The sequence below is a fragment of the Poecilia reticulata genome, chromosome 12 (genome assembly GCF_904066995.2).
Source record: "Poecilia reticulata chromosome 12, P_reticulata-male-v2, whole genome shotgun sequence".
Taxonomy (NCBI): Eukaryota; Metazoa; Chordata; class Actinopteri; order Cyprinodontiformes; family Poeciliidae; genus Poecilia; species Poecilia reticulata.
The window spans coordinates 4,465,285-4,537,373 of NC_088841.1; the positions used below are offsets into that span (position 1 = coordinate 4,465,285).

The 72,089-nt window shown below is 39.7% G+C and overlaps 2 protein-coding genes and 1 pseudogene across 3 annotated transcripts; 1 reads left to right on the forward strand and 2 right to left on the reverse strand.

Moving 5' to 3' along the window:
• Nucleotides 1-3,128: 3,128 nt before the first annotated feature.
• LOC145554435 (U2 spliceosomal RNA) lies at nt 3,129-3,232 on the reverse strand (annotated as a pseudogene).
• A 937-nt stretch (nt 3,233-4,169) lies between these two features.
• pitpnm2 (phosphatidylinositol transfer protein, membrane-associated 2) lies at nt 4,170-50,034 on the forward strand. Of its 2 annotated transcripts, XM_008423354.3 has the most exons (27): nt 4,170-4,385; nt 15,497-15,709; nt 27,036-27,250; nt 28,361-28,482; nt 28,868-29,101; nt 29,738-30,076; nt 31,204-31,299; nt 33,413-33,517; nt 33,624-33,679; nt 34,507-34,597; nt 35,655-35,808; nt 35,906-36,095; nt 36,187-36,306; nt 37,183-37,394; nt 37,482-37,657; nt 38,984-39,154; nt 39,253-39,393; nt 40,071-40,232; nt 40,316-40,573; nt 40,929-41,077; nt 42,265-42,381; nt 42,630-42,746; nt 42,845-42,993; nt 43,219-43,368; nt 43,456-43,639; nt 44,029-44,157; nt 45,109-50,034. In XM_008423354.3, exons 2-27 carry the CDS (start codon nt 15,632-15,634, stop codon nt 45,439-45,441), a joined length of 4,248 nt encoding a protein of 1,415 aa, XP_008421576.1. In that variant the 5' UTR covers nt 4,170-4,385; nt 15,497-15,631; the 3' UTR covers nt 45,442-50,034. The 2 variants fall into 2 exon arrangements, with proteins under 2 accessions (XP_008421576.1, XP_008421580.1); XM_008423358.3 differs by lacking the exon at nt 40,316-40,573 and having other exon boundaries at nt 4,171-4,385.
• Nucleotides 50,035-51,355: 1,321 nt separating this feature from the next.
• Nucleotides 51,356-68,170, reverse strand: LOC103473261 (kinesin-like protein KIF2A). Its single transcript, XM_008423359.3, has 21 exons — nt 67,955-68,170; nt 67,015-67,109; nt 66,514-66,633; nt 66,186-66,240; nt 64,921-65,040; nt 63,005-63,105; nt 62,537-62,632; nt 62,273-62,327; nt 61,568-61,730; nt 60,681-60,771; nt 60,117-60,180; nt 59,949-60,040; nt 59,721-59,863; nt 59,432-59,636; nt 58,360-58,470; nt 58,215-58,282; nt 57,119-57,202; nt 56,098-56,242; nt 54,753-54,854; nt 54,476-54,611; nt 51,356-53,803 (listed from the first exon to the last, which is right to left on the reverse strand). Exons 1-21 carry the CDS (start codon nt 68,013-68,015, stop codon nt 53,718-53,720), a joined length of 2,193 nt encoding a protein of 730 aa, XP_008421581.1. The 5' UTR covers nt 68,016-68,170; the 3' UTR covers nt 51,356-53,717.
• Nucleotides 68,171-72,089: the final 3,919 nt, after the last annotated feature.

Here is a 72,089-nt window from a genome sequence, read left to right on the forward strand (position 1 = left end):
AAGTTGCTTAATTGTTTGTTTATTTTATTGCTTATTTTAACGTATTTTTAATATTGTATAAAAAATGCTTAAGTGGTTAATTGAAAAATGTGCAAAAAGTGAACATTTCTCTATCCGACTAATTGATTGTCAGAATAATCAATTACAAAAATAATGAAATACAAGGGAAATTAATACTTTTGCAAGGTCATATTTGTTAGATGAATTTCATTGTTTCATGGCCACTCTTGTTACTGAGCCATTTCAGTTTTGACCTTTTCCGAACAGTTTTTTTTTTTTTCAATAAAAAAACCCTCAAAGTTGCATCTAAGTGCAGCAGGTTCACAGGAAATGCAATCTCCAGCTCTGCAGCTAAAATTACATTGAACCCAAGTGACCTGTCTTGCTGTGCAACAATGAATTGATTTAATATATAAATACGGCTTTCCAGCGAGGCCGTAATCGAACACCCGCCGCAGCGCGGCGTCGATAAATGCCGTTAGTTACATCACAGGCGCGAGCGGGGGGCGTCCGGCGGGCCGGAGCGGCGGAATGATGAGTAACAGCAGAGCCTGGTAAGGGAAGGTGCGCTTGACAAGATCACAAATTAACAGCAGATGTTGTTGCTGTTGCTGGCGTTTGGAGTGATTCTGTTAGCGCCGGTCTGCTGATGCTCAGATAAAGGCAGGGCGCGCGCCGGGCAGAGGACACGTCGCTTCCCGCCGTGAGAGCTGGACACCAGCTGCTCGAAGGAGGACCGGGAGGCCGCCTGCTGCAACATGACCCATGTGCACAAATATTTGTCTACATTGAACGTTTGAACTTAGGGTAATAAAAGAATAAACAAAGTTGATTCCGCTAATGTTGGAGAAAAACACAACTTCGTTGTTGCTGTGTTTCCATAAAGTACGAATGTAATTAAAATCGCGTGTATAAACTAGTTCACGCGATAAGTTGTTAAAAAAACATGGCATCTACCACTGTAAATGGCTACATGAGATTCTTAATTTGACCATCACGAAGCACGTCGGCGTCTGCTTTATAGTGACAAACCTCAATATGGGAGGTGCTAGTTATGTGGCGTTTTGGGGGATATTGTAGTCAGCCATTTTACAGAAGAGCTAAGGATTCACCGCTTTTAATGACAAAACCTTTTACAAACTGTGCCATGCTGTCAGAGCTCTGGAGCCCGGGAAAAACAAACAAACAAACAAACTAAAACCACAGAAACAAACCATCTTCTTTCTACTACTTCCTCTCTTCGTTGTTTTCACCTGTAGTAAAATCTGGCTGTTGCTCACGTGACTCATGTGATGCAAAAAAGTGCTTCCATTGCAGTTTTGTGAAATACATCTGTTTCCATATGGCTGAAAAACCACCACCACAAAAAAAATAAAATAAAATAAAATAAAAGTTTTTCTGAAATTGGTGTGTTTCCATTAAGACATTTTATTTTTGTCATTTCAATTTGCGCAATTTTATGCTCAGCTAGTGTTAAAGACAAACTGACAGCTGCACAATCCCCTATGGATCCAGTTTGGCTGCAGGTGGGATATTTTTAACTAAAAGCCCACCGAGGCGTGCAGGCTGGGTGTAATTAATGACACGTGAGTCATGGAGCTTATCCTCGGCTTGCAGCTCCTCGGTTAGCACACATCAGCAGGCTTCATGCACAGGATGGATGGAGAGCAGAGAATTATTATTATTATTATTATTATTATTATTATGATGATGATGCAATTTAAAATCCTTTCATCAATCCATTTTCCCTGCATGGTTGCTGGTGGTGCTGCTATCCATCTTTAACGGTCACATTAGACCTTATTTAAGTCTTAAAAGATTTCAACGGGAAACTATGGTTAACTTGTCTGTAATATGACAAGAAATCTGTGTGATAGTTCACAGAATGATGAGTGTTTTTGGTGTTAACAGCAAACTCCTGTCAAACAGAGACCTACTGATACCTGCTCACCCCGACAGTCCATGAACATCAAACTCTGCAGCATGTAGAATATTCTGTGGAGCGCAACGATCAAAACGATGTTCACCTATGAGGGAGAGCACCTGACTTCACGTGTGATCTCGGAAGTCTCATTCAAATTCTGTGGCTGAGACTCGCAGCAGGAAAGGCAGGACGGTCACAACGCCCTGCAAACGTCGTGCATAATCACCAAAGCTGCAGATGTGACTTGGTTGCATGCGGCTCTGAAGCAGCACTCCGCTGCCGTCGCACCTAAAAACTATGGCACGATGAAGGACGACACCCAGGATGCTAACATCCTCGGTGCATCTCACTGGTTCAGGGCTCAGTCAGCAAACATTTGAATGAGTTTAAAAAGAACTGAGGCAAGGTTTTAATTACTGCTTTTATTACTGCCTCATGAAAGAAACTGTAAACTGTTAATATTGACATTTGAAAGTATCACAAGGACGAGTCTTATACTAATTAATAATTAACATTAACATTGACTCCAGGCAGACTCAACCTTTAAAAACTAGTGTCTTTCTTACTTTTCTCTTTACTCCATGTTTTCCAAAAGTTGGCACTATAATGTTCTTTTATTATTTTATGCATAAATGTTGTTAAAAAAATCCCTACATTCAGCCTGTAGATGTGAACAATTTTTGAGAAATTTTATATTTAAGATTTTCTTCACTTTAAACTCTGTATCTTCAGCGTAGTTCCATCCATCCACTGTCTATTTATCACCACTAGTGGACTGGTGTATTTTTGAAGCAGTCTAAGTTTTGCTAAATATTTAGCCTTAAGCTCAGTATTTAGCTAACCGGCTAAACAATTAGCTAGCAAGCAAGTTGAAATCAAAACCCTTCAATTGTTACTTATACAAGATAGTTAATTAGTACAAGAGGACATTGGTGTCATCATAACTGTTAAGAATTTAACTTGCTAGCTACAAATGTGTCTTCCAAGCTAAATATGTACTTTAAAGCTAATAGTTTAGCTTGCTGGCTAACTATTTAAGTTGGAGCTAAATTTTCAGTAATCCAGAATTACTGCTATCAATTTTGGACTGTATAACTTCACAAACACCACTCTTATACTTTAGGCGACTCCACTCTGTTGTCTACTGGGAAAAAATCAGCTACAAACAATAAAAGAAAAATAAATAAATAATAAATAAAATAAAAATGTGTGTGTGTTTCAAAAATCAATTTAATATACAGTCCCCAGTGGAGACATATCAGATATTAAACTGATAAGAACAGAAACCACACACACACACACATATATAAAAAAAATAAAAAATTATATATATATATATATATATATATATAACAAAGAAGCAAAATTACCATCACCCACCTGTTCCACCACCGGTGTTGTGTTTACTTCTGTTTCCTCAGTCAGCTCAACACAACTTCTGCTTCGTCGTAACATTGACATTTTTTTCAAACTGTCCTCAATTGAGAAAAACCCCTCTCAGCTCCTACAGACTAGCCAGCAGCAATTGGCAAACACATGGTGAAACAGCGCATCTGCTGAGCTCATTATAGGAGCTACTGATCAGTGCAACTCTGGTAAAAACGTTATTAAAGGGTTAATAGAGGAGCCATGTTGTGATGATGTCCTGAAGACGGAGTTTCAGAGAGGAGGAGCTTCTTAAAGAGACAGAGGCCCAATTTCAAAGAGTTAAATTAGGAAGTCAAATTTCTATATATATATATAGAGAGAGATTTTTATATAGAAGTTTGTGAATTTCTATATATATATATGGCATTTTTATAACAGCTGAAGTTAACATAGTTACTTGACACTGTGCTTGGAAAACACATTTATGCTGCTTCCTTAACTGACATACTTTTTCAAAAGAAATGCCCAAGGTGGCTTTTATGATTTAAAATAAAAGTAGGATCTACTCATACTACAAGATCTTCTTGAGCCTCTCAGATATCTTCATTAATTACCTTAAAAGCTGCGATTTACAGTGAAACAGCAGAAGCTCTGTTGTTTTTTTATCACCGAGTATAAATTCCATCATATCTGCTGATTCTGGCTCGGCGTTACGCAACCGTCCCCGCTGAAAAGGCAATCAATCTGGTGGGGCCGCGCCGCCAAACCCGCTGCATCACAACAACCATCGCCAATCGGGCTCCAGCCTCACGCGTCGCCATGGTAACTGAGCTCCCTCTGTGATGAGGAGGTGGGGACAGCTGATGGAGGACAGCAGAACAGAGAGAGAGAGAGAGAATGAAGAGAGGTGGAGGAGAGGCAGAATCTAAAGCTCTTGGATTTTGTTAAGCTGAGGGCACTTCGAGCTTTACCGAGGGGCCGGGATGTGGTGGGGAGCCGCCGCCACATGAGCCGAGGAGTCTTGCTGGGATCAGGATCTGCAGCACTCCCCTCGCTCTTCACCCTGCATGTGGATCCATCCAGCAGCCCAGAGGTAAAACATTTCTTTCACCCGAAAGATCTGCTTCGGTCGGAAATTTCATCCCTGCTTCCTTCTCGTGTGAAAATAAACGACACGCTGCTGCCTGTTGGACTCAGAGCGCTCTGACAGCAACCTGCAGGTGGTGGGGCTGTAGTCATCCTCTCCTGAGATGTGGCAGGTGTGTGGAGGAGGAGGTGAAGCAACAGACTCGCATTTGACAGAATTGAAATATCTAGCCGCTGCGTTTTGCAAGTGAATTTAATCTCCTCATGAGATGCAAAAACGTCTGAATTAAACTGCAATTCTGGGAAAAAAGTTTCCTTTTGGCAGGATCTGAGTTAATATCAAATATATATTTCTGATTCTTTTAATTGGCTGGAATAATTGAATGAAATGATTGCTTGGTATTTTATTTTTACTTGGCAGTGTAGCTAACTTTCTATACATCCAAAAAATGGGAATTATTTCCTTTTTTTTAAGCAAACATACGTAATCGAGGCTTTATTTTAATGCTCCTGTCAAGCAGTGAGTAGTGATCTGCTGCAAACTCGGTTCAGTCCTGATGCCAAGTGTGGAAATAAATAATCAAATACTATATTTATTACTACACGGAACAGAGAGAGGATTTAGAAAACCTGCGTTTGCATTTCAACTTTGGGCAAATTGGCTGTACGAGATCTGGCTGTATTTTGTAAAGCCATGCAAAAAAAAAAAAGAAAAAATCACCAGCCTGCCTGTCTCTCTTGGTTTACTTGTTGCATATGTTGTCTGAGTCATTCGGCCCTTCTGGCTTGTGTGTTGTGATTAACAAATGCAGAGACAAATCCAGTCAGGGGATCTTGTTAAAGCAGCACGACTCCTCCATATGCCGAGCGAGTCGACCAGATGAATCCTGGTGGTGCAGCAAACTGTGAGATCATGAATCCCACTCAGAAATCCGGCTGCTGCACGTCCTGCTGCAATGTTGGAGAAAAATGGTTCCCATAGAATCCATGTGAACGTGAACAGGCTGTACTTTATGCTTTCATGCTTCTCAAGCGCTTTGAACATTTTTTATTTCATCATTTTCCTTTTGACTTTTTTGCATTATTTTTTTCTTTGCGGCCACAATCTTCAATGTTTTTCATTGGGATTTTGTGTGAGCAAAAGTAGTAGTGCATAACAGTGGGGAGAAAAAAAACAAAACGACACATGGTTTTCATTTACTTTTTTGTTTTTACTAATACAAATTTGCGAAATGTTGCAAGTCGATGACTCGATGCAGCCCGCTGGGTTTCTTTAGAAAGAAACTTTTTAAAGAAACAGTATTATTATGTGTCTGCCAGGCCAATAGAGCCATTTAAAGCATAATTATGTTACCTTCAGCTTTTATAAAAATGCTAGGTACATCAAATAAAACTTAAAATAAGTATGACTTTGTAATTTATTGCCTTGAAATTGGGTCTCTGTCTCTTTAAAAACTCCTGCTCTTTCTGAAACTCCGCCTTCAGGAAGTCATCACAACCTGGCTCCTCTTAACCATTTAACAACATTTTTACTAGTGTTGAAAAGTAGCTCCTATAATGAGCTCAGCAGATGCTCAGTTCCACCAGGTGTTTGCTAATTGCCGCTGGCTAGTCTGAAGGAGCTGAGAGGGGGAGCCACAGGGGAGGGCTGCTCTGTGAAGCAGAAACTTGTAAACTGCACCTCCGAGGAGGAGCTTCATCCTCGGAGGTGGAGCTAGGTCCAGCCGGGCGTTTTAAACAGCTGAGTGGTTGCCATGGATATTGCCAAGGATTTCTCAAACGTGCATGAAAGAAACAAAGCAACACTCAGGTATGTTTTTGATGAGAAAATAACATTACAACATGATTAAAAGCTCAAAGTCAACTTTACATAATGCTGCCCCTTTAAGCTTTTCTTTTATCTCACTATGGAAATAATATAATAAGACTTTGAACCTATCAAGACAAGATTGTCCCCTTAAGCCCTTAGCCCGTTGGTGCGGGCTAAGTGCTGGTGTGGTTCTATGCAGACATTAAATGCAGAGCTGTGGTCGATGCTCTGATGATGCCATTTGCGTGTTCACCCTGGGGATGCCAGTTCCTCTGAAATCTCTCGGTACATTTGTCCGTTCCATGTTGCTCCTTCCAGTTGACGGTGTATGCGCTTTTCCACCACAATTGAGGTTCGGACCGCAAGAATTTACACTGGAATTATCAATTTGCACCTCAGCATCTCGCCAATTACCACGGGCCAAATAACAAATGCAGTCTGCAGCCAATCAAATTGATCCAAAAGACGAGGATTTGCAAATGGAGATGAATCTGGCCAGGCCTGACTGGAGATGAACCGGGTAAAACCACGGCCGGTTCATCCCCAGTCAGGCTGGGACACGAATGAATCAATCAGAGCGTGAGAGGCCCACCTCAAGTACGAGAATCTGTTGACAGAAGTATTAGGCGTGCGCTTCAATTAATCTGGCTTTTATTTTGGAAGAGTTCCTGACAGAAAGCAATATAGAGTCTTACAAGCCATGTAGGGAAATGTAATGTGGAAGAAGGTTGAATTTGTCAGATGGTACTGAAATGTAACTTTTTAGACTTCATGTAAAACATTATGTGTGGCAGATTATTAACACGACAGACCACCTTGCACACTCCATCCTTATTGAGTCGGCATAGAACCAAACACATAAACATTCATCAAGATCTACAATGAACCGGTTTAGATGAAGGCATGTTCATGTCCAGAGGTAGATCTGACTTTCCATCTCTTGTAGGCTTGTAGGTTGACATTTACAGACTCAGGACATCCATTCTGACTGAGATTCAGGTTTTCTGCAAAGAGGAATGAGCAAAAAATCCACTGCAGAGATTTATGAAGATAACAGAGATATAAATCTTGCAGCAGAGAAAAGTGGCAATTCAAGGAATTAATGCTTTTGCCGGGTAGCAGGCTGAATCTTTTGCTGGATATTTATTTGCGTATATGCAGAGCTACATCTGTTAAAATGCCCTTGGAGTTTTTTATTTTTTAGCAAACGGTTTATGAAAGCCTTCTCAGAATCTAATGTTGTTAGATTTTCTCTTTGTATTAGCCCCGATTTGAATTCCTTTACAAAAGAGCTTCTAGGAACAGATCAGTGTTTTTAATCAGAAAGCCTTGATATGAACAAATGAACTAAATACTGCCAGTTTTTTCTGTCACGCTTTTAGCTACCTTAAAAGAAGAGAAAGCTTCTAATGCACCTTATCTACCTATTTATCTGCTGAGATAGATCTCAATTTAAGTTTGAGAATGTCAAATTTGAGATTCTCAAATGGAGAATTTGAGATTCTCCATGTTTCTTAGTTGTTAGTTTCATTTTTGTGTCTGTAGTAAGATGCACAAACTGACCTTTCGTCCACAAAGTGTCTTCGAAATATTGGTGAGGGACATTTTTGGTGTTGTTATAGCAACCTAGTTTCCAACACAACTGGCGCCCTGATCCTTCAAGATATGAATGTCTTTAAGTGTTATTTTCAAAAGAAATGTAATCTGGATATGTTAGTGCATGTCAAATTATTTCCAACAAGCCATTTTCCACAAAGTCCACAACGCTTTTAGAATATTACAGCATTTGATTAATAAACGTGAAATAATTATTTCTATTAAATTCAAATTCATTGGGGATAGGTTTATCTAGAAGGATATTTAATTTCTTTCTGTCTCATAGAAAAACAAATGTAGGGGGAATACGTTTTCTTATTGTTTTGGATGAAGTGACTCGTTTCCCACAGTTGGTCTCTGATTGGCTGATCAGAGACCAACCACATGACCTCAGCCGGTCATGTGGTTCAGCACAAGATATAAAAACAACCAGATCCAACAGAACCAGGTCTGATCAACGTAACAGATTCAGCTGTGATTTTCTTAGCATTTTTTGCTTCAGGTTCCTCAATTTTTTGTGCAAAATTCCAGCAAGATTGATCTTTTTCCTCATCGCCTGTGTCCAGCATCGCTCAATGACTTTCCTTAAGTGGGTTTTTTCTTTTCTGTTCTCTAATACTTTGTTTTTCTCCCTTTTTTCTTTCCTGTCTCTGGTTAACCTTTCTGTCATTTCCATTTGAATCTATTAGGGCTGCAACTATTGGTTATTTTAGTAATCTATTATTCCATTGATCATTCTGACGATTAATTGATTAATCAGAATTACAAAAATAATGTATTTTTAAAATTTTTTAAAATAAGAAAATAAAATGTTGCTGCCTAAAATGCCGTAAAATGTTTTTTTTTTTTTTTTTAGAACTTGGACCAAGTGAAGCCAAAGCTATGCCACTTCAAGATTTCTGGAAAGAACATATTTATATAAATTTTTTAAAATATAATTCAGCAAATTACCGGTACCTTTTTTTGAGTCTAGTTAGTTAACGACTAATCGATTACCAAGTTAGTTGAGAATTATTTCAATAGTTGATTCATCACGATTAATATGATTAGTCGTTCAGCACCAGACAAAAATAAGTATGTTTACTGAAACGTTACAATCGATCGATCACACAGACTGATGTTTTCAAATTATGTTGATTTTAATATCATTCAGTGAGGCTGAAACAAACTGACTGAATGGAGCCATGGTTAGATTCTGACTGAGGGATCTTTTCTGAGCCAAGTCTTCACTACAGGAAAATGACTCCATGAGGATGTGTGGTATTTTTCCTCAGTGTTTGGAAGCTCATTTGCATTCATGAAAAAGCTGTTTGGAAATGTGTTTCTGACTCATCATCCTCAGCCGAATGTAGTAGGTTAAATTTAAGCTTTGCCTCATTGTTGTACTACGACGGTGTATTACAGCCAGACTAAGAGATTTTCATTGTTTTAAGTTTCGAGAATAAAGTCATAGTAGTTACTAGGATGCAAACAAGTTGTAAAATGAGAACAAAGCTTTTATTTAACAGGATCTGACTCGACTAACTTGTTTAGTCTTGCTACTGATAATAATTTGATGCTGATGTGTTAAAAAATGAAGTATTTCCTTATTTGGAAAATCGATACCAAAGCATAACTTCACAAGATGTTCAACTTCCTCATTTTATCTTTCAATTACTATTTGTAGAAGAATTCTCATAAAATTACAACTTCATTCTCCTAATATTCAACTTTACTCTCGCATACCTAACCCTGCAAGTCTGAACTTAATTAGAATTTTTCTTTATTACATTTGAGACAAAGTCGCCTTCTGCATCAGGTACTTTGAAGCCAATATTTTTTTTTCTGATTTTCTGATTGCCCCTATTTGGCTGAGATTTGAAGCTCAGGATGCAGAATGTGGACCTTTTCAGAATATATTGTAAAAGTCATATTTGAAGAAAATCGTGGCCTGCTCTGTGTCCCACCTCAGCCTCTCACCTTACAGACAGAAACAGATTAATCCAAGAAGCCTACCAGCCAAGGATAGCCAAAATCAGTGTCCCCGACTCCTTTTACATCTGCAGCTTAAAAATAACAGTGGTGTGGGTTTTAATCCAGCTACATCAAGTAAAATGTAATTGGGTTCTATGCTAATTTGATGTTATTTAAAAGGATTTTGGCTGTGAACTCTGTGGGACACGACGCTGCTAAATAACCAATACACTAAAACAGATCTGAGAGTCTCTAGCCTTTGGTAATCTACATGTGACACTGAACAAGCAGCATTGGACATCTTATGTTAAAGTGAAAGAATATTTACTTATAGAAAGCTTTAGGATGGGGGGCGCAGACATGGCTGAATTATGAATAAATCTTACGTAGCTGTTTACTGCTGTGATTTTTAATTACTTATCACGTGAAGTAGCGTATTCATGTCTGATTACTAATTCATTTCTTATTTCAAGGAAACTATTGCGAAATTGTGTTTTTCGACATTTGCGGAACATAGACAAGGATTTACACACATTTGCACTTGAGACACAGTTAATGATCAATAAGAAACTAGCCAGAATATAAAATGTCGAAACCAAAACATGGCCACTACATCTTAGACTCCATAGTTTTCAGAATGGGCATCCAAAGATTTGGAGATGAAGAAGTTATAAATAAGTCCATAATGTCAATCGAAAAAAAAAAAATCATTCGGGTTTGTTTTTTTTAATAAAAATGCAGCTGCTGCTTACTTCGTCATCTGAACCATTGTCCATTCCAGACAAGCGACTCCATCCATGATACCCGATCTGCTGTCCAAACAATTTAAAAGGAGATAAACTCCTAAATTTTCGACGGATCATTAAACCCCCCCCCCACTCCTTGGCCTTCATTTGTGGTTCATACTTCACTTGGTCCGGCTCAGTAGATGGAGGCCGCCGTGTTTGATGTGCTGACTCACCGCTCGTTGAGCTGATGGAGTCAATAAAACATTAAAGTCAGTTTGCATTAAAAAAAACAACAACAACGACATAAACAGGCTATAAATACAGTGTGTTCCTCTGCGTACGTGTCGGTCGTCCCGTCTTCATTCGTGTGGGTGGAGGTCTTCGTTCTCTCCAGGACTCAGTGGAAAATATTTCCTCTGATTATTCATCAGCTCTCAGCTTCCATTTGCACAGAGTCCAGGCTGGACGTTAGGGTTTTATAGAGGTAATGATTTTCAGGAGTAATAAGAATGTTTTTGATTTGTGGGCATCCATCTGCACCGCTTCCTCTCTGTTCAAATAAATATGAACCAGATCAAGACTTATAGACAATGTGAACCTTTTTTTATCATTTTAGTTGTTTTTCTTCTTTTTTTTTGGTATTTTAAGTAAAATATATCCATCCCAATTGATCCCAGATATCAAACAAGTTCAGCCTGTTATTCAAATTGATTTAAGTTTTACACATCTGTTGGTTAATTTTTCTTTGCCCTATTTTTTGAGTTATATAGATAAATGGCCATAACAATGTGGAAATATTCAATTTGTATTTGTATTTTATGGAAGTGTAAACTCCATTTGCACTGATTTTTGGTTTTATTTCCTGATTGGGCCAGTTGATTTTTTATGAATCATGACGATTATGACCCCTGACCAAAACCCTAATAACACCTCCTGCTGGTAGATGGTAGCATGGCAGATATGAAAAATAGTGGCTTCGCTTAGTATAAACTTCAAGTATGAAATGAGGAAAGATGACAAAGGTAAAAAATGGTTTAGAAGTAACAATTTTCTGTTCTTATTCTCTGCTTGTTCTGCTCCGTCTCTCTGGTTGTTTGAATTTCTTCCTTCTGGTTTTTAGTCTCTTTAGATTCACTCCGTGGGACTCTGTGGTCACTTTGGTACCTTTCTAATTATTGGTTCCTGTTGTCAGTTTGCATATCAGTCTCTGTCTCCTCTGGATTTTATTCTTTTGTAGTTTTTGTCTCTTTGCTCAGTTTTAAAGTGACTGACGGTGGTTTATGTCACCTTCTGATTTCAAGTTACTTCCTTCCATTTCTGATCAGGTTAACTATGTTTCTGATTTTTCTGCACTATCCACAATAAGCCTTTTTCTGACCAGTTCTGGTTTCTCTTTTTCTGTGAGATTTTACCTATTGATTTTAGTTTTAATCAGAATTAGTAGGTCGTGACTAAAGTAGATGTACACCGATTGCTGTTTTCTGGTAAATTATCTCTCACAGATTTTTCTTGTTTTTTGTTTAAGAAAACATCTAAAACTAAACACCCACAAATCTGATTCTCAATATGCTACTAATGTAGTGCAATAAATGCCCGTTTGTAGCCACTTAAAGCAATATTTTCATTAAATGACGAGTTGATGAAGCTGAATAAACCCTCCATGGTCTCCCACTCTACCACACAGTCTTGCCTAATCATGCACAGATGAAGACACACACCTTACACACACTTCCCATTAGACTCCAGTGTCCAACTCTGCTGAAGATTAATTAAGCATGTTATTCCACATGAGCCCCTCTCCTCCTCAGTCTGTGATTGGCTGACCTGGTTCACATGGCAGCAGGTTGATGAACTCGGCTCAGATAGACGGGCGAGGAAGGAAGGCAAAGCTGAGAAGTTAGTGTCTTTAGATTAGCAATGGGAGTCATTAAACCGTCTCCATGGATGCAGAAGAAAAACATCTAGCATGTCTGAGTTTCTGGTTAGGCTAATGAAGAACAATGTATCTTTAATGATGGGTTTAACAATTATTATCCATTTGTTTTTTAAAGCAAATGTTTTTACCCAGAACATAATTTTTATAGGCTAAGCCTTACTAAAAACAAAAGTGATCTTTCTTAGACTCTTAAAGGGGCAGTATTATGTGTTTAACAGGCAGATCGTGTCGTTTTATAGCACGATTAAGTATCTATGTTACCATCAGTTGTTACAAAAATGCTCCAAATATCAAATATGACTTAAAAGACAGTTTACTTAGCTATTTAATGCCTTGAAATTGGGCCTCTGTCTCTTTAAAAAACTCCTGCTCTTTCTGAAGCTTCACCTTCAAGAAGTCATCACAACAACATTGTTAACACTTTAACAATGTTTTTACCAGCATTTCACTGAGAAGTAGCTCCTATAATCAGCTCAGCAGATGCTCAGTTCTACCAGGCATTTGCTAATTGCTGCTGGCTAGTCTGAAGGAGCTGAGTGGAGGAGTCATGGGAAGGGCTGCTCTGTGAGGTAGAAACAGGGCTGAGTTCAGCCAGGCGTTTTGCACAGCTGAGTGGTTGCCATGGAAGATTAAAGGATTTCTCAAACAAGCATGAAAGAATAAAAGCAACACTCTATTTATGTTTTTGATGATGAAATAACATTATAACATGATGTAAACTGAACAAAAGTAAATTTTTCGAAACACTGCCACAAACAAAAATATATTGCCAATATTTATTTTGCCAGATTTCAGCTATTTTTGTTCCCTCTCTCCCCCAAAAACACACTTAAATGTTTAAAATCAAACCAGTTTTAATAGTAGATCAGCATAATCTCAGTAAATACAAAATTTAAGTGTAGTTAGAAAACATTTTCATTAACTGGGTTTGCCTTTTTTTTTCTTTATAAATGACATCATAAAACATGTATTGTATTTATTCAGGTTATTTTTCTCTGGCATTACAAAGGGGAAAAAAAGGAATTTTGTAAAGAGGGAGAGATCAATTTCACAGTGATGTGTGTTCCTCTAAAGTCACCATAAATCTGAGAAAATGTTGTTCGTTGTTAGCCAGTTCCTGGTGAATTTTACACACATCATGAATCCTGACGGTTTGTAGAGACTCAGACCGTCAGGATTCCAGCATGGCGGTGCAGGGAGTGTCCGCTGTGGTTGTGTAAACAAAACATGTAATTGGATCACTGGAAAGAAAAAAAAAAAAGCCATCCTCTTAAGGATGTGATTAGTGTACACTCACCGACTGAGACACCGAGACAAGCCTGTTTCTTGTCTCAGTGTCGTTTTATGTACGTCATTTACATTCAGAGATCTAAAGCACTATAAGATTGTCTGTCTGGTTTCCACATCGCAGCCACCATATTTCTAAAAATTGGAAATCGGAAAAGAGAAATATAAACATAGACTGTTTTAGAATGAAAGAAACAACATTTTCTGTGTTAGCTTTATGCTCAGTTCGTTTTCCTGTTAATTTCTTGGAAAATACCATAAAGAAAAGCTTGACATTAAATCAACACAGATAGCACAGGCATGTGGGTACATTTAATAAATCAAAAAGCTTTGCACAGCAAATTTATTTCAGTGATTCAGTTCAGCATAGTGAAACTCGTATAATGTTTGGATTCATTACACACAGTGTCAAGAGGAAAATGAGCCAACAATTTAGATGAGCTGAAGGGTGTTATTAATTCAGCTTAATTGAGTTCAGTTTATTTATGTCTTGGAAATTCACAGCACATGTTGCCTCCAGGTCATTCATTTGAATCATGGGTCAGCAGAATCTAAGTTGGGAAGCTGTTCTGACAGAAACTTTCTATTGTTCTTATCCTCCTCCATTAAAGCTAATGTGTGTAACTTGTCAGAAATGTTTATTTATTTATTTTTTTACAGATTTGTTAAAACTGTCAGCATGTCGTGACAGTATAATATGAGAGATAATCTGTGGAAAGATCGATCCCCTTCCTAAGCTATTATTGCCACCTGAAGAAATGCAACCAATCAGAGCCAGGGGCGGGTCTTAGCGTTGTTAATCATGCTTATGTACTTTTTAAAATGATTATTTAGAGATCCCCATTACTCTAGACCGCAGACTATTATCTTCCTGGGGCTCACACCACAAAAGTTACAATAAAGTCTTAAGAAAATACCTTAAGGCAAAATCAAAATGGAAACAAATTTCTAATTTACGGCCTCAGCAACTTTAACATTTTACAAACATTACAAAAGGACATCACGAAATAAACAAACAAAATCAAAATACAAAATTTCAACAATAAAATGTTAACGCTGCTAAACGTACTAATGGAGGGAAATCGGTGGAATCGGTGGCCATGCTAACGAGCCTCAGGATTCCTGCGGTGAACCTGCTGTAACGTAGCAGAGAGAAAGAGGGAGGTTATGAGCAGCACATACATGACTGTGATTGACAGCACTAAGACCCGCCTCCTGGCTCTGATTTGGTTCAAAAGAAACTCTAAACAGGTGGGGTTTTTAGCCTTGATTCACAAGAACTTAGTGTTTCAGCTGCTTTGTGGTTTTCTGGAAGTTTGTTCCAGATTAGTGGTGCATAGAAGCTGAATGCTGCATCTCTATGTTTGGTTCTGGAGAAACTGAGTAGATTATTACTACAGATTTATTGTCCAGCTCTAATCGAAGCTTTAGGCAGTTAATAAATTGCTAAATAAAAGTCAGATCAGATAGATAAATACATCCACACTGCAGTGGTAGAGAACCTGCAGAGGTCACACCAAAGATTAGTCCTTCAGTGCCATCGCTGCTGCATCTTTGGTGCCACAGAGTTGGGATTTAGGTTGCAGGAGGATTTCAGCGCTGCTGCTGGGTCAGTGGATTACCTTGTAATATATCTGCTGGAGCACACACACAGGATGTGTTGGCTTGTGTATGGAGGGCTTTAATCCCTCAGACAAGCATGCTAACTCCTCCTATGGCTTGTAAGTAAGCCGGAGGCTGAAGGGACCTTATAGAGTTGTTGTTTTTTTTCCTCCCCACACTGAATGTCGTTTGTTTTTCTGTCTCAGGCGGGGGAAATGACAGACGGCTGCCTCCTCGCTGACTGACGATGCTGCTGGGTTAGATAAGCCCGACCGAGAGGAGCCTCACCTCCGGACCCCGCGAACGCAGGAAGGCAGAGTCGGTTTTGTTCCAGCACAGCCATGCTGATCAAGGAGTACCGGATCCCCATGCCGATGAGCGTGGAGGAGTACCGCATCGCTCAGCTCTACATGATCCAGGTGAGCACTTCCTGATTCCTGCTGATTTTCAGGAGGAATCTTTAAAGGTGTTAACTTTTTCTGATTTTGTTGTGAATGTTCTGTAATCTGTCTGTGTGCTGCCACCGGTCTTGGCCAGGATTCCTAATCACAATGGGATTTTCCTGGTAAACTAAAGGTTAAATGAAAATAAATAATTTTTGTCAAGAACCTTTAAACTATGGAGTATTTTTGGTTTAAACCTCTTTGTTTCATTTACGAATACAATTTGAGGCTAAACAAAGCTACCTGTTATTAATATACTTGTCAGATGCACTTAGTTATGTTGGGATGACCATGTTTGGATTTCCAAAAAAGAGACACTCGACCCAGTTATGAAACACTTTAATGACACTCTGTTTACTTAAAGCTATTTGTTAAAATCATCATGATGTTGTGATAGATAATCTGGGAAAATAGCTCCTCTCCATTCTTCCTGGTGTGACTCAGTCAGAAACAACCAATCAGAGCCAGCGCTGTCAACCACTCTCCTGCTCACCCTTTCTCAAGTGCTCGTTGCTGAGCTACAGCTGGTTCACCACATAAAGTGCCAACAATGCTAAGCTAGTTAGCATAAGTATTAATGATGGCGGATAAATGGTTTTCCTGTAATGGAAAGATGTTCTTCCACCATTAACACATTGAACTGCGTACACGATCTTGATCGACAGCGTCAAGTCCCTCCTCTTGAATCTGATTGGTTGGCTTTGATCTGGAGCAGTGCATTTCTGCAGACCGTTTTAATAAATATGGGGGAAAAAAACAACATTTTTTTGTAAAGATACAAACTGCAGCTTTAAAGACCTATTTTTTTAACATCACCTTTCTAAAATAAAGGCCTTACTCATCTTTTGCCAAAAAGGATTTTTTTGTGTGTGCTTAAATCATCTTTCGTCAGTTTTTTTTTTTTTGTTTTTGGTTAAAATCAGTTTTGGCAAAAAATAAAAGTTATTTTAGAAAACCGAGGAGATGTAAAGAATGCCTTCATTGTGAGGTTAGAAAGAAAAGATAAATAGCAAACTTCAGGATTTACAATGAAAACAGAACAAAATGTACAAAAACTTTCTCAAAGCAGTTTTTGTTTGCTCAACAAATAAGCATGGTAAACTACACTTTGAAAGAAGTGTGTAGCTCAACAGAAAGCTGCTTCCTCTCGTTGCTCTAGTGAGAAACCCTCTCACCGTTTGCATTGTGATTCAGTAAGTCGGAGTAACATGTCATACTTTTGGCCTTCTTCTAATCTTTGGTCCACTTCTGGTGCAACTGAACCCTTTTCCCAATGTAACAGCACACAGCTCACATGTGATTGGTTGTTTCTGCTCAAACAGTGTATTTCTGTAGTCAGCACTGGGAGAAGGCAGAGCAGTTTGATTTCTTTCAAAGTTATGTGTATTACATTCTCCTGTCACAACAAAGAGCAAGTTTTATCAAATAGGTAAAGAACGTGTTTTATTTTATTTTATAAAAGTTATATACTGTAGCTTTAAGGTAAGGTAAAGTAAGGTAATTTTATTTATATAGCATATTTTCAGCAACAAGGCAACTCAAAGTGCTTTACATAGTTTTTCTCTCTTTTCTTCCCCGATTCTCACTCAGTAAGCTTATTACGGAAACTGAGTCTTCCGTTGGAGGAGTTGTCTGCTGATACCAGATCAGTCACTCATAAACAGACTCTGGTGTAACTACAGCAACCAGCGGACAGGAGGAAACATTATATTACTGATTGCTTCTTGTGTGCAGTTCCAGTCAACCTGCTGAAGCGGTCAAGAGAGTCTTTGTAAGTGAAAGTAAAAAGAATTGTATTGTTGGTTCAGACTCTACAGGTGTTTCATTAAAAAAAAAAAGTTTAATATTTTTTTCTTTTTTATAATGGAAATGACTAAAACAAACATGGCGACATAGGATTTGTATGCTAACAGCTTATTGGTTGGTGTGTTTAATCCAAACTGGAGTCATGGCAACTATCAAGTGGGAAAACACAAGTTGCGTATAATAGACTCTATAAATTGTTTCTACTTTTAAAGGGGCAGTGTCATGTAAAACTGACTTCTTTGAGCTTTACATCATGTTATAATGTTATTCCCTAATCAAAAACATACATGGAGTGTTGCCATGATTCTTTCATGGCAACACTCCATGAAAGGAAAGTTTGAAAAATCTTGAAAAATCTTTTCATCTCCATGGCAACCTGTTTAAAACACCCTTGGTGGACCTATCCCCGCCTTCGAAGACTCAGCTCCTCCTCAGAGCTGCAGCTTCCGAGCTTCTTGTCTCCCTCACTCAGCTCCTTCAGACTAGCCAGCAGCAATTAGCAAACACCTGGCGGAACTGAGCATAAGCTGAGCTCATTATAGGAGCTACTTCTCAGTGCAGTGCTGGTAAAAGTGTTGCTAAAGGGTTTTAATAAGATGGTGGAGTTTCAGAAAGAGCAGGATATTTTTTAGACTAAACTAACTTGAAATTAGTTTAGTGCTAATTTCAAGGCACTAAACTTCTTTAAGACATATTTGGTAACAACTGAAGCTAACATAGTTACTTGTTTTGCTATGAAATGGCACTATGTGCCTGGAAAACACATAAAACTGTCCCTTTAAAGGTCTCAAATATAAAAAAAAGAAAATGTACATTAGGCCTGTTTATAGCTCGTGGTTTGGAGCAAATCAACAGTTCTCCATAAATCGTAACTTCATCAGATATTGACGCTACGCATGACTGTAATAGATAGGACGTTGAGGCCTCCCCTCTCAGCTGGAGGTTTGAACTTATTCAGTAAATGAGTTTCCTTCTACTCTTTAGCGCGTTATCGGAAAAACCAAAAACCACCTCAAAAGCAAACATAAAGTGTAAAGAAGTTATTTTGAATTTTGCTGGTTATTTCTAAAGCGATACTTCAAAATTAACGTGAACCCCCCCCCAAAGTTTATGTCGTATTATCCCAGTTTAAAAGGCTGGATCAGGGGCAGCTATGATGATTTTAGTAGGGGTTATGAAGCATTACCTTGTTTCAGCTAATATCTGATACATATAATGGGGGGCGGGGGTTGAAGGTGTCCTTGTGTCTTCCTGTAGAACAGGATCTGAGAGAAAACATTGCTGAGAGGTCACGGTGTCGCTCTGCAGACCAGATGGTGCTCCATATGTCTGGGCTTTATGCTTCCTTTCATAACTTTGTGAAAACAACTAAAATGTCATTAAAAAAACAACATCTCAGTATGAATGCAGCCTGTATTTACTTTGGAGCCGTAAATCAGGGCAGATTAAACAAAGGATCTCATTTTAGAGCGACATGTTCCAGCTTGTGATCATGAAGCTCTTTACTGACAAATAGCAATGAAGCGACAGCCGCGTCGATTCCTCCTTTTTTTGTCGTTTATTCTAAACTGCAACAGAAGATATGCAACCTAACATTCAGTTTGCATATCTTCTATATGCAAATTTAAATAATCTGATCATTTAAATTTGATCAGATTAAGTTATTAAGGAGCTAGATCTGTGCAGACACAAAACGAAACAACATGTTTGCTTCTTTTTATCATAACTTTGCTTATGTGGACAAACAAACAAATACATGACTGTACAGAGTTAAACACACACACACACGCACGCACACACACACACACACACAGTTCCTGCTCCTCGGCGTCACAGCTGGAGCGCCTGTCGCCGGGGTAACTGGTGACATCACCTGCAGTGGGGCAGCAGCTGCCATCATTTGGTTTTGTGGCGTGAACGAGACGGAGAGGGAGACGTGGTGGTGCAGTCGCCATGACAACTCTTAGTGTCCGAAGCTCATTGCTAGATAAAGTAACATCAGATTCAAACATCACTCAAATAAAATATGTAATATTATCATAACATAAGAAAATAGCACAGCTTTTCTCACCAGTGTGTTGAGGAACATTTGTATTTTTTAAATGTTTTGTCAGCAAAAGAAAACCTAGAGGAGGTGTTTCCATGTACTTTCTGATATTTATTGCATTTTTGTAATTCAGAACACCTATTAATAATAAGTTAATTACCATTAACTTATTGCCGTATATATTTGGATGCCACCACTCTTGAGAAAACAATGCTTCATTGGCATGAAGCTACTTTGGTTATTAGCCACATATAAACCTCCCACTGCTTTGCATCAACACAAATGGTTTTTATTAATGCTTAAAGGGGCAGTATCGTGTGTTTTCCAGGTACATAGTGCCATTTCATAGCATAATCAAGAAGCTATGTTAACTTCAGTTGCCAGCATAACAAATGCTGTATATATTTAATATAACTTAAAAGAGATTTTACCTTGAAATTGGGCCTCTGTCTCTTTAAGAAACTCCTGCTCTTCCTGAAACTCTGACTTCAGGAAGTCAACACAACATGGCTCTTTTATTAACCCTTTAACAATGTTTTTACTAGAGTCGCACTGAGAAGTAGTTCCTATAATGAGCTCAGCAGATGTGCAGTCCCACCAGGTGTTTGCTAATTGCTGTTGGCTAGTCTGAAGGAGCTGAGAGGGAAAGGCGCGGGGAAGGGCTGCTCTGTGAGGCGGAAGCTCGGAGGCTGCGTAAAGCAGTTTCCAAGAAAAAGGAATAAGTAAACCCACAGACGCATGGTGATCCACCAAAATCTGACTGGACGGGTAGAAATGATGTTGGTGGTGCTAGCATCACACTGTGGAGATGCTATTTGTCAGCAGAGAAGTCAGTCAAGGAAAATGGAAAGAAAACAATTCTGAACTTTTTACCATACACATCAGCTCTCAGTTTAATCACCTTGTAATAGGTTGCAACTATGCTTCATAAAGTTATGCCTCTGCTTCCTTTCCAACATAAAGTTTAAAAAAACCTGCTGAACATAAATAAAATTAGGGAGAAAAAGTCACAGACATGGTGGTAAACTGTCTAGCTCTGTTTTTTCCTTCCTTATCTTGCTTCAGTGATGCATCAAGTTCAAAGTCTTGTGTTTGTAAACTGATTAGAGATGCACCGCTCCACTTTTTTCACTTCCAATACCAATATCTGAGGTTTACCATCAGCCAAATTGATAAATAAAAACAACACTGAATTCACTGAGTGTTTCTTTTCTTAAACAGACATAAATGTACTGAATATAACAATGAATTTGATAACTCTGCACCACTACAGCACACCTAGATACAGCAGCAGCTTCTTGGACAAGCATGTAAGAAAACTTTAATTTGTTCAGTCGGCACAATTAGGAGTAAATCAACCAAAAGTAATAAACTGAAACTGACGAGAACAATGTAAAAAATAAAATGAAATAAAAATTTAAATAAACTACAACAAACCTTCATTAAAATGGTTTAAAACGGGTAATGAGGAAATCTAAATATAACGTAAAATGAACAATAAAACATGACATTGCTCTTAGCACACAACATAGAATTAGACTGAATAGATCTGTACTTACGGATCTGGCACATTGTCACTAATACCCATCTAGAAATGTTTTCAATATCGGGACCGATACTGATATTAATATTGGACCAGTGCATCTCTAAAACCCGGAACCTAAAATCAAAAACAAGTGACATAAATTCAGTTTTATCATTGATATTTATTTAAGATACACTTCTGTTTATCGCCCAGAGTTTTCTGTTCAGAAGAAAACTAGCCAATCAACAAGCCAGGTGTGCCAGCAAGACTTCTAACACGAAGCCATCCTTCCACTCTGTTTGTCCTCAGGATGTTGTTGTTATGGCAACAGCTCGTGTACACTTGTGAAAATTCATCCCTGCAGGGGCACAGCAGGTTGGACCCCCGGGATTTTCTCCAGGATTATGTTTTACTCCAGGTTTACCTCTGGTTTATGTCGAGTTTGTTCTGTCACATAAATTATTCAGGACGGACTCAGCCCGGCCGAAACGAGATCCTCGGGAAAGTCGCGTGTTACAGTTCACCACTCATGGTCAACAGAGACGCTGCCCAAGCTCTGGGAGCCATGAATCAGTTCTCATATCTTTCATATTATATCTATAGCTATTTTAGAAAGTATTTCATTTAAAATTTTCAAAAGTCTTCTAAAATTTTCACACATTACAACCACAAACTTCCACACACCCATTCAATAAATTAGAATATTCTTAAAAGTTGTTTTAGGAACTTCATTATTAAGTGAAAAACGTTATGTAGATTAATTACACACAAATAGATACTTAAAAGACCTTATTTCTGTTAATTATAATAATTTCTAATCATAGTTAATAAAAACATGACATGAAATAAAAATGACAGTTAGCTGAAACCATAAATAAAGCGTGTTATGAAGTCTCTGGAAACAAAGTTGCTCTATGAAAACATATTACTAAAAATGTAGTTTATTTTAATCTATCATGCGAATAATTGATTGATTATTGTGACATTAACTATTAATAAATGGATAGCAAAGATAGATTTTTTTATGTTATTTCAACCAGGTGAAGCTAAAACTTTTCCACTTGAGAACTCCTGGGTGGAGAACGTTTAAGAAGTTTATATATAAATACCTATTTATATATATATATTACAGTTTTACCTTAATTCCTGCTCTAAGCGTGTTGTTCTTTCAGCAAGCTGCCTTTTTCTGAGTCTGTATAGGCCAGTTAACAATTGTTTACTAATTTAATTGAAGATGATCTCAATAATCAATTAATTGTGATTAAGCTGATTAATTGTTTCAGTCCTACTGGAATCTGTTTTAGCCAGTGTGTTTCTCTTCCTGTGGCTGCAGCAGGTAGAGTTGTTTGTGTAAAACTGAAGGTTGTGTCTGTATGATCAGCCGTCTGTGTGATGGTCCAATCGTTTTTTGTTTTTTTATGATAAATGCGCTGCGTCTGAATCTGTTCGGCTCTTTGCTCCGATCATCGGCGCTCACACACCACAGTCTCAGGGGGGATCATTTGAGGCCCTTGGCTCCTCACCTAAATTACATTACCTGCTAGATTACAGCAATTTTCCAGCTGTTGGCCTCCTCTGACCTTCATTACTGCGTCGCTTCCCTAAAGTCTTCTGGAGAGCGAGCTCCATATTCAATCTAAGCTCTCGTTCTTGACCCTGAACGCCCCACTCTGGCTGTTAATAACGATCATGATGATTTGTATTCACCTAGAGTTATTCTCGGTCCTGTTGCGACCAACGTTACTACAGAGGCAATAAAATAACTTCTCAATCATCTGGTGGAAACAAAGTATCTTCTGCCTCCTGATTCAATAGTCTCATATGAATGTTTTGGACTGTTTCACTCATTAAAACTAGAATCCGTCATAATTTCTGGCTCATTTTGTTTCTTTGTCACTACTTTTTATCTTTGTCCTGATCAACTGTTGAACTATTTTAACTTTACTAACTGAGTAAAGTTAAACTTAGTTAGATTTTATAGTAAAATGTCATTATGTCATACAGTCTAACAAGGGTTCCTCATTTTTGGTTCATTTATTTCCTTTCTACTCCATGTTCAATAAAGGCCACTGCAGCCTAAACGAATTGTTACAAATAAACTCAAATCTCATGTGTTTTTAAGGGCTTCCAATATCTGAAGTGATTATGTTAAAAAGGCAAAATAAATTAACTCAAGTTGAAGTGATGTGTAAAAAAATCAATTTGAGTTTATTATACTGTCTTAGTAAAGGATTCATTTATTTTATAGCTTTTCCACACCTTTACAAGGGAGTCAATAAAGATAAAGAACACTCTGGTCTTAGCGCTGTCAATCATCCTTGTGTTGTCCTGCTGCTCTATGTGCTAATGGCGGAGAAACAATTCACCTCTCCAGAAAAACCATTTATCATCTGTGGCCATGCTAATTAGCATTAGCATTCGTGGTAGGCTATGTGGTGGTAAACCATCTGTAGCTTAACACAAGAGTGATTGACAGCGCTAAGACCCTCCTCCTTGCTTTGATTGGTTGTTTCTGTCTGAACTGAGTATTTCTGCAGTTAGCACTGGGAAAAGGAAAAGGAGTTTCATTTATTTCACAGATTATCTGTCTGACAGTCACAATTTAATGATGATTTTAACAAATATGTAAAAAAACAAAAAAAAACCTTTTTTTGTATAAAAGTTACGTACTGTAAAGTTGCCCATGTGAAAGCGCTCAGCAGATTGGTTTAAAGTGATGTCCTGGAAGATATTTGATACTTTACAGTTAAAGCTTTCTTGGTCAGTCGGTAGATTGGAAACATGTAGCTCAGTAACTCAATAAAAGCCTGGACTGCTGAGACTTTTACTAAAATGAACTCCCAGTGATGCACACAAGCAGTCTTGAAATAAAATCTGAACCGTGACAGTGAAAGCAGAAAGTTTGTCTCCTGTAACAGAGCGAGCCATGCACATGCACCAAACCCAGATGGTAACAGTCTGACAGCCTCTTAAGGAGATGAAGCTTGTGCATAAACTGATGGTGTAATCCCAGACTCCCTCTGCAGAGCTGCCAGCCTAATGCAATAGCGAGTCTTACAGGATCTGTGGCTCAAACCATCTGCTGCCTCTCATTGGGAGGAAGCGACACGCCGAGCCAAAAGGAAACCAGTGATTTGGACGTCTCTCTTCTGAACCTATCGGTGATAATTTAATTCTGTTCAGGCGTCGGATTGTTTTGGGGCAGAGCAAATGAAAGGTATTAATGTTCCCTGCTTGATCACATCAATGTATCAAATATGTTACTAAAAGTCAGAGATGAGATTCGGGTTTTGGACGTTTCACCATTACAGTAAGATCAGTTAATACAGACACATCGTTAATTGTGATATTTTTTTCTTTCTGGAATCAAAATTTAAAAGAATTCATTCGTTTGGTTATACTTTTAGTTTCATGCTACCTATCTGCAGTGCATGCTCACCAATCAGACATGGTTTATGAACAATTTTGATTTTGGTTTGGTTTTAATAATCAAAACATTCATTTGGTTAATTTCCTCTCATATCACTGAATGAAGGGTTTTCCTCTGCTGACCAGAGGAACATCCAGGTAGAACATATAGATGTTCTACTTGTATCATGTAAATGTGGATTCAAACCCAGGTCTGTTTAGTCCGCTTTAATCAAACTCTAGTATATTTGTGTAATAAGTGAAAGTGTGAAAGCAAACCGCACCACCTGAAAATGCAACAAATGTTACAACTTTGGTCCCAAGCGGAGCCAAGTCTACTGGACTATGATGTGTTGAAACACCATACATCATCCTGAAGTCTCCTCTGTTTAGCCTGATGAAATACTACACTGACTCTGAGATGCACATTGATTTTGTTCTTCTCTTTTCCTCTTTGGTTGACAGAAATCTTGACTTCATCTCGACCATTCAGAACCCTTGTTTTGTTTTTATTTTTGAAGCCCTTCTGATGTACATTGTCCTGTTACATGTTGCAGTTTAGACAGACAGGATGCCGTTTCACTCTGGAGTACTTTGATTATCAGAGAAATTTAAGGGTAGGTCAACGACTACAGACCCTCAGTGTCAGCCACCCAACCTCTGAACTCCAGAGTCAGATTGAAGTGTTTGTGCTGGTATGCTGTTGTGGTCAAACATCTCAACATTGCCGTTGTTGGATGCAACTTAAATCACACTGCCATAATCTTTTTTGAAGGAAGAGGCCTTCCCATTCCAAACAAGTCGCATTTATTCAGTCTTGTTCTGATCCTGCTGCCTGTAGGATGCTTGGTGGAGCGTTTTTCTATTTCTCTAACCTTTGCATGGTGTGGCCCTGGGGTGAACTTGCTGCTCTCTCCACATCTTTGAAGATTGACAGCCATCTTAAACGGTCTCCAGTTTGATTAATCTTTCTCTCTGCAGACTTTAAATTGCATGATAATGCCCTGATAACCCTTCCCAGACTGATAGGCAACTGCGATTGTTCCTCTGAGATAAACGGGCGACAACTTTTTCGGAGTCAGAGCTGGACTCTGACTGCAGAGATTCAAAGGAAAGCTGTCTTATCTCCTGGTAGCAGCATTTTTTCTGTCTGTGCTTCTTGTCTCTTTACTTGGCTGCTGCATCATCCACCCAGCTACAAGATTTGATGACCAGGTAGGACGAGTCCCGGATGAGGGACAAGGTTGCTTTGCAAGGGCCACAGGGATTTAGCCAGGCATTAAAGAGAAAGACCAGAGAATTGAGAGAACAGCACACGATGATTGATGAGGCTCCGCTTGAGGTTGAGGTTGCTTTTAAATCTCCGGTTTCTCTCATCATGGCGTTTTCCCAAGTCTGATGATTTTGCAACAGAACTTTTCATCCCATTGGGAAAGCTGTCCTCGTCAGTCAATGTGACCACCTCAGTCACTTTGTATTTCAACATAGCAAATAATTTACTGGTAGGAGTGAGAGAGTAAAAGCAAAATAACAAAAATTAATAGAAGAGAATAGAAATAACAATGTACCAATTAACGGCGCCAATTTCCTCCTGAATTTTGGGAGATCGGTGATCAGCCGATACTCGTGTGAAGCTGATATTATTCTTCGAGCTTATCTACCTCAGCAAAGGACTAAAAATCAGATGCTGCTTTCTTTTGCTCTGCTGTGAGAGGCCGCCAGGTCATCTCTGCACTTTTGCTATTAACAATAGTCACCTATCACTAGGTGAATCAGCGACTTTCTTGCTATATTCAGCACATTTAAGACAAAAAAATTGGTACTGGCCAAAATCTGATCTTTTTAAATATCAGTAATCGGCGATATTTGTAGGCGAGTGCATGCCTTTATTGTGGGGAAAAAAATCTGGTGTATAGCACATTAAAACAGAAATTAAGAAAAGTCTAACTTATAGCACAAAAAAAAAAATGCTGCGCAGTTATTAAAAGTAGCATGGGTGTGCCGATAAATTGACTCTTACTACCTTAATTTTGGATGTCTGTCAATCGGCCGATAGTTGCTTGTGAAACCGATCTTATCCTAGCATTGCAATTCCATAATTGCACCGCTTAGGGTGGCAGCACATCGGAGAAGCTCTGTTACTGTCATTGAGATTTTTTCTTTTTTTTTCTCCAGACTTTCATTTTTGTGTTTCTGGTGGAAAATTGCTTTTTTGGGAAACCGTTCCTTCTTGTTTTGGATGCTGTGCAGCTGAACACATTTTTGCTTGAATTAATGAGCTGCATTTAATTTCCCTTTGGGAACAATAAAGTATTTTTGAATCCAATCTACCTCAGCCACTGTTTCCTTTTAAGCTGAAGTGGTGTGAGTACAAGGAACTGTATGAAAACTTCCCAGAAGCTTTCAATAACACTGTGAGCAAGGCAGAAGCTTTAATGTATGCTTCATTTCCTTTCTCGTCTTTGATGAATCTGAACATGTCTCTCCTGTGCCATCATCGTCCTGCCGCCGTGCAGAAGAAGAGCAGAGAGGAGAGCTGTGGTGAGGGCAGCGGAGTGGAGATCCTGGAGAACAAGCCTTACGAGGACGGCCCGGGAGGGTCGGGTCAGTACACTCACAAGGTTTATCACATCGGCAAACACATCCCATCCTGGTTCTGTGCCATCCTCCCTCAGGCCGCCCTTCGTGTGGAGGAGGAGTCCTGGAATGCTTACCCCTATACACGAACCCGGTGAGGAAACACCGCGCAAAGACAGCGTGACGCCGTCACACATACATGCTAGCATCATACATGCTAACACCGCAATGCAACAGCAAATAGCATTCAATTTTTATCAAAAAACCCCCCAAAACAAAACAAAAAAACAAACATTTTGAGCTTATTCTCAGAAATTTTGTAGGAAAAACTTGGAAATTTCAAAACAATTTTTCTTTTTTTACTGTTGGAAATGTTCTCGGTTTCAATAACTGGTTACCATTTTCAATTTTTGAAATGTCCATTTTCTAGAACATTTCTGAGACCTCACCTCAAGTTCTTAACTTGGGGGAGGAGGGAAGACACTAACAAGAAAGAGTCAGGTTTCATATGGCTTAATTGAAACATGACTCCCATCCATAAGTGAAACAAACGGCGCTGACGTCTTCAGCAACTTCCACTTTGATAGATCATATTCCTCTGTATTCAGCTTCCCAGAGTTTCAGGAACTCCTGATCTTCTATGGAAGTTCCTTGAAAAAAAAAAACTTCTTGAGAAATGTGGACGGTGGATGATAACATTAGCACTGGGGACGTCTGTACTGCTGCACCATGTTTAGCATTGAGATGCTATTTTAGGCTTGAATAGCTTCTCTCACAGGCTAACTCCTTTTAGCACAAGTTACAACACAACAAGTCTTTTCCAGAGTCCCACCAGATCGTTCTTGGAAACAAAAATGACCAGAAACATGCAAATACAAAAGCTCCGACTCAGGACTTTTTTTATTCTAAAACAAAAAAAAAGTGATTAATTGCGTAGCGATTTTGAACTCATTAAGTCCATGTAATTAATCGAAATGAACGTTTCAATCGAGTAAACATGAATGTGTGGCGTAGCAAATTACAGTATTTGAAAACTCCCAGATTCATAAAGGCCTACTCATGTCTCACTAAATGCATTTCAGAACCTTTTCCAGAAAACAGTTGAAGAAAGAATAAAGTTTATTTGGTTCAAGCAACAAACTTCAGGACAGTCACTCACAAAAGTAACAAATGGAGAAAGTTTTGTTTTCTGCGTATTTGACAGATTGAGTTTATGTTTGGGATTTGGTTTCCGTCCTAATAGACCGCTCCTCTTGTTTCCCAGATATACTTGTCCATTTGTTGAGAAATTCTCCATAGACATTGAGACGTATTACAAACCAGACACTGGAAATCAAGCAGATGTCTTCAATCTATCCTCCGCTGAAAAGAGACAGAGGACTGTCGGTGAGTTTATTTATCTATCTAAACACCCGTTCTCCAGGCCATTACTCTCGAATTGTTCCTTTGGGATCCTCTGTGTGATTGTCATCCCCTTAATAAACAGGAACCAAATCGGCACGGCGATATTTGCGGTGGAAGCTGCGGCTTGCTGTAACACGGGCACACAGGTTGAGGAGTGTTAGAGCTGGGGTTGAGCCTCTGCATACTAAAATTCACTGGGGAGCAGAAGAAATGTTGAGTCTGCTGCTGACACCTTTCTGCAGGGCCTGATTACATAAGAGACAGAAAATCACACATTTTTCTTCTGGCAGCTCGTTATTGGTTCTGGTTATATCTGCAGCTCGGATCTGCCTCGGTCTAACAATCCATTATGTTTTCCGCAATCCAGACCCTATAGACATCGTGAAGGACTACATCCCTCCCCATGAATACCTGGTGGAAGAAGACCCCAAGCTGTACCAGTCAATCAAAACCAGACGGGGCCCGTTGTCAGAGGACTGGATCGAGGAGATCAACCACAACCCTGGGAAGTCCGTCGTCATGTGCGCCTACAAGCTCTGCAAGGTGGAGTTCAGATACTGGGGCATGCAGTCCAAGATCGAGCGCTTCATACACGACGTAGGTAAGTATTTGGGTTCTGGTGTCAGAGTGTTTATCCTCAACTCATAGATTACATGAGCAGAAAAAGCAAAATGTAAAAAAAAAGTTATTTTAATATTGAAAAAACTTAAAACTCATGGAAGTTGGTGGCAAAAAAGATATATGTATTACAAGTGGGCTTATTATTCAAAGCTTAAACACTTCTAGTAGCCATGAACAACTTTGTAAGTGCTCAAAAAGTAATGCCAACGGTGAGCACCCTCAGGAAAATTATCTTTATGTTCAAGATAAATAGCCTCTGAGCTGAAGATAGTAAGTTCTAGAAAACAACATTTAATTTCCACAAGCTGATCTATAAGTGATCCATATCAGTTCTAGAAAGTAATCTTTAAGCTAAAGAAACAAACTTTTGGGTTCGGGGAAGGTACCATGCAAGTTCTAAAAAGTAACCTCTACGTTTGTAAAAGTAATCTGTATTTTTGAAGAATCTATCTCTAAGTTCTTTGAAAGTGCCAGATAAGTTCTAGAAAGTAAACTTTAGGTTAGATAAACTCCATCCATCTGCCTGTCCGCATTATGTCTCACCTCCAAAACTAGAAGTATTGGCCAAAATAAGAAATTTTCTTTCCAACATATATGTGGCTAATGACTGTTTCAGGTCTCCGCAAAGTGATGGTCCGAGCCCACCGGCAGGCGTGGTGCTGGCAGGATGAATGGTACGGTCTCACCATCGAGGACATCAGGCAGCTGGAGCTGGAAACCCAGCTAGCGTTAGCCAAGAAGATGGCGCAATACAGCCTGAATGAGGAGGGGGGAGCAGAGACCAATGGCTCCTCTGTTAGCCAAGATCAGGAGCAGCCGGGAGAGAACCTGGGGTCAGCTGCAGAAGTCGAGGGAACGCGCGGAAAGCTTGGAGATTCTCTAGAGACGCGAGGAGAGCTCACCAAGCAGTGGTCCACCTCTTCCAGATCGTCCAACAGGTCTTCAAAGAGAGGAAGTTAGTGGAGCTCCTTACTGATTACTCCTTACCGTACTCGGTGCTAGCGTGGCTAACACGATTACACTTTAGTAAAAAGCCTTTTCAGGTGAAATAAAATCTTTAATGTATGTCAGATACGGTACACATTGCATATTGATCTGTTCAGCTAACGTAAGGCTGTAACAGACAGGCTTCAGGATGTAGAAGTTGTATCAGTACTGCCATTATGCTGTACTTGGCTAAAAGGTTTTCATAATGGATGTGTTTATTATTGACTATTTTTTCATTCACTAAACACAAAGAAAGCAAAGCAATAATAATTACACCAGCAGACACTTTGTTCTTATTGATCCTACGACGGTTGAGCTGAAAATGCGGTCGTGCTCAAGCTTTAATCCAAGCAAGGCTTTCCGTTTCAGATTTTGGAAATCTGTGAATTTTAGTTCCACAAACACGATCAGGATACCTGACATCGCCTGTACAGATACCCCACTGACAGTGGAGAACCATTTTTTTTCGAGTCCTGACGCAAAAACTTTGTCGGTCTGGTAGTCCACAATGTACATTAGCATGAGTTTGTGAGCCGGTAACCCACGTGATGGCTGCGCTGTGACGTAAAATGGGCATTAGCCAATGAAAGGCGGGCCCTGTGGTAAGGTCCATTGTCTGCTGGGAGCTGCCAGCAAACTGAGGTTAAACCTTTTCTCCGAACAACAAAATGTGTAAATATAGACGGTAACAAAAGGTTTTCACAAGATTTCTAACAGTTAGTAAACCCACTTGCAACAGCACAGGCGAGTTATGTGTGAATTCATACCTGAGAAATAATTCAATAAACCAGCCAATGACACATTGTTTCTTCGTGCACTAAGGAGGAAGTTTCAGTGCTTTTTGCTATGGCTCTCTAGCGCTACACGCCCTCTGCTGGTTGCATATGATTACTACACCTCCCAAATCAAATCAGGACATTAACGTATAGTTAACCAAAACTGAAGTCTGTAATGCATGCAAAATGCAGATTAGAGCAGAAAGAATAAATGTACCTCTGACTTATAATGAACAGATTTCATTCCAGAACAATTACATAACTTTTATTGGCATTTGATTAGAAACAACCAAATGAAATATTTTGTTTATGTTTGCAGCGAGTCCGTCTCACCACAGCATTTCAGAGTGGAGGATGCAGAGCATTGCCCGGGACTCTGACGACAGCACTGACGACGAGTTCTTTGATGCCCACGGTAACGATTATTGATTATTGTCGCACTGAAATCCAAATCAGCACGTTATGAGCAGCAGCTCAGGACCCAAAAGATTGATCCAGTTTGTCAAACATGCTCCACTGGAATCGGGACCAAGGTTTTGGTTTCAGACGTTTTTAAAGTGTTTGATGATTCCTAATCTTGTTATTTCCTGACAGAAAAGAGACATGCTGTCATAAATTAAAATTAATTGGAAACATCCTCAATTGAAAGCAAAACCGAAAAATAAATAAATAAATAGAGCAAATTTGTGTGACATTCAGCTACTCATTATCAATTATAGCAATTAGAACTGAAGTGGAGGTTCCCAGCTTTGTGCGTCGGTGGTGTAAATCGCTCCACATGAGAGGCTTTTTAATGCTTGGCTTTCAGATTATGAAAAATTATGTTTTTACCCTTCACAGAAGTTACTCCTCAGTTTCCACAAATTAGGTCCTAGTTCTCGGCAGCACCTCAAGCAGGCTGCAGCCCTCAGGAGCTTCTTCCTGCTTTTTTTTTTTTTTTAAAGCTCCACCTTATTTTCAGTTTGCCCAAAGCATACAGAACAGCGCTCAATGCTCAATATTAATAAAGTGCTGCAGAAAACTTTGGGCACGTAAAGGATAAAAAATATCCTCATTGCCAAAGAATGTGACTAAAATAAGTATTCTTGTTTTCAGACTGAACATGTTCAAGGCCATGTTCTTAAGGCCATTTAAAGTAAAACAAAGCAGCGTCTGTGCACATTTTCCAAGGACGGACAGTTTGATTGTTCTGCAGGTAAAGCAGATGGTGCTCAGATGGGGGATGGATTGTAAAATAGACCTTAACAAAACAAACTGAGATGCAATGGAAAGCAAATGTATTTCAGTTAGATTTTATGTGATAAATGTAACTTTACAACACAGAGAAAGAAAAATTATAGACATTTTGGAACACTATATGAAAAGAAATGTAAAAAAAAAAAAAAAGTGCCACCAAAAACCACAACTTGCTGAAGTTCGACTGTAATTCTTCAGAAGAAAAAGTCTTTTTTCTTCTGAAGATATTTTTGTCTGTTTTGTCCCAGTAAAATATTTTTAACTCAGATTTGACAGAGTCTCTGAGCTCAGCCAGCGCTCTTAGCATCCTTAAAACGCCTTAAGTTTGTGCATTTAAAATTAAGGCCTTAAAATGTCTTCAATTTCTTTTAAAAATTGTAATCTTGCCCTAAATACTTAAAATGCTAGCTGTTGTTTGTGTTTATCATGAGAAAGTGTAAATTTATTGTCAGGTAGCTGGACGATGCTCATCTTCACCACTGGCTCACTTTTGCTCCCGACCCATTTGAGGTCCGGTGGATTCTGTGCAGAAAAGCTTGGCACAACTAAATCATGCCTGTGACGATAATACATTTTGCTGTACAATAAGTTGTTCTAGAAGTTATTGCGATAAACGATAATATAGTTGTTTTGAGACCATTCTCAAGTATGTTAACAGTACCATTATAGTACTATTACAAGAGCACATCCTCAAAGACCAAAAAGCATTAAATTCTAATGAACATTTAACCCTGGAACCAGAAGCCATCTTAAATATCCAAAACTAAATAAACGAAACAACAAACAAATGTAATTATGAAGTTTCTGTAAACAAAACTGTCCTTCAAAAAAACAACTAGATGAGACCAAAGCATCAGACTGGAGACTTTTATCCTCCTGTTTTTGGTAGAAAGAGAAAATCAATAAATCATGCCAATCAGAATCATTGAGTTTGTTTTAATTTATCATGTGATTAATTGATTTATTGATTATCGTGACAGTCTTAGCACTAATGAGGTATAGAATATGCATTTTTATTTTGTAAATTTCTCTTGTAATTCACATCTTAAATTGAATTTAAAAGCTTATTTAAAGGCATTAAATCTGAAACCCGCAGAAACCCTGACGACAGTTTCCTTGACTTGACATGAACATGCTCTGATCTAAATCAGCCGATTCTTCCGACAGCGTGTGCTGAGTCACCGAAACTGAATTTGAAGATTTCAAAGAGCCATAAACCACAGTCTGTGTAGAAAATATTGCTTTCAAGAAGAGGATGGTGCTACATGTGAGTTCTTGTGGTCGTTTTGCAGAGGACCTGTCGGATAACGAGGACATGTTCTCCAAGGAAATCACCAAGTGGAGCTCTAATGATCTCATGGACAAGATCGAGACAACAGAAGTGGATGAAGCACAAGGTAGACGACCATTCATGATATTCAGTCCAGAGAAAACTATAATTGTAGATAAAATAATTCACTTTTAAAAAAAATATATCTGAGTTGTTGATTTCTATTCAAACAGAAGCGTATCAGGAGTCGAGTGAGGAGTACAGCGTCACTGAGGACACCCAGATGGAGGTACTGACTTCACTCTTACTCTCACTTTAACTACATGGATAAAAAAAAATCTAATTCTAATAGGCAGTGACTCATCTGCTAAATAACCTTTGACCCACCATGCTGGTGTAGGTAGAAGGACTGTCCGTCCCCTGCAGTCTCCAGCCAACATGTCTATTAAAAATGCTTTTTTTGTTGGTCAGATGTAATATTCTAATCTTAAATGCAGCGTTTTCATTTCAAATCATCATGATCAACAAAGCTTTAAATATCAGTCTGTTATTAATCTATAATGCTAAGTAAACTAACTTACATAATATTCTAATTTATTGAAAATTCATTGTATCCTTTTTTTCATTACTCTAAAATGTATTTCCTGCCGTTTTCTCATCAGACTGATTCATTCATGAGATGATCTCAGGGGTTTTGCTTCCAAATCTTTTCCCACCATCTTTCCTCCGATCCTCTCTCCACAAATATTTCATTGTGTTCACCTTCTTTATCTTTTGTTTTTAATCAAATCCGTTCCCTTTCAGTTCCTTTTATTTTGATTTTTAACCGTTTAACCCAGATTTGCAAATGTTTCTGTGCATACCTGAAGTTTCCTTTCCTTAACTCAGATTCCTCATTAAATTGGTTATTCTTACAACAATGCAGTAAAAATTCTGAATCTTTAGCTTGACATAAATAAAAAAACAAACTTTGTGCTTCATATTTTACTATGAAGCATAAAAACGGGAAACATTAGTGATTTATGGCTTCTTTTTTTTTTTTAAACGTTTGCTCCGTCTTTCCTATTAACCAGCCCTTGTTTTTTCCTTCTGTGTCTCCCTTCTTGTTGTCTGCAGGACTGTCCGTCCCAGCAGTGTCCCCAGCCGTCCAAAATCCACGTCCTCATTCTGGTCCTGCATGGTGGTAACATACTGGACACCGGCTCTGGTACAACAGCGTGTTCATCTTTGGAACATTTTTCAGAAAACAAAAACCTCTTATTACTCTTATTTCTGTTCATGGTCACCTGAACGCATTCTTCATCTCAAGTTTAAGATGAGCAAAGAAAAGTATCAAAAGAGCTCAATGAAGATGTAATAAAAGGAATATATATTTGATTCAGATTTGTGAACACATTAAATTAGTGAACTTGTTCTCTAAGCCTAGATAAGGTGTTTTAAGATCAATCTGACAAAAATCAAAGACAATAAAGGTAAGACTAGTTGATTGGAAAAAAGGTTTTTATTTGTTGAAGAAGAAATGGCTTTTTTCTTTTTTTTCTGTCAATTAAATTACAATTATGCAAATTAAAGGGGCAGTATTATGTATTTTATAGACACATGGAGCCATTTTATAGCACTAGCAAGTAACTGTTACCTTCAGTTATATACAGTCTATATATTTGAAATATGACACAAAAGAAATTTGACTTTGTAATTTAACACCTTAAAATTGGGCCTCTGTCTCTTTAAGAAACTCCTGCTCTTTCTGAAATCCCGCCTTCAGGAAGTCATCACAGCATGGCTCTTCTATTAACCCTTTCATGACATTTTTATGAGCGTTTCACTGAGAAGTAGCTCCTATACTGAGCTCAGCAGATGCTCAGTTCCACCAGGTGTTTGCTGATTGTTGCTGGCTAGTCTGAAGGAGCTGAGTGGGAGTGTGTGGGGGGAGGAATGCTCTGTGAGGCGGAAACCTAGAAACTGCATATCAGACGAGGAGCTGTGCCTCTAAGGCGGAGCTAGGTCCACCCAGGCATTTTTCACAGCTGAATGGTTGCCATGGAGATTAATAGATTTCTCAAACATGCATGAAAGAATCAAAGCAACACTCCAGGTGTGTTTTTGGTGAGGAAATAACATTATAACACGATTTAAAGCTCACAAAAGTTGACATTACGTAATACTGCCCCTTTAAGAATACAGAGATGAGATTTACTAAAATACTTTTGAAAGGTTGATGAAAGTTATGCCTTTGGTTTTTTGTTTTGTTTGTTGGACTGCAGGTGATCAGAACAGCAAGCAGGGAGACGTGAACACTCTCAGTGGGGCTTTTGAGACCGTGATGAGGGTCCACTACCCTGCGGCGCTCGGACGCCTCACCGTCCGGATGGTCCCCTGTCCTGCTGTTTGCGTCGATGCCTTCTCACTCGTCTCCAAGTGAGTGACAAACATTTCAGTAACACGTTGTCAAACAAACTCAGCCCGCTAAGCTAAGCTAAGCTAAACTAACACGCTCCGCCTCAACGACCTGCAGTCTGAGTCCGTACAGCTACGATGAGAGCTGTCTGTCCAGCAGTCAGGACCACATCCCGCTCGCTGCTCTGCCTCTCCTGGCTACATCTGCGCCGCAGTACCAGGACGCCGTGGCAACGGTCATCCTAAGAGCCAATCAGGTTTACAGTGACTTCATCAAGTCTCCAGAAGGAGCTGCTTTCAGTGGCCAGGTTGGTCAGAGTGTGACAGTGGAGAAAGGAATATGTCCGGACAAAGCGGATTTGTGAATTTCTGACGGTCGGCTTCGCCTTCATCTTGCAGGTGTGTGTCATTGGGGACTGTGTGGGAGGGATCCTGGGCTTTGACGCGCTCTGCAGCAGCTCTGTGACGGTCTCAGAAAGCCAGAACAGCAGCAGGCGGGGCAGCACCATCAGTGTCCAGGTACACGTCTGATCTCTGACCATAACTCATCTGACTGGCTGCTCTGAGTTGGAATAGTCAGTTAAAGTAGTGCGTTTGGTTAAAAAGTGTATGATATCAGTTCTTAAGAAACTAATCTAAAACTTTCAGCCAGCTAGCTGAAGCTAGAGCTGTCACAAAGAAAACATTTCTCACTGAAACTTAGAATGTCTGAATGAATCTGAATGTAAAAATGCTGCTTTCATGAGGCAGAATTATGTCAATCTGACTGTTTTAAGCTTTGCATCATATTATAAAGTTGTTCCCCACAAAACACAGACCTGGAGTGTTGCCTGAATTTTTTCATGCATTAAAGTCCTTTAATCTCCCACGGCAACCATTCAAGCTGTGTAAAACGCCTGGGTGAACCCAGCTCCACCTTTGTGGCACATCTCCTCCCCAGAAGGAGTTTCCAAGCTTCCAAGCACAGGGCAGCCCTCTGTAAGGCTCCTTCAGACTAGCCAGCAGCAATTAGCAGACACTCGGTGGAACTGAGCATCTGCTGAGCTCATTATAGGAGCTACTTCTCAGTACAACTCTGGTAAAAACATTGATAAAGGGTTAATAGAGGATGATTTGATGAAGGTGGAGCTTCAGGAAGAGCAGGAGGTTTTAAAGAGACAGAGGCCCAAAGTCAAGTCGTTAAATTATTGTCGGGTTTCTTTTAAGTCTTATTTGATATTTGCCACATTTTTATAAGAACTAAAGGTAACATATTTACTTGATTGTGGTATAAAATGGCTCTATGTGGCTAGATAATACATAATACTTTGGTTGCAGCCTTTCTGCTTTAAAAAGCTGACAGAACATCAAATGAATGGAATATGTAAAACCATGTTCTCCATCTTTGGTTCCCAGGACACAGAACTTCTCTCTCCTGGTATCATCATAAACAGCATCTCCCCGTCGTCGCCGTCCCTCGAAGGCAGCCGCCACCTGAGCCGCAGCAACATTGACATCCCGCGCAGCTCGGGGCCCGACGACCCCAAGAAGCAGCTGCCGCGCAAGCGCAGCGACTCCTCCACCTACGAGCTGGACACCATCAAGCACCACCAGGCCTTCCTCTCCAGGTGAGCTACGGAGGGAGACAGGCTCCCGAACGTCACCGTGAACGGATCCGGCTCACGTGTGCTTTTCGCCGTTTCCCTCCTGAGCAGTCTGCACTCCAGCGTTCTCCACGGGGAGCCCGGGTCACGGCGCTCCAGCAACAGCACCATGCTGGACGGCGGCTCCCTGGGGAAGTTCGACTTCGAGGTGACCGACTTCTTCCTGTTCGGCTCTCCTCTGGGGCTGGTGCTGGCGCTGAGGAAGACCGTGGTCCCCTCCTTAGACGGTGAGGAAGGCTCCTTGGTTTCTGGGGTTTGGCGCTCTCTGACACGGGGAGAAGGACTCAGTGTCGCTTCGCCGCATCTCCGGAGCAGCTGGGTGTCAGAGGTCAGAGGTCATGTCTCTGTTCTCAGAGGCCGAGGGGCCATGAAGTACGTGATGGATGAGCTGACGTCGGTCTGACTGCTGGGTCCTGTTGGGGGTTTGATGGGAATCAGGCTCTCACGCAGCTGACTGAACAGATTTCCAGTTAGCAGAACATTTATAAGTTTCCTTTATTTCTACTGAGAAAGTTTAAGAAAGAAAAGAAGAACATTAGTTACTAATTAAATAAAATGATTTGAAATGTTAAAAGAAATCAATGCAGGAGGTTTAAATCTCCAGCCATTTGAGAAATTGGAGTAAGTTTAATAAAATACGATATTTCAAACAACAAAAAAAGATAATATATGTATGGTAACAACAGAGGCATTTAGAATAAAATATAATAGAAATGAAATGGGCTTTATTGTCCCGAATTGGGGAAATTAATAATTAACAGCAGGAAATGGAGACACATAGATTCACACAGAGATAAAACAGTATTAAAATCTACTTTTTAGTGTCTTTAGAGGACAGTAAAAAAATAAAAAAAATTTGTTCTGTACAGTAATTATAAAATTACAACATACTCTGCAGTTATCAGAAATACTTCAAAGAAATGTTCAACTATAGCATCATCTTTTACACATGCAAAGAATGAGTATTAAAAACAACAAGCTAGATACAGTATGTAAAAACTGATGTTGGTCCTAATTTGATGTAGTAATATATAATTTGTTTTATTTATTTTTTTATTCAGAAAATAGTACAAAACAAACATTACAAATGAACAGAGGTATAAAATAATGAATAACCAATCAGATAAGAGAACAAATGACAACAATAACATAAAGTTAAAATGAATAAAAAAGGAGGCACACATCAAAAAACAAAACAGATCATAACCAAGTGGTGTCACAACAAAACATAGATTTATTTAATGTGAGTTAGGATGCTTTGTTTTTCTTTTAATCTTGGCAGTTTTTTTTCCCTGACATATATTATTATTTCCTTTTTCTCTAATATCCCTGGTTTTGATTCATCTTGTTTTGAGTAGAAGTGGGAAAGAGAGAGAGAAAACAACATTATTTCTATTTTATTTGTCTCTACTGTGCCTTTTTCCACACTCCTCTGTAAACTTAAGACATGAAACTGACAGCCCTTTCATTCATAAAGCTCAAACAGGTGTAAATATATTGCTTAAATAGGTTAAAGAGTGAATAAAGATGTTCTGTGTTCTGGCCGGCTGCAGTGTCCGCCCTGCGTCCAGCCTGTCAGCAGGTCTACAACCTGTTCCACCCAGCCGACCCGTCCGCCTCCCGCCTGGAGCCGCTCCTGGACAAGAGGTTCCACCTGCTGCCCCCCTTCAGCATCCCTCGCTACCAGCGCTTCCCCCTGGGGGACGGACACTCGGCTCTGTTAGGTTGGACTGCAGACACACGCGTCCTGCCACCGATCTCTGCCGTTCCCTTTAAACACCAGGACATGTCGCCTGTTCCTTTTTTGTCTCCGGGTCTTTAGTGGACACCGTTCAGAGCAACCCGCAGCTGCTGATGGAGCCCGGCGGAGGGCCGTCCCAGCGTTGCCATGACAGCCCCGCCAGCGAGACGTCCATCCTGGTTCCGGTCCTGAACTCTCAGACCTCTCTGGTCCATGGTGACGGTACGTTTCCAGTCCGGCTGATCTTTGTTCTCTTTCAGCTGGTTTTAGTTTAGAAATTTTGAACCGAGCGTCTGCTGGAAGGTTAACCTGGAGTTCCTGTTGTCTTTATTTAGAATTAAAAGCCTGATTAGCTTGAAGCTAACAGCTAGCCTGAGAGAGCAGAGGGAGTTTCTACTGTCCTAAAACTTGTCCAATATCAAAAATATCTCAGCGGTTTTACTTTTACTTTTTCCTTTTTTTAAACCATCAACATGTGGAATAATTTTTTTTTTAACCATTTACCATTTAGTCATTTTCTTTCTTGTTTTTGCTTCCCTCTTCTTCCTGTCCTGCTGCTCCCTCTTGTGGTTGTTGTGTTGCCTTTGGTTTTGGGTTCAGTTTTCAAAGCACATAAAAAAGTAGCAGCTTATAGTCGGAAAATTACTAATTCTAAACGTTTATTCTAAAACGAAGATGCAAAGACAGTTATCCACTGCGGGTGAAGCTTACAGATCTTTTAACAGAACCCAGGGTCAAAAATCTTCAATAATCCTTTAAAACAAACATTGTGCAGATTGTTTTTGCTTCTTCACATAATCCTCTTCGCCGCCTCCCTCAGTGGAGGTTGACATTGGCGATCACTCAGATCGTCATTATTGTTTGCAATAAACTCCTGATTCTCTCCTCTGTCTCAACAGCTGACTCTCTGCAGTCTCATCTCCATGCCGATGGTCTGTGTCTGACCTCCACATCGCCGGGAGTCCCCCACCTCCGCTGCAGCCGCAGGGCCAGTGAGGCCAGCCTGGCCAGCCAGGTGTCGGGCCTGGCCGACTCCTACACAGCCACCAACATCGCCACCAGTAAGTCCGTGGGACCGACCGCGGCGTTGGCCTGGGATGTGTTCACGCGCTGACCCTGTTGTTCATTCGTCCCCCACCTCCAGCAAACAAAATCCACTGTAAGAGGCCCAGCCTGCTGTCGCAGCTGCCGCTGCCGCACAGTAGATTCACCTCTCGAAGCGCGACTATTCGCTTGCACAGCAAAATCCGTCAGGTGTTCCCGAGAGCTAACGGTGTGGAGTCTGAGCCGAGCTCAGACCCTAGCTCTGACATGACCTCTGACCTCACCGATGTCACATCTGACATCACAGACCTCAGCTCGGTGCCCCCGTCGCCCCGGCTGCTGAAGAACATAGAGCAAGGTACCCTGGCAGTGAGTGAGGGGCGGTGGGACTGTAGGACCTCTCCTCGTTCCCTGAGCTCTGCCCGTCTCCCGCTCTGTCTTCCTCTGTAGGCCCGTCTCTAGAAATAACAATAAAAAACCAAACCCTGACCTTTGTAGGCATCCAGGAAGTCTTTCTTACCAGAAAGAAATAAAATGACTCGCATGACGTTTCCTTTGACACCTTCCTGCCAGTTTGCCTTTCGAGCCCTCCGAGTGCGACACCGGTCACTTCCTGTTTTCATCCATAGAGCCTCTCAGTCGAAGTGGTTTAGACGTAGAGTTCTTCTGAAGCCAACAGTAAGTCCTGATTGTGTCTCTCTGCTCCTGACTAGTTGCGTCGCGGTGGTGGGGCAGTAAGCGCATGGACTACGCTCTGTACTGTCCCGACGCTCTGACGGCGTTCCCCACCGTGGCTCTGCCGCATCTCTTCCACGCCTCCTACTGGGAGTCCACAGATGTCGTCTCATTCCTTCTCAGACAGGTTTGTGTGCTTCACTCAACCCAGAGCAGGAATTAGAACAAACTTGGAATCCAGAGGAACTCCTGTTAGAAAAACTACTGATTACCTTAGACCAACATTTAGCATTAAGTTTTTCATATCAGAGAAACTCATGCTAGGTGACAAATCTAGAACAAACTTAGAAAGTACCGTTTACTTTATAGAATCAAACATGGAGAACCAACAATCTGATCAGGTCAGGAATCCAGAGAAACCCCAATTAGTTTATTAATTACCAACTACTTATTCTAAGTCTTATTAAACATGGGGAACCAATATGTAGTTCTACACTTTTACCTTTTTTCTGTTGTTTTGTTTGTGTTTCCTTCTAAATCATTAAAGCACTTTGATCTGCCTTGTTGCTGAAAATGTGCTCCATAAATAAAATGACCTCATCTGTTGCTATGGAGAATCCAAGCAGCATGTTAGATCCCTGGGATTCCTCCAGTCTGTTTCCTCAGCTCTTGTTGGGATAGTTCTGGGTGTTTGAAGTAGTTTGGTTGTTCTGTAAGGTCACTATTGGTAACAGTAGAACTGAGGTGTCAAACCCATTTTAGTTTTGGGCCAAATCAAGATCATGAAGGCTCTTAAAGGGCCGGTTGTGCCAGAATGTATTGATAAAACTTGTTAAATAATTTTATTGAAGATCTTTTCAGTCCCTCCAGGATTTTGTGATGCTTTTTGTGATTTTTCTTCTCTTTTTTTTTGCAATATAAACAAACTTTTGTCTTTGGTACTAATTTGGAAATATTTGCGAAATGTATTTATGATGGTAAATGGGACTTTTTATTACTCTGTATGGCTCATGGACCGTCAATTGATGCCTTAATTGACATCAATTAAGGCTGTTTAGTACAAGTAAGAAAGTTTTTGACGATTTTTGAGAAAAATCTGCAATAAAATCCTAATTATGTTTTAGTGCAAGAAGGTGCAGGGATTTGTTGATTTTGTGTGAATTTCCATAATAATTCTCAAGAAACTGGAGGGACTGATTGATATAAATTGGCAGTAAACAGATAAACTCTACATTGGTTTGATAACATAATATTAGTCTAAGGTGAAAACCACAATATTGTAGCATCCTGCAGTACGTGAGAGAATGAAAAGAGGACATTTCCAAATTACTCCTGAACATTTTCTTTACATTAGTTCTGTTTTGGCCTCTGTAGGTAATGAGACATGAGAACTCGAGTATTTTGGAGCTGGACGGTAAAGAGGTGTCTGAGTTCACGCCCTCCAAACCTCGGGAGAAATGGGTTCGCAAGAGGACGCACGTAAAAATACGAGTGAGTGTGTTTCAATTTGTTTCCTCAAGGCATTGCTTGTGAAAGAAAAACATAGCTGCAGACTCAGGTTTGAGCTCTTTGAAGGAGTTTTTTCATTTTTATAAAATGTTTTTTTTTTAAATACATCCCCTCAAATAAACAAACATTTGTCCTTCCATGTTTTGTGCTTGTGACGGTCAGAGGAGCTTGTTTCACGCCGAGCACGGCCGTCTACTGAAACCGATTCTCTGTTTTCGTCGCTTCCGCAGAACGTGACGGCTAACCACCGCGTGAACGACGCCGTCTTCACGGAGGACGGGGCGCAGACAGTGACGGGACGCTTCATGTACGGACCTCTGGACATGGTCACTCTCACCGGGGAAAAGGTGAACGTTGAACGGAGGAGGCGAGGAATCGTCGTGAAGCCGGGTTAACCACGGCGCCGGTGAAACACTGAAGCTTTCTCACCTTTTTCCTTCGGCAGATCGACATCCACATCATGACCCAGCCTCCGTCCGGGGAGTGGGTCTACTTCGACACGGAGCTGACCAACAGCAGCGGACGCGTCTCCTACGTCATCCCAGCTAAGAAGCGACTGGGCATCGGGGTGTACCCTGTCAAAATGGTGGTCAGGTGTGTGAACTCACAACTCAAGTTAATCTATTTATTTATTTAATTAGGTTAAATCAGGTTATAATATATATATATATATATATATATATATATGCCTCTCGCCCGGAACGTTAGCTGGAGATAGGCACCAGCAACTGTGGCAATAAAATGTGTTTTCACGTTTCCCAGCTGGATCTTCTGACTCCTGCTGGTTTCTGCTTCTCTTCCCTGCTGTGTCTCTACCAGAGGCGATCACACGTTTGCAGACAGTTATCTCACCGTCGTACCCAAAGGGACAGAATTCGTCGTTTTCAGCATCGACGGCTCGTTTGCTGCCAGCGTGTCTATCATGGGAAGCGACCCCAAGGTTCGGGCCGGAGCCGTGGACGTGGTGAGGTACGGATGAACGGTGCAACAACCGGCAGGCTGTCGGACCGTCCGGATCCGCTCACCGCTTCTGCTACTGCTACTGCTTCCGTCCAGGTACTGGCAGGACCTGGGCTACCTGATCGTGTACGTGACGGGCCGGCCTGACATGCAGAAGCAGCGTGTGGTGGCCTGGCTCTCCCAGCACAACTTCCCTCACGGCGTGGTGTCCTTCTGCGACGGCCTCGTTCACGACCCGCTCAGGCACAAGGCCAACTTCCTCAAGTGTCTCATCAGTGAGGTGAGAGAGGCAGAAACCCACAGAGCGGGGTTTCCTGTCGTTCCCTCCACACTTTGTTCCCCCACCATGTCGCTCTCATTCCCTACCGATGCACACTTTCCCACCAAACCCAGCAGATCCAAACAGTTTTCACCTTTTTTTTTTTTAAATCATGTCAAAGTCGTCCAAGCTTCAGAAATAAATGATCAACAGCTAATTTAGCAATCGATTAATCGTCAACTGGAGTATACAGATCCATCAAACAGAGCGGATGCTACTTGCTTGGCAGTTTTAGCAACAAATCTGTCTTAGTTTGCGCTTTGTTACTAAACACATGTATAAGTTATGCTCTGCGTCCTGTAAATGGACGAATATCTTTTCTTAAAACTTTCTCTCACTTGTCGGCTCAGGCCCACATGAGGATCTTTGCTGCCTACGGCTCCACCAAGGACATCTCCGTGTACTCGTCCATCGGCCTGCCCCCGTCTCAGATCTACATCGTGGGAAGACCAACGAAGAAGATGCAGCACCAGTGCCAGGTATGGAACAAACCCGACTTACTGACGCACTGCAGGAGCAACCGGCAGAAAACTTTAAATTAGTCTTAAAGTAACGGTGCATTATGCAATAGTAATAAAACGAGGGGTCAAAATGTAATAAAACATCAATAAAGCAGCATTATTTATGTTTAGCAGTGCTTCCTGCTACTTTCTGCGTAATTACATGTTCTACTGGTCATTAGAAAATGTGGAAGTAACTCTTTATTTCAGAAATGATAATGTAATAATGTATGTGACGAAGGACCACAAACTGTTTGTGTTTTGTTGTAGATCCAATATGCATTTAAATGGAAACTTTGATCAATAATTGTTGAACTTTTTCATGCTCTCTGTCAGAACCGTCAGAACTTCCAGGGTTTCATTACGTTCTCCACACAGTATTACAAAATCCAGTTTTAATGGTGTTTTATTACATTTTAAAGCCTGATCTCATTACATTATTACATATCATGGCACTACATACTATAAAGTTAATATTTTACTTCATCTTGTAAAAAAAATACTTTATTTGATAAGCATTTAGAAATTCATCCAAAGTTGAGTCAGCAGCAGGTTTCAGCAACAAGACGCTTCAAAGTGATCAAATATAACACAATTAATCAATGTTCCAGTTATTATTAGCAATAACTGGAACAATTAGCATTTTAGCCTTGATTAAAAGGAAGTCAGTGTTTCAGCAGTTTTTCAGTTTTCTGGAAGTTTGGTTCTGGATTCAGAGATTGATATAAAAGCTGATAGATCCAGAACCTTGAAAAAAAGCTAATAAAACAAAACTCTTTAATAACCCAGGAGGAAAACGTCTCATCCTCTGAGTTTGTATTTCAGTATTTTCCCACATTAATTTGTGACAGAAATGTTTTTTGTTTTTTTTACCCTACTGTTATGGTGAGCCATTCGTTCATAAACTTGACCGTCTAACCTCCCCTGCAGTTCATCCCAGACGGCTACGCCTCCCACCTGTCCCAGCTCGAGTACAACCAAAGGTCTCGGCCGGCCAAGTCCACCTCCACCCGCATGGTCCTGAGGAAGGGTAGCTTCGCCCTCGGGGCGGCCGGAGGGGATTTCCTCCGCAAGCGCAGCCACATCTTCCGCACCATCTCCTCCCAGCAGCCAGGGGGCTCCGGCAGCCAGCCGGTACGGACCGAGCGCACGCTGAGCCAGTGCGAAGGAGAGCGCGAGCGCTCGTTCGCCGCCGCAACCCAGAGGAGCATGAGCATAGCGGCGGGTTGCTGGGGCCGCGGCAACAAGGAGGGGCCCAAGTGAAGTTTATGCAGGGAGCCAGAGACGTTCCGTGATCTCTGGACGGGACAAAGACCCGGACGGACCGGGTCGCAGGTCTGTAGGGAGGCAGAGACCAAAACATTCTGTAGCATGATCCTCTTACCATCAGACTTTTATAGGACGCATCATGTAAAAAGAAAATGAAATATTATAAGCCTTAAATTCTAACGGGACCGCCTCCTCTCTGTCCCGGCATTCACGCTCATGAGCTCAGGACTGTTTGATCCTCAATCGAACACAAGTCTGATCCAAGAGGTGTCTGACTTTTCTCCTCATCTTCTGCTCCACCGTCTCTGACAGCATGCCGCCACGGCATCAAGGCGAGAAGAGGCAGAAACACAGATAAATCATAAAACGGTTCAAATCAAAACACAAAAGCAGATAGTTTTGGTTTATTTTGTAACATACATGAAGAGGAACAAAACTTTATTGCCCCTTTTATTCCCAACTATAGAAGGAAATAAAAGTTTTATCTCTAGGGTATCTGTCATGAGTACTAAGCTCCAGAAACACTTTTTTTTTTAAATCTTTGAGTCATAAAATTATAGTCATAAATATGATAAATGTCACATATAGTTTATCCTGTTGGAGCCTGCTTGTTTCCTAAAGACGGAAAAAACACTAAATCTTACCAATTAAGTATCTTAGTACACTTGAAATAAGACTAAATAACTTAAATATAACACTTTAGCAAGGTAAATAAGTCAATCATTTTTGCATATAAATAAAAACTACTAGTTCCACTGGAAGATTCTTCTTAAACATTTAGTGAAAAAAATCACAAATATTTAGCTTCAACTTGCTAATTACATTCTTAGGAAGCTAAATATTTAGTGTCAAAGAACTTCAGAAAGGGGGCGCAGTGGTGGCGCAGGGGCAAAGCACAACCCATGTATTGAGGCCTTAGTCCTCATGCTGGTGGTCACAGGCTCGATTCCCAGCCTGCTGCATGTCCTCCCCTCCCTCATAACCCTCCTTCCTGTCAAACTACCTTCAAATAAAGGCCACTAGAGCCAACAAAACCTTAAAAAAAAGTACTTCAGAAAGAGTTAGCAAGCTCAAAATTAAGTTGGCTAACTAGATGTAATTTGAAGCTAAATTTTGTTTTAAGTGACAATAAGCTATCAGTGAACATTTATGGCTGCATTTATTTCATTTGGTAATGTCTAGCCGTTGCTAGTGAAGGTTGGATAGAAAACTTGTAGAGCTTGTATTGCTAACACAGCTAGCATATCCAGTTAGCAACAATTAGCAAATCCAATTTTTGGAACATGATTAAAATCTGATCCAGTTCTGACTTCAGAGATAAAAATACATCAAAAATCAAACCAAAACTCTCTGCTTTTCTACACACTAAAAGGAAAAAAAAAGTATAATTTGGAAGTTTGGTTAATGGACTGTGTCGTATCTAGTCCCAATTCCAGAACAGGATTGTTTGTCGTCCTTATATTTTTTTCAGTACACATTACAGGACAGCTGTAGTTTTTATTCCTTTTCCTTTCAGCGTGGCCTTTTGGCCACAAAAGGCCTTAAAATCCCACAAGACACTGACTCCACAGCGAGAACAGGAAGCAGAAAAACAGGGCATGCAGCATTAAAGCACCAACTGAACTCTGTACAGTCCACAGCAACTATCCCTTTATATAACCATCTGCTTGCAATACCTCGGACCCACCTGCTGGTGGCGCTCTGCGACCTGTAGCCGGGAGTCAGACAGACGGCGTTTCCAAGCTTTGTGCTCTTTTTGTGTTTCCACGTTATGGACTCAGTGTTGCTGATCGAGGACGATGACATGTGAAGCAGGAGTAGTTTTTATTGCACCAAAATGGCCGAAGAATGCGTGGAAATGTTTCAGCCTGAATGTTTCGTGGTGCGTTCAGGGGTGAATGTTGAGGTTGGGAGGATACGCCTCGTACCTCTCCTTCGTCTAAGACGACGTATTATGGGTTTTGCTGCTTTTCTTCTACTAAAATGTAGATTTTCATGCAAAATGGACTTTTGAAAAGAAGACATGTCATGTCTGATCCAGGAAGCCAGAGTGGACGAAACGGATGATGAGTTAAAGGAAGGCTCTGTAGACAACAGTCAGCTGACAGCAACAGTCAGGTGCCTGAATGGAGACTGAAATCAGCTCAGTTTGGGTCAGATGTTCATCTTGCTTTAAAAGTTAAACATGTCCTGAGCACAAAATGTGCTTCCATTTTAAGTGATGGAGGAGAAATTGCCTCAGTAGTGAGTCAAATTTTAAAACTAGAAAGATTTGCGTTTCCTGCGAAAATGCAGCGCGACTGCTGTAAGCAGAATGCTTTCGGTGAAAACTGCAGAAGCATTTGTTGTCCGCTGCAGAAAACTTGCACAAATGTAAAAAAAAAAAGCAGAAGCAGTGGGAAAACAGCAAGACAGTCTGCAAGAATATAGAAATTGTTTTTTTGAAAATGAGTGGAAACTTAAGTCAATGCTAAAAAGTTCCAGATAAGAGTTTCAGATGCTGTTACAGAACACTGTTTATAAAGCAAACCTATAAGGTATAAAGCTCAGAGTGCAGTCAGAGCAGAATGTAGCGATGATTTTAACTAATATACTACAGGTTGTGGTTTACTAAATATGTTTTGCAATATTAAGTTACTCATTTAGTTTGCAAACAGCATTATTTAAGCTAAAATGCAACAGCTAGCTAAAATATTTATAATAGCATGAAAGCTACCACTACATGTTGACATGGAGTAACAAAGTCCATTCAGAATAAAAAATCATATGTAAAAGCTAAAATTAGCCAAACTGCTAATGCTAGCTAAAATGCTCTCAATAGCGAGTGGACTATCACCAACATGTTAATTAACATCAACTCACTCCATTCAGTCTATTTTTTAGCTTTTAAATGAAAATGTGCTAAAATGCTACGTTATTAAAGAGGGCTAGCTCTAGCAAGTTGATCTATGGTAGCATATTCTGTTCAATATACAGAAACCCATGTTGGTAATGATAGCAACATGACAGTGTTACCTAACATGTTGGCTAACATTAGCTTAATCCACTCAGAACATCAAAATGAGCTAAAAGCTAATGTTTGCTTCAATGTTATTATCATGTTAGCTTTCACTAGGATGTTGTTTAAACTTAACTTTGTCCATTCAGTAAGTTAACTTTGGTTTTTAAGCCGAAATCGGGTAAAAATGTAATAAATGCTATTATAATCATGTTGATTTATGCTAGCATGTTGGATAACATTGACTTAATCCATTAAGTAAGGTAGGTAGCTTTAGTTTTTAGGTCAAAATTAGCAAAATAGTTCATGTTAGCAACCGTGCTATCTTTATCATGCTAGCTTGCTATTTCCTGTAGACGAACCCATACACGATTAAGATTATTCAATTACTTAAAAATGTAATTTGCCAGATGTAGCCATAGCTTTTTAACAAATTGTTTCAATATTTCATTATTTCATTATCAACTGCTGTTTCAATATTTTGGAGTGCTAACGGTAATGACCCTTTAAAATATTTCCTTTTCACCCTCGCTTAGACTGGAAGTGCATTCAAGACACAGGTGTTTAAAAATGAGGACCTGACTGTATTTCAGTTCAATTCATATAATCTGGATTGAACTGGATTAGCTGACTAAAGAGTCCTTCCATCCAGCCTGTGGGAGTTTTTGAAAGCTCTTGTCTGTTTCCACTCTGTGTGACCAACGATGTCTTCATCCCACAACAAAAGCCAAAATCATTCTCTAATACTGTAGTGAATCAACTATTTAACCTCATTGTTTCTTTTTGCACTAGTTTTCAGGAGCGTATGTAGTAGTTATTGTTTATGTCACTGTTTTTGACTGTAGTGAAATTTCCCCATTGATTTCTGCCAGGGTGAGAAACTCACTGTGTGTGTTTTTGCGTAGAAAGGAAAACGGTGTCAGTATCATGAACGTGCCAAACTGTGGCTGTAGATGAAAACAGGAAGATTCAGACCAAGAATTTTAAAATACGGCTCAGTGCAACCAAAATCAGACGACATCTTTTAGGTATTCATGTCGTTAATCTTTTCCGGTCCTCAGGACTACATTTCCCATAATGCTTTCAAAGTAAAGTTCCAGAAGTTTACATACCCTCGTGATGAATTTAGAGCTTGTAATCATTTAACTGAACCATTTTTTAAATAAATTAAGAGTAGCCTTTTAAAAGAAACTTAATTGGAAAAATAAATTACGCTATAAACTTATACTTTATATTTATAATAGTCACAAAGTGACCATTCATGGACACATTAGGTTGTTAATTGTTATAATTCTCAGGCAAATATATGATAATCCCAGCGACAGTGCAGTAATTTTAGACCTGTTGTTCTGACAGGACATTTGCCAGTAAGATTCGTAAAAGAATAAATCAGAAAACAACATGAGCTTCTTAAAGTTGTGGATTAGGCATGGGCCGGTTAACAATGTCACAGTGTAGCAAAGTACAAGTAAAAATAAAACTAACATTTTTTTTTAGTTGCCAATGGTACAGTATCAGCCGATATTAATAGTTTGAATAGTTTTTTACCGTATTGATCCAATAAATAAAACTGGCCCGATATTGACAACCGATATTTATTTCCATCTTGGGGAGTCGGGGAGATGTTGGTCATTTGTATTTGTTTGACTGAAGCAGAGAAGTAGTGCTAAAGTCAGCAGTGTGGTGGTTGTTTTCTTTTTTTCAAGGTGTCAAAAGACTAGTTAAATACATTTATAATATATATATAAAATTGGTAAATATCCATTATCAGCAATATTGTTGTCGGCATCGGCCCAAATCCAACGTATAAATGACTGAACCCTTTCATGCTGTGAGAATCTCATACTGACCCATGCCTAATGTAGCTCCACTCACATTCACACAGATCTACAGGATCCCCTCTGTTTACCTCTATATTTCATTAACCAGGACTGATAATGAACATTTGTTCTGCCACACATTTCAGATTTCTGGACCCAACCAAATAATCCCCCTTTGGCTGCTGAGCCGGGTCAGAGTGTCCGTTCATAATGGATGTGTCTGTGTAAATACTGTAAAGATGTACATGTAGAACCTCAGTGGCTGAGAGTTATTTATTTTAGTTAAGGGTCATGATGTTGTTCTGGAAATTTCAGGTAAAAATATATTTGAAATATGTAGCATTTGTTTCTGGCCGTTTGGCTCATTAAGGCAGTGGAGCCCGGGAGGTTTCTGAGTTTTGTTTCCCTGTGCATCGTTCTGGTTCTGGTTCCACCACAGGTCAAAGTTTACCACAACACAAGCTACTGGACGAACCGGACACACCACCTGCACACAACTCTTTGTATTCAAACCTGCTGTTGGCCTGTGCTGTATCTCTAGCATTTTATAGGATTTCATGAAACAGTTTTTCAACCTGGAGTGTTTTACAGAAAACCTTTGACTTATAACCACAGACTGCTTTTACCAGTCACCAGTATGCGCATGGAAACCCATCGAGAACTGTTTAACAATCTGCTGCATGTCCTCTGTCAAATTGGAACCACTTAATAAGATTATTATTATTAATACAGCAATTATGTTGTTCCAACATTTCTCAATTCCTCAATAAAATATAGATATGGGAAAAAAAAACCTGTCGCTTTTGGATGAAATTGACATTTTGTGCTTCCACTCAGATTTGTTGTTTGTGAAAAAGTTCAAATGTTTTTTATTTAGCGATCGAGGAGAAGTTTGGGCTTCAGAATAAAACTTCTCAAGTTGTTCAACCAGACAGGAGACACAAACCAAGAGATTATTACTTTCACAAGCCTGTTCAAAGATTTCTCCAGCATTTTTTAAGACGGGAACAACTTGAACATCTAATAGTTTATTAGCTCCCACACATTAAAAGGCATTTTATGTAAATAAAAAAAGGACACATACAACAAACAAGAAGAAGTCTTTTTTTATTGTTATTTTGGCAAAAGAAAAACTTTTCAGAAATGTCCTGCAGGTAGCCTCTCTGATTACAGCGCCCCCTTTAGCTTAGTTAAGGTCAGTTTAGTTTCAGTCAAACCTTTTTACACACCGTGTCGTCACAAACACAGTGGCTCGTTTTCCACACCACGTCAGAGTGTTTGCCCCGAGCTGAGATGAGGGGAAGAGCAGGAAGGGAATCCTCCACATATTGCACAAAATGGCAAAACGCTGTTTATAAAATTGGCCAAAAACAACAAATTGACAGTAATAGTAATAAAGATAAGCTGTGATTGACCATATAAAAAATTCTCTCAAAAGAAAAAACGTATTCACATTTAATTGTTCTTGAACGTAGCGCTTGTGACATATGCATACAAATTCTATGGAGGGCCGAATTGGAATTAATTAGCCCGCTTCCCAGCGTCACAGGATCGTTCAATAACCGGGACAAAGAGGAAAACCTGCTGTTTAGAGATGATAGACGTTCAATAGGCGCCACCTTGCGTTCAAAAAGTATATCGCGGCCAGCCAGTGACGCTAAACAAACACCAAATGGCGATTCATTTGTAACTCCGCCCCCTGGAGCTAAACCAGACCTTTTAAGTCGAGCGCTGATCTACAATAGTTTTACAGCAGACAGAAATTTGTGCCATATTAATCTCTTCATAAAGTTTATTGTTTCCTTTACATAGTCATATAAATATTATTCAATGAGGCTGCTTAAAATTATTTTAAGCAGCTTTAAAGCACTTTTTAAATTTGTTGTTCTGCTGTAATATTAATATAAGCAGAAATGAATTATAATTAACTTGTAGACTAATGACACATTTTTGTCAGAGGGGACAGAAGTCACCTCTGGGGAACCACATGTGACCTTCCATTTAATCTCTACAGGCTCCTGAAACAAACCAAACTGAAATAATTATTCTTGGACATAAATAGAAAGCATCAAGTCAACACACGGCTCCATCTATTACAGCTGATGTAGTGATGGACCTGAACATTCAGCGTCACATAAAGACAGTTACAAAGTTGACCTTCTACCAGATGAAGGACATTTCCAGGATTAGAGGACTAATGTCACAACAAGAGTTACTTTGTGTCCCCAGAGTCAGAACCAACATGGAGAAGCAGCATTCAGTTTCTATGCATCCACAAATTTGGAACAAACTTCCGGAAAACTGAAAAAACTACTGAAACACAGAGTTTTCTTAAAATAAAGGCTAAACCCCATTAGCAAGCATAGCATTTAGTACTACTGTAAAAGCCATTAAAAACCAATATGGTTTACCGTCAATGTTTTAAATTTGAACTGCTGTCACTATTTGTGCCCATGCAGTGAAGGAAAAACAATGTATGAAAAAAACTTTGCCCTTTAAAGGGCAACATGTGACATTTAACACATGTTCACACTTAATGCTGAACTGGAGCATTAGATTGCAGCGCTTTGGGTTATTTTAGTTTATTCTGTTCAGTCAATAGCAAAGTGTCAGCCAGAGTAATAAAGTTTTGATTGGACTATGAACATACATAGAGCAGGAAAAAGGTCATTTTCCTAGCAACAAATTGAGACTTTATTTTGAAAGTCTGATCTTTACATGCAACCGCAAAAATGATAAAACACTGTGGAGAAATGTGCAAAAAATGTGCATAATTTTTGTCTTTCAAGAGATCCAGATTTTAAAAATATCTATCTATCTATCTATCTATCTATCTATCTATCTATCTATCTATCTATCTATCTATCTATCTATCTATCTATCTATCTATCTATCTATCTATCTATCTATCTATCTATCTATCTATCTATCTATCTCTTAAAACTAGTGAAGCTCAGGGCTCGATTAGTAATGTCTGACTTTTCTTCCTACATGTACTTCCATCAGCGCCCTCTACAGGTGACAAAGGCTGGCTTTGTAATCGTCTTTATGCATCTCTGAAGGTTCAGACATTTTCATTGGATATCAACAAAAGAGGGCGGAGTTACTAATTACCCGTTGCTAAGCATTACCAGGTGAATGATAACCGCTTCGATGTGTTTTACTTTTTGACCACCAGATGTTAAACAGGAAGTGGCGCTAAATAAACAGCAGGTTCCACGTTTGATGGCGTTTTCTGATGCCAGGTGATGCTGGAAAGATCGTGTATTAATTCCAAATCGGCCTTCCATACAAACCTTGCTGAAACACTGAACGGTGGGGATGGAAGAACACGTCTGCTCTTTGGTTTAACAGGACGGATGGATGGGGGGGAATGAAATGCATGACCAGCAGAGGGGTCAAAACGTTTCTCAGTTTGTTCCTGTGTGTACAGCGACCTCATCATGGCTGCTTCAGAGCGCTCGAGGCCTCTTGGGGGTTATCTGTTTGCTAGCTTGTTCTTCTTCTTGGAGCGCACAGCGGAAGGACTTGACTTTATCTGAAAGAGGGAATAAAATCATGAATTTTAAGAGTTACACAGTTTAAAATGGGTAAAAATAAATCCCAGAGTTGGAATGAAAACATTTATGGAAACCATATTGAAACCGATTCAATGCCAAGATTATCAGGTGTTGTTTATTTCTGGTTTCATTACTAGAAATCTAGAAATCCAGAAATCTAGGAATCTTATTTTATTCATATACAAATTTATTAATGTTTTACTTATGGCAGCTTAGTACGGCCGACTGAGATTAGTCTAAGAAAATTTCTAGAAAAAAAACAAGAAATTTCTGAGTTTGAAAAGTTGAAAATTTGCCAGAAATTGAAAAAACCTTTGAAATTTGAGTGTCAAATCAAACATTTTCAAGTTGCAAAAGCTGAACATTTTCAACTTTTCAAACTCAGATATTTCAGTGTTTTTTCTCTCAAAACTTTCCAAGATGAATCTATTTTCTAACAAATTTTCAACTATTTAAACTCGCTCAGAAGACAGAGCATAGAATTAGACTGAATAGATTCCCCCCTATGGATTGGGCACATTATCACTGATGCCCGATCTTGAATTTGTTTCAATATCGGTACCGACACAGATATGAACATCAGATCGGTTCATCTCTAGCTTAGCGTGGGGTGAACTGTGTTTAATAACAGCGCTGACGTTGCATTTTACCCCTCAGCTCGGTCAGGATGTCGATCTTCTGGTCCAGGATTTGCTCCAGCTGGGTTGCATAAGACTCCACGTCGTAGTCCACCTCCTCCGTCATCTCTAGAAGAACCTTCTCGTCCTCCAGCCAGCGGATCGACTCCTGGCAACAGCAAACTGCACTGTGACGCTCTGCTGACATCTACAGGTCAGACTCAGTAATTACATGAACATCCTAACATTTATCCTCTATTTTCCCCCCAACAGAAAAACATCAAAACTCTTGAAGCCTGCACTGCTGTACCTGGAACACGGCCCGGTGGTCCTCCAGCACCTGCTCCTCCATCTCCACCAGCTGAGACACGACTTCATGGAAGGTGAAGAGCTGTGGAGAAACCTCCTCCTCCTAAAAACAAACAGGAAACAGACCTTTCTGTCTCACATGAAATCATTTTGGTCATTCTGACCAACATAAAGTCTGATTTAACTTCAGACTGTGAGAAAAAAAAAAGTGTGTCTTTTTATTTGGTGTTTAAAAACATCTGGTCTCAACTGTAAATAACGTTTGTGCATTTCATTACAAAACTGTAATGAAATGCTGACTATGAGTATCCAGCACTTTCAAGGACTTTACCCAGAAATCAAGCACTTCCCAAACCTTGAAAACACCAAATTGAAATTCAAGCATTTTCAAGTGCACCTCTGAGTGCCAACGTGTCCAAAACTGACAAAAAACTTTTTATGTTTTATAAAGAAAGACCCTTATAAGTTGCAGAAACATCTGGAAACAGCTCGATTTTTAATAATAATAATAATAATACATTTATTTCAAAGGCCTTTCTGGCACTCAAGACACGTACAATAGTAAAAACTGTGACAGAAACAAATAAATGTAACAAGTAAAGTAGATAAAATAAATAAACCATGTATCTATAAAACTATTAAATAGCAACCAATTGTTCATGTGGAAAGCAGATCTAAAAGGTGTTTTGATTCTTTAAATTGATAATGACTTTATTTCTAGTATGTTACTTCCTTGCTCTAATTTCTTGCTTTTCTATTTTATTTTATTTATTTCAAACATGATAGAAGTATAAAATCACACACATTAACGAAGGATGACAACACATATTTTTGTACCACAATAATCTTAACTCGCTAGAAAAGGATTAGGATTACCCCATAAACTCATACTATATTTTCAGATGGACCCTCATTAATAAACCAAATAATAAATAAATAAATTGAAAAAATTAATTAAAATCTTACAAAACTTTTTCCAGGAAAGAGGAAAGAAATGAACAAAACATAATATGAAGCACTACAAATACTTTCCAGATGCATCGTGGGTTTGACCATGTAGACTTTAATGTTACTGTATTGAGTTTGTTATATATAAAGTTACACATATACCGGCGGCTGTGATTGGCAGAATTTTATTTATATTGCAAAATTCTGGCCACCACAGTTTGACATTTTTTGTTTTTTTTTACAGTGTGTAATTTGAAGTGATTAAAAGTCTGAATATGAATCTACTTGTGGTGATCTGCTGCATTTTCCTCATAGTTCAGATCCAAAAACTTACTTTTAACTACTGTCTCTACTTTCTTGGTTTCTTCTTCTTCTGTGGTTTGTGACGTTTTGCTTACGTTCTGTTCGCAGAGCAGCTTGAGGTCGTCTCTCTGCGGGGAGCTGCCGACCCCCCACTGGGCTTCTAGGACCTCCAGCTGGGTGATGTGCCCCTCCTGGTGGCCGTCCAGAGCTGCTGCAGGGTCCACCGCCAGCTGCTTCATCCTGACAACACATCACAGCTTACAGAGGCGTCAGGAGGAAGAGGAGGGGCTTCAAGGCACAAGTTAGGAGGTGAGGTCTTGAAATAAATCAGTTAAATCACTTTAGTCATAACATAATGCAAGTTTAAAACAGATTTAACTTTTTTTCCCCCCCATTCTTTTGGATTAAGAGACCAAAAGAAGTGTCTCAGTAACTATAGCTGATCTGCAACGATTTGACTGAGATAGCTAAACAGAAAATCATGCCGCACTTTTCAGATTTAACTCCATTTCCAGCCAGCTCTATCACCGCCATGTTTCACTAACAGGATCTTGTCGTTACTTTAGTGTAAGTGAAAGCGTCTTCTTTCACAAAAAAATGTCTCTAAATAAAAGAACATTAAAGTTTGACAAAAAGGTCAGAAGGAGCAAGAACACGTTGTTAAGGCAATTTGGTAAACCACTGACATTTCAACATTTTGGACGGCTTTGAATCACATTCAACTAACAGTCACTAAACGCATCATTTATGAGTAGTTTTGGTCTCTTTTACTGTGTTTAAAAGAGGAAGGAAAATATAAAATCTGGTTAGAATTAGTGAAAAAAGAAGCAACTAGCAGTTTGTAAATGGCAGATCCTTTGTTTAGGACATTTGTCTCCAAGGTAACAACCATAGAAACTATTAGACATCACAGCGGGTCTGATTCTCTCCTCAGTGAACCAGTTTTTTTGCCACTTTGAGTTGATTTCTTGATGTCTTAAATAACAATAGCAGCCTGTTCAGACGTGTGACCATGAAGGCATCTTGTCTGCCCTGCTTCCCTTGGAGAGAGATGACAAATGAATGTTTCTTTGGGGGAAATGTTTTGCATGACGTAAATGGGTGCAGCGATCATACTCATAAGTGGGTGAGAGCTCCGAGCGGCCGCCTCCGCCCTGAGAGAAGGGGATGTCTGACGGACTGATGCCAAACTCCTTCACCCTGCAGACAGAAGAGGCAGAGGAGAGAGGAGGATCAGACATATTTAGTTTGTTTACAGCCTCAAACTGTTGCATTAAATAATAAACAGAGCAGCCATATTGACAGCAGATGTTCAGTATTTGAGGCTGTGGACAGACAGACAGACAGACAGACAGACAGACAGACAGACAGACAGACAGACAGACAGACAGACAGACAGACAGACAGACAGACGGCAGCTGGTTGTGAATGTGTGAAATAGTCGGGTAGAAACTACATTTACATGAGTAACTTTTTGGAAAAAAATAACTTTTTCTATGCTCTATTTAAGCAAACTTTTTTTTTTTTACCAATAATTTACACACCTGCAGTTTTTGTTAAAGCTTTCATAAGTTTTCATTGTTACATACTTTATTTTCATTTTCATTAATACTCTGTAGATGTGTTTTTATTTTTTATATATGGTTATATTTTATGAATTTGTGATCAGCTGATGAATGACTGTAAACTTGGACTATGTTGTATTTATTTCTAAGCTGTTTGGATGGAGGCTTCACATGAGCCCACTGGGCTTTTGCCTCTTCTTGCACTCTTATTAATATTTATCTTAATGTCTTTCATCTGTATTTTTAATTGTGCAAAAGTAAAATAAAATAAACTAAGTTTTATATCGACAGAAATTGTTGTGAAAAAGTGTTTTGTTGGCCAGATTTTTTTATTTTGCAATAAATTATTTTCATTTTGGTTTTTGATACACCAAAATGTCCACATAACTTTATACTCTGATCTGTCTATTGATGTAATTTTTCAATATTAAATAACTGATGATTTGATCGGTCACTCAAATATTTTTTCATTCTTACTTGAGTCATTTTCCAGCTACTTTTACTTGAGTACAAATATGAACTAGTGGTACTTTTACTCAAGTCTAATTTTTGGCTGCTCCATCCTCCTCTGCTATGTGACATAGTTTCTTAAAAATCATAAAAACATTTGAGATGAATGTTTTCTAATCAAAGGAAACTCATTTTACCTGTTGGCATATCTCAGAGTATTTAATGTGTTTTCACAGGAGGCCATCCCAGGAGAAATGGTTGCTATCTGGAGACAGAGAATCATGATGATGCCGTGGGTGTTTACAGCAGTGGGTGCAGTGTCCTTTGCTCCTGATGTCTCACCATGCATGTTCTTGAATTTTCTCCAATGAAGGAGTCTCTGAGGACTTGGGTCAGCTTGCTGGCTCTGAACGGAGTGTGAGGTTTGTTCCTGCCCAGGGCGCGGATGCATTCCTACAGCAGGAGACCAGCAAACCCAAATTCACTCAAAATGATTTAGCATTTAACTATACAAACTGAAGAAGAATGAAGTAAGCATGGCATGCTGGTGACTCTCTGCTCCAGTTTACATATTGTCTCTTTTTTAATTCCACGTTAGCTTAGATTTATTTTTGCACGTTCATGTTGTTCAATTAATTACACAGGTCTTAACATGTTATAAAAATGTCACACAATTCATTGCTTTTTTTTTTTTCTTTTAGTTTTTTTTTTTTTTACATAAAAAGGTTCTGGTCAGAACCTTTGTATTAGCCCATTTCTGGTACACCTGTAAATCTCATGCACAAGCAACAAATCTTGGCTCATTGAAGGTTCATTTTTGCTTCAAAAAATGATCTGACTGGACTTAGGAAAACACTATTGTTGTGTTCAAGTTGTGCTAAACGGAGTTAGCCTAGTGAAGCTATTAAGAGCTATAGTAGCATCTCAGTGCTAAACATATAGCAGCAGCACAGACGGCCCCAACGCTAAAGTCAGTGTCTGCATTTCTAAAGAATATTTTCAAAGTTCCAACAAAGCTAAATGGATATAACAGCACCAATCTGATGGCTGAATAATCTACTGTGTACAAGTACATTTATAAAAAGATATTTAAGAATGATTTAAAATAAAAAAGTAATGGAAAAAAACATTGATCTCAAGCTGAAGCTCTGTTCCTTGCTAAAACATCACTGTTCATATTAAACTGCCCATCCTCCAGAGAGACATAAACCCAATACCAATGTAATTAAAAATGTTTCTATTTAATATAGATCCTGCAGGTGATGCTGCAGCATTTCCACTAAATGTGCTCAGAGGAACCTGAATACCAGCATGTCAGTGACACAGAGCAGCCCTCCATAGGAATCCTCTCTGCTCTGGCTCTGTTAGAGCTAATCGGGTTAGCCAGCGGCGTCTGGAGCGGCGACTCGCTGACCTTCAGCGCCAGCAGGCTCTTGTTGATCTCGGCTCCTTCCAGTCGGGTCTGCCGGTCGGCGCTGGACGTGTCGGCCCCTCTCTCGTTCCCCGCCAGGTCAATGAGCGAGAACTTCCCGTGCATCTTCCCTCGCCGCCGCAGAATGATCTGGAACACGGCGTGGCTCCGAGAGGAGTGAGCGTTCGCTGAGGTCTGACCCGAAGTCCTGGAAACCCAAACGCTCTGTCAGATATTTTCTAAACAAACTACTGCAACGTTTGGCTCAGAGTTAAACTCCTCTGGCGTTCACCTGCAGCTGTTTCCCATCTCGATGAGCTTGAGGACTTCCTCGGTGCATTTCACCTCCCTCTCCTGCAGCCCCACCACCTGCACCTGCTGCTTCCCGTCCTCCAGGACCCGAAGCTTAGCTTTACGGTTTAGCAGGTCGAACACCTTTGAACACAAGCAGAGGTACTGTGTAATTAAGCCGCTCCGCCGCTCTGGGTTCAGTCAGCTCTTTGGTTGTTGAGACGCTAACCTTTCCGCTGTAAATCTCAAAAAATGTGGCAAAAACTTGCAGATCCAACTTCTTATAAACGGGTTTCTTCAACATGAGAAAAACATCTCTGGCTGCCGTGAGAATGAGAAATAAACCCAGTTAATTCGAAGAAATGTTTAACGCAGCAGTGAAACAGGAGAAACTGACCTGACAGTGCGTAGATGCCCTTTGAGCAGTCCTGGTTCTTCCCAGAAAAGTCTCCTCCCATTGTCTGGAATCACACACAGTCCAACAGGAATGAAAAACATGAGAGGAAAACTGTTGTGAATGGGGCTGAAATGATTAATCGGATCAATCATGATGGATCAGATAATCGTCTACTAGTTTAGTCGTTAAGTAATCATAAAATTCATCATACAGGCTTAAAAAAGGCTATTTGCTGAAAGAACTCACTCACTCAGAGCAGTGATTAAGTTGTAAACCAAAACTGTAATTAAAAAAAATAATATTTTGCAATAAAAATCAAATCCTGTCTGTGAATCTGTTGTACTCTAAACTCATCAAGTGGCATCTTTTAATGTTTTTCTATTATTGTATGAAAAATGCTTAAATTAGCAATCAACAGAATGTGCCAACTTTTTCTATCTGATTAATCGTCACAACAATTAATCGATTAATCACCAGAATAATTGATCAGTCGTTGGAATAATTGATAGATTAATCGATGACTAAAATAATGTAGTTATTTCAGGTTCACATGAAAGCCCTCACGTGTGTTTTTCCACTTCCTGTTTGTCCGTACGCGAAGCAGGTGGCCATTCCTCTCTCAAAAATGGTCTCTACCAGCGGCTGGGCCGTAAACCTGCAGCACAGAAGAACCTGTTAGCAGCAAAACAAATACAAACCTGAGAACTTCTCTTTTGACCTGAATTGGAAAATATTCCAATGATTGGCGAATCTCAAAAATCTGGCTTTTTTCTGGCCAGTGAATGCACCACACTTGTTCTAATAGCTTTAAATATTCCCCAGGAATGTAAATATCATAGTTTGTCCTTCTTAGCACCGGTGGGGTGTTTAAAATCAATTCAGACAAATTATAGAGAGCATTCAAACATACTGAAGCATCCGGTGTAATCAGGAAGGTTTACCCTTATCAAGCAAAGTTGTATTTTTGCAAGTCAAAAACTTTCAAACTTAGAAATCTGAAATTGTCTAGTGGTCCCTCCAGTTTTTCACGATTCCATCATTGCGGAAATTTGCGTAAAATTAAAAAAATTCCCACATGCAAATCCATAATTGTGAGTTTATTGCAATTTTTTCACAAGAAATTGTCAAAAATATTGAGTTTAAATGACTAACTCCCACCAGCAGATGGGAATATTTCTTACTTCTTCTACACTGCTGCCTAGTTTGTGAGCTACTTAAGCTCTTTAAAGAATAAAAATGTTTAAGTGTTCCATCTGTCTGCTTGTTACTTTTTCTTCATGTAGATGTTGGACTGGTTTTAGCTTGAAATAAATATCGCAAAATTCATCCATGCAAATATTTCTAAACAAAATCAACTATATTGATCGTAAAACTCCCCCCAAAAAACAGTCATCTGCAGGGGCTGTCTGATGGACGTCTGGCTATGAAAAAACAAAAAAACCCAGACACACCTGTAAACCATTTCATTGGTGGAACTCTTGTCGAAGGCGTAGTCGAATCGGAACGTCTGGTTCTCCAGGAAGCGGGTCAGGTCCACTTTCTGCTTCGGCTCATGGACCATCACCACATCCTTACTGGGAATGGTGATCACATCCAGATCCTTCACTGATAACTCTGAGGAGGGAGCACAGGCTTTGATTACACACATACATTTAACAAGTCCATGTTGTTTATTTTTGTGTCAAGTATGAATCAAGATTGAAATAATAAATGTCACATTTACAACATCAATTAGAACAATGAGTATATTGTCGTAGCAGCAGTAGTAAGGATTATTGTTTTTCTTTTTTTAAATAAAAGAAGTATGTGTTAATGTTTTATTTTCAATATTGTGATTCATAAGCTGCAACATTTTTACTCATGATTATCCTACCATGTGAATCTCAAACCAGGCCATGTGAGTGAATGATATGATAACTATCACCTAGGAGAATGTATTTTATTACAAACTGTCATTTCTTTGTTCTGTATTGAGAGCTTTTTTTCCTCAGGGTCTACAGAATGCTGTATCCATGGCAACAACATCTGCTTCCTGTCTCTAGTGAAATCATGTGTGAGTTTGACTGTTGAAGCTCAGCTACAGCACAAGGTTTAACTATTAACTCAGACACGGTAGCACAGTTTATTATAAAACGGTCTGAACACGCTCATCTTACCTTTTTTATTTAGGGGACGAGCGCGAACACACACACAGATCCTGTGCTCCTCAATCTGAAACAGAAAAATCATTCTCCATTTAATTTCCTCTGTTTATGTCCTCTTTTTCCTCATCTATTATTCCTTGAAATCATTTTCATTCTTGAATCTATTTTGTCCTTTAGAACTACTCCACTGCCTCTTTTCCTCTAATCATCCTCTGGCTCCATATCTGCAGCATCTCCTGCTTTCCCTGCACAACCTGTGCAGTGTTTCTGACTCACAGCATCATTGGAAGTTAAAGGTCTGTAGTCCAGGCTGGCCCTGAAGTCTCTGATCATGCACATGATCTCATAGTTGGGTAGATTGACGTCGACCTCCTGCAGCGAGACAGAAAGGAGAAAAACCACAACAAAGAAATCAGCCTGTCTTACTACCATAAAAATATGTTTTTTTGTTGTTGTTTTTTTTACTTTGCAAGGGTTTTTGAATGTCAGGACTAGTGGACTCTGGTTTACTTTTCACTTTAAGTAGGTTTTTTTAAAAATCAGTCCACTTGTTTTATCAGTCCTGATTATGTCTAGAAGACAACAGTTCTCTCTGTAAGCAGATAGAAAATAAGGAACGGATTTGTTTAAACCAGTAAAACAGAAAGAATCCTTCCTTCACAAACAACCTCCTTTCCTCTTTGCTGCACGTCTCTATAATCAACTATCAGTGAATGAATGTGTGTGAGTGTGTTCTGTCCTCACCTGTGCCCTCTTCTCTCTGAGCTCTTGCTGCTGCAGACGTCTCTTCTCTCGTTGCTCCTGCAGTTTCTCCACTTCCTTCACACAGTTGGATTTTCTTCGTGCTGGAAATGACAAATCAATGAATTTCATTTCATTTAACCTTTATTATTTTATTTAACATTTACTTAAAGGGCAGCATTATGTATTTTCCAGGTACATATGCAATTATTATAGCACCTTAAGTTGTTATAAAAAATATAATTTAAAAACAATTAGGCCTCTGTCTCTTTAAGAAACTCCTGCTCTTTCTGAAGTTCCGCCTCCAGGAAGTCACCACAACATGGCTCCTCCATTAACCCTTTAACAAAGCTTTTACCAGCATTTCACTGAGAAGTAGCTCCTATAATGAGCTCAGTTGATGTTCAGTTCCACCAGGGGTTTGCTAATTGCTGCTGGCTAGTCTGAAGGAGCTGAGAGGGGGAGGAGCTTTGTCTTTGAAGGCGGAGCTCAGTCCCCTCCAAGTGTTTTGCACAGCTGAATGGTTGCCATGGGAGATTAAAGGATTTCTTAAACATGCATGAAAGAATCAAAGCAAGACTCCAGCTATGATTTTGATGACAGAATCACATTATAGCACAATGTGCAGCTCAAAAAAGTCAATTCCACATTATCTAGGTAAATTGATTGAGAATAAATTCTCATTTTCAAAAACGCTGTGTACGTAACTAAATAACGATTAATTACTAACTGAGGTATACAGACTGAAAATAAGGCAATTTGCTCAAAGAGTAACATAATCAGAGCTGTAACGAAGCCAAAACTGAACAAAAAATATGCATAGTTTGCAATTAAGATAAACAGCCTTTGTGTGTAAAAATTCTCTTATTAAGCACTTTCTGTTATCCAATTATTAATTGATTAATCAATAAACAATCACCAGATCAGCCCTACTAATAAGTCAAGCAGAAAGGGCAAAGCTTTTGGCATGTTGATGTTTGATATAATTTTAGCTGCAGATGCATCCTTTGCTATGAATGATCCAGAATAAACTAAAGGAATGTTGCGCTTTTGCACTTTAGGCAATAAAATGTTTCTTATTTAAAAAAAGGAATTGAATTATGGTTTAATTGCATCTTTAAATGAATTTCTAAAGTTGCATAAAATAAGCTGAAGTGGTTAAATGAGAAAGCTGCAGAACGTGTCAATATTGTTATCTGATTAATGGACTAATCACCACAATAACTGGTTAATCATCAAAATAATTGTCAAAATAATCAATAAATAAAATAACCATTTTCTTTGTCTATTGTCTCTCTCTGGTTTCTATGAATCTTTATATGTACTTGTTGGTTTATGAACATTTGATTTACACATAATGCGGCCCAAGAAGGCAAAAGATGAGCTCAAAATGTAACTTTTATCTACAACTAATTTATAAAACCGGGGAAAAAAGGATTTCTGGAAACATAGCATAGAAAAAAGCCCAGACCATCTGAGGTTGACTTGACCTTACATAGATTTAGATTCTGACTCTAATAGTACTGAGAAACGATGAGCAGCTTGTGTCACATTTAAATGACTCAACAAATAGAAAAATCATACAACAGTAAAAAGAAACAAATTAAACTTCAACATTTTCCTTTAGTTACAGGATTTAACAAGATGTACAATTATTAAAAAGTTGCAAGAGCTGCATCTTGATGAGTTTCTTTTTGTATCCACATGTTAGCCGTCCAAACAGCAGGAACTGAAACAAGCGCTGCAGTATGACTGCACCGGCAGTGAAAGAGGCTTTGACTAGATGAAGCCCAGCTGTCTGGGACTGGGAGCATGACATCACTGGATGGGACCGCACCAGAACACAACAACAGAGGGGCCGGACGCACCACTCAGAACCAAAACAGAACCGTGCGCTGTGCCCCGACCGAGCATGTTACCGTTCTGCTGCTGCATCAGAGTCTCCTTCACTGCAGGCTGGGGGGTGATGGAGGGCGGGGGGGGTTCTGCAGCCTGACTGTGCTGGCTGGGACGGGCCCGGGTCGTTCCCACCGCTGCAGCTGCAGAGCACAGCAGAGCGTTGGTCGTCGTCACAGATTGGAAAAGAACCAGAAATGACAAAAAAGTTGAACTTCAAATTCTGAGATCAGCATTATCTAGTTAGGGCTGAATCGATTGATCGATTAATCGGATTAATCATGACGAATCGAATATGAATCGTCTGACTTTAGTCTATAAAGAAAAATCTATAAAATCTACAGAACTTGGACAAAAAATTGTTGTTTCAAGGAGAATGTTCTAGATTAATCATGTTTTCTCACTATAAATTCTAACAAAACTAATCTATAATTTAAACAACACATGTTTACATGTTCACCACTGTACTCCATAAATGCTATTAGGACTGACACGTAGAGAGCATCTTCAGCTAACTTTAATACGACACCACAGGGCAACAATCTGAGATATTCCAGCAGTTGAATAAAATAAATTTACATACAATAAACCAATCAGAGTGACTGGAATTAAATGATTTTATACCTGATCAACAATTATTAGTGATTATTCAAATCCCACCTTTTTTTCCTGATCAGTGAATATAGCACACATTAGCATGAACAGGTTGTAGCTGACAGGTAAAACTGCAAAGCTGCAATGGAAACACTTTTTATTGACTCATGAGTCACATGATCAACAACTGGATGCTACTACTGGAGAAAACGACGAAGACGACGACAACAGGAAGTAGCTGGAGGATGACGGCGCAGCGTTTTTTTAATGACTTATTGCATTAACACACTTATTCATGTGTGATTTAAATGTATTTCTTATTTATAAAAACAATGCAATAGCGAACTTGAGTTTTTTTCAACAGAAGCAGATTTTGTTTTCTTTTGCCAAGATTTGTGCACATTTGAAACGTAAACGCAACTACTATAGATTTGTGCAAAGTTCTGAAATAAACTAACTCACTTGTTCACAAAAATATTTCATTACACGCAGCCACGTTTCTGATTTACAAAATCATACATCAGGGTATCAAATTTTGACTTTCTCCATCTTCCATAAACAGACATTTTTCTCTAACTTCACCAGAAAGTGTCCAGTAACAGCAGGGTGTCAATATTTCCTTAACTAACAACAGTGGGAGTATTCAAAATGGAAACCGACACCACTCAAGACTCAGTCAGTGGGTCAAACATACCTCTGTTCTCCCGTGGAGCATTTTCAGGTTTAGGTATCGCTGTGATCCGTCGGGTCTAAAAATGTAACAAAAGTCAAACGTTCGATAAAAAAAGAAGCACGCATGCTGAATAAAACACACCCAGGAAGTCGTACGCTTCTGTCATGGATGCAAGAGTATAGACTGAAAGTTTAAACCTAAGAAAATGAATCTTTTCTTAGTTTAAAATAATGAATTTATGCCATAAATTGTATTAAATAGTTGCAGTGGCAGGTTTTTTTGAAATTCCACACATTAACCTAAAAATAGGACATTTTTATGACGGTCTGTTGTTAAGTAAAGAGCAGACCTTGGGGACTTTGCTGGCTTTAGTGATGCTAGACGGAGGAAGAGGAGCCTCGGGACTCTGAGGTATTTCTTCATCAGGAACGATATCTGGATTCAAAGCGAAGATGCTCTCCAGGTCGATCTGAGGAACACAAGACGACCACAAGCTGTTTATCTGTGTGAGAGCTGAAATAAAGCCAGAATGGAACAATTACAATGAGTTTGGTGGCAAAGTTTAGGAATGGGAGCAGCTCTAACCCAGAACATTTATGATCCACTGTGGCACATAATATTTTATACTGTCAAGTTTAAAAAGTTTATTTTCACACATGATGTCTTTGTTTTTTTTATTTCCAAAAGCTTCTCTTTCTGTTTTTATATAGAAATCGCATTCCAAACCTTGAAAATTGTGAACTGAAATTAATGCATTTTAAGGGATTTTAAGCGCCATGACTAGTGCGTTTCAGATCATGATAAATTTGACTTAGTGATAAAACACAACTCAGAGCAGCGGCAGGTGTACCTCCTTCCCCTTGGTGTCTCCGTTCTCTATCCACTCCACCGTCACACTCTCATTGTCTTCGTGTAAGGACGTGACCATGGCCTGGTGTATTCGCCCTGTGGTGAGGATGCAGACACAGGTAAATTCTGATGCAGGACTGCAGATGCTGCTGGGTCCTTAAAGTCAAATCCAAACTAAACCAGCCGGTTTAGTGCAAACCATGTTCATCTTTTTACAAGCTTTCATTTGTTGTGTTTGATTAACAGAAAATAAGCTAAATCAAAGTGTTTCAGGATGTAATTTTATTAATAACCATCATGATGCCAATGGGTGTGGCTGATGTGACTTTTCCCTGTCAGTCAATTAATTTGCTGCTCAAGCTAATCAGCTGCTTTAAGCTAAAATCATCATAGGGGAGACAGTAGTGAGGCCAAACCCAGCAGGGATCAGCTGTTTCTGTTTTTCTTCTTTTAATGAGGTATAGTGAAGTGAGAGGGGAGAGGCCCATGCAGCCATCCTTCAGCCCAGCATTCAAAGGCCACAGCTGGATGCTGCAGTGCAGAACGGTGGATGAATACACCCCGTCCCACACCGGAGGTTTTAATGCCGTGACGCAGAGGCAGCGGGGCAGGTGTTCATCCCGTTCACAGCCGGACAGCCGCGCAGGTGGACGGACCCGCCCGCCTTACTGGCTGGCTGTCGGTCTGCTGCCCCGCAGGCCTACCGGCTTCAGACTGCATGACAAACATGCGACAGTACGGGGCGGAGGAGCGGAACAGCCGTATGTTTACAGGCCTTTCCGGCTCACACCGCGCAGCTCTTTAACACTACAACCCGGAGAAAGTGTTAATGTGACCAGCTTGCATTAGCTAGCCAAGAAGCCGTCGGTTCTGCTCGCTCCTCTCCTCCGGACCAGCCGGATGGAGCGGCGTGTGCGCGCGCTGCTGGGCCGGCCACGTACCGTCGCTTCGCTTTATTTCCACGTAAATGCCCACGAATATCTTCCCGAAAATCCCGGCCATTTCTCTCCCGTGTCGTCTTCGCCTTGTCACCCAGTCCACTTTGTGCAATGCTGCGGAGACTGAGAGGTCACTGGCGGCCAGTCAAAGGAGAGGCAGCGGAGAGGAGAGAGGAGAGGAGCTGGTGCGCATGCGCGCATCTCTCGCCAAACCTCTAGCATCCTCCGTTAGTCCTCACCTGCTTACAGAGGATTTCAGCCAACATGGCCACCTTCTGTTTGTCTTACGAAAGTTATTTTAAACAACTTAAAACGACTACTTAATATTTTTTGTTCTGGCATAAAACCACAACAGAAATTGTACTCAAGTAAGAATACTTCACTATATTTTTATTTGAACAAAATTAAAAAGTAGCCATGAAAGAAAAAAGGATTTGGTAAAAGGTTACCCAATATCAATCAACATTAAGAAATTACAATCAGATGAAAGAAATATGAGACGTTTTTGGTATTTTAGACCAAAATTAAAACAATTCACATAAATGACATAATTACAAAATCAAATGTATTTCAGTTTAATGGTTATAGTTTCAATTCTACATCAGGAGGCATTGTTTTTATTGTACAGCACACTTACAGTATGATGAGAGAAGAAAAAACAGTGATTACTTGGACTTAAGCACAAGATGGCAGCAGAAGCCTTCAGGCGGAAAAGCACCGGTTCCTCTACATGTTTAATAAATGTATACTCATAATACAACAAGGCTCTGTTATCGGTGTTTGTTGTTAGTATTTAGCTTTGATTGTTCTTTTGATTGTCCAAGAAAACAGGCAGCCGCACGGAGAGCGGAGAGAGGCTAACCCCGGTAGCAACTGAACAGGAAACGACTGCTTAGAGAGCTGACGTCGACTTACGTCTTAACAGTTCTACTAAGGCGACTTACTATAGTTAAACCGACTTAGGTCTTAACAGTTCTACTGAATGGCTAACTCACACAGGCTGCTACGAAGACCAGGACAAACCACGAAGACCTACGTTGGACAATAGAGACAAGGACCCGACGAGGAACACAGACAACAGGTGGGACTAAATACACACGGGGTAATCAAGGAAACGAGACACACCTGGGACAATCAACGGGGAAGACGCAGAGACAGAGACACACAGGGAACAGGATCACACAGAAAAAACTTTAAAAAAAAAATAAACACACAGAAACACGGATCATGACAGTTAATAATAAACAGAAATGGGGCGAATTTGCTTCCTATTTTTGTTGCTCTGTAATGCAGCGCTCTAATACCCTAAAGACCTTTCCCCCTCACTAAAACTAGATATTCTATTTATGCCCTTTTAACAATTTATCAATGTACTGCAATAATTTGTATGTTTTTAATGGCAAAGAAATAAACTGTAAAGTATTGAAACTGCACATTTTGAATATGATAACCAATGAAAATTGAGCTATGCAAGACGGCCAGAAAATTGAGCTATGCAAGACGGCCAGAGGGACCGAGAGCCGCCTTCAGAGCTGCAGTTTCTAAGCATCCGCCTCATGGAGCAGCCCTCCCTCACTCAGCCCCTTCAGACTAGCCAGCAGCAATTAGCAAACACCTAATGGAACTGCTGAGCTCATTATAGGAGCTTCTTCTCAGTGCAATGCTCTTAAAAACGTTATTAAAGCGTAAACTGAGGATCCTTGTGATGATTTCTTGAAGGCAGAGCTTCAGAAAGAGCAGGATTTTTTAAAGAGACAGAGGGCAGTTTCAAGGCGATAAATGCACCGTATGGGCATGATCACTAACTCTTCCACTCTAAAAAGTGTTTTTGGGCTGCAGTTCATCTTATGGACTTATTTACATTACTTTCACTTAATTCTTTTGCTTTTGCTATGACAACTTACTTTTTTGTGTTTATTTAACTCAAAACTTACAAATCTTAACCCAAAGGAACTTTTTACTTTGACTTTACTTGAAATAATTATGACTCAAGCTTATCAGGGACAGATTTCCTGGTAAGCCACTGTGGCTTGAGTAGTTGTCTTGTGGTCGGAAGGTTGACGGTTCAATTCCAGCTCCCTCCTGCCATGTCAATGTGGCCCCTGGGCACCCAACTGATCTGTGCATTAAATAAATGCAGGAATGTGACTCTAGTGTAAAGTGCTTTCAGTGATCAAAATGACTGGAAAAGTGCTAAGTAAGTTTATTTACCATTTTTGAAGTAAACTAAATGATTTGAGTAAGACTGACTTAAATCTGTCATCTTAAACATACTTAATAAATTTGTTAAAAATAAATTAACAAATTGAGTTGGATGATTATAATATATTAAATTGGTTAAACTTAATAAATTAAGTTGGATAAATTTAATAAATTCAGTTGGATAAACTTAATTGAATTGCTTGTTACCTACAGAAGCAATTCAATTAAGTTGGTTCAACTATTTTCTTTTTAGAGTGCAGAAAGCAAAAGCAAACAAATGAAAGCACAGATGGTTAAATCTCAGATAGTGGTGGCCGACGCCGATGGATGCTGCTGTCATTGGGAGTAAGACAGGCAGATGCTTCTGTCGCTGCATCTACAGATACGTTAAACCTTCCTGTCCAACGTGGGGGACGGTGTCCTCACATCCCATGCAGACTGCCCATTTAATAAGACAGCAGGCTCCTTTGATTTAACGGCTTTAATGTCACATTATAGTATCACAGAAAATGTGCTGCGGTAGAAAGCTCTGATGGAACCCAGACTGTAAACGCATGCAGGCGTATTCCTCTGAATACTTTGCATTATTTTACATACCAATCCCCCGTGTTGTGCAGCAACAGCAAGCAATAGGTCTACTTTGCATCAATGCAATCATGGATAATTCATGATGTACACAGACAGTGCATATGACAAGCCTCTGTGGCAGCATGGAGCTGGGAAGTGAGATTTCCCTTGTCTTCTTCTCGACGTCGCCTTTGTCAAGGCGACGATTCTGGTGCTTTATATGCTGCGAATGCTCAAAGTGAGAAACTGTAGACACTTGTGATGATGGTATACACCACATGTTACAATTCATCCTGCTCTAGTTTCACTCAAACAAAGTTACTAGACATGCAGGAGAAAGAATAACAAGGGTAATGTGTAACATACAAGACTAAAATGTTACATCAATCCACTTAGATTATTCAAACTTTATAAATGGCCACCAAACCTTGTGAGTGTATCCGCATGTAAGCAAAATTGATACAGATTTAACTCAAGTGTGGCACATTTCAGCAACAAGGCCATTCAAAGTGCTTTACGTCCTAAATATATCATAAAGTTATGAAACAGGAAATAAGCATTACGTTTTGTCAAATGCCATGATCAAAAATCATCTATACACATCAAATATGTTGGTCTTTAGCTACGTTTCCATTACAAATGTGAGCAAAATTTCTTGATTTTCTACTAAAATGTTAACCATGAAAAAACACAGTTACCTCCAAATCATAGTGCAGCAAATAGAGCGGCTGCTCCCGTCGTCTTTTATCCACCGCCTTTTCTTTTTGTTATGTCTTTTATCTCTTAAAATGACTCCACAAACTGTCACCTTTGCTTCTACATCGTCATCAGTGTTTGGTTATTCTAAATTCCCGTATGCTATGTTGGCAGTTTTGTGGATTTTCTTCTGGAATCGCGATGTTCGTGACTAGAATCAGTTCGTGTTGCTCCTGCCTTGGAGACACGAACCGATCGAACCTGTTGGACTTTTATCAGCTCTGTGGTCACAGAGGTTTGGAGAATCGGCCGCCAATTCTTAAATCTTTCCATCTAAACCAGACTTAATACTCACAAGCTCCACTCATCTCCTCTTGACCACTGCCCAAACGGTCTCTGACCTCTGGTCACTATGGTAACATTTACATATCCCTTCAAAATAAGATACAGATGCGCCACAAAAACGAACATTTTACTTTCGTGAAAATTTTAACTTACGATAATGACTAACGGGAGCCCCGAGCTTGTTTCTCTGCAACGAGACGGTTCCATCTGGGAGTGATGAGAGACAATAACACCTGAAGTCTTACTTATATCCACAGTCTGCTTGGTCTCTACGTGGCAAAGCAGCTTGAAGCTTCATTGCCTCATTAGCAGCCGGTCGCCGCATGTT

Bases quoted from the DNA above. Each gene is read 5' to 3' on its own strand.
- pitpnm2 (XM_008423354.3), top strand. From the start codon at position 15,632: ATGCTGATCAAGGAGTACCGGATCCCCATGCCGATGAGCGTGGAGGAG. The intron at 35,809-35,905 runs GTGAGTGACAAA...AACGACCTGCAG, and splicing joins GCCTTCTCACTCGTCTCCAA to TCTGAGTCCGTACAGCTACG. The intron at 43,369-43,455 runs GTACGGATGAAC...GCTTCCGTCCAG, and splicing joins GGAGCCGTGGACGTGGTGAG to GTACTGGCAGGACCTGGGCT.
- LOC103473261 (XM_008423359.3), bottom strand. From the start codon at position 68,015: ATGGCCGGGATTTTCGGGAAGATATTCGTGGGCATTTACGTGGAAATA. The intron at 66,634-67,014 runs GTACACCTGCCG...TGTGTTCCTCAG, and splicing joins GAGACACCAAGGGGAAGGAG to ATCGACCTGGAGAGCATCTT. The intron at 66,241-66,513 runs GTCTGCTCTTTA...TTACATTTTTAG, and splicing joins AAGCCAGCAAAGTCCCCAAG to ACCCGACGGATCACAGCGAT.